This window comes from Malus sylvestris, chromosome 16 (genome assembly GCF_916048215.2).
Source record: "Malus sylvestris chromosome 16, drMalSylv7.2, whole genome shotgun sequence".
Classification (NCBI taxonomy): Eukaryota; Viridiplantae; Streptophyta; class Magnoliopsida; order Rosales; family Rosaceae; genus Malus; species Malus sylvestris.
In genome coordinates this window covers 36088643-36160009 of record NC_062275.1, presented here as the reverse complement: position 1 = coordinate 36160009, position 71367 = coordinate 36088643, and the positions used below count along the sequence as shown (strand labels likewise).

Below are 71367 nucleotides of genomic sequence, written 5' to 3'. Positions count from 1 at the left end.
TTGGTTGTAATTTGATTTAATCAAATGTTGTAAAAGGGCATAAGTCCTTCTTTACTTTAAGGTAATTTGTTTTATGCAAATGTTGTAATGAGCATAAGCTCATCCTTTACTTTGAAGTATTTCTTTCTTGCTTTATATGATATGCATGAAAATGAAGTAATTGGGTCCAACGCCCCTAAGACAACACGCCTTAATGTGATTAAACGCGTAACTAAAATCAATCTCCATCCCTAGACCGAGATTCAACACAAGGCTCGTGTTGAATCTAAACAAAGGTTCATAGTCATCCTAAGGCCCTAAGGCAACTATATAGTCCATTAAATGAATGCAAAGGTTATGTTAGTAGTATCATATACTCTTGCTTTAAAAACCGTTTTATAAGCATAGTGGGAGTATTATATACAACTAAAACAATCCAATGGACCAATAGTTGTAATAGGACCAAAATTGTTTTAATAGAGATTAAAATGTATATTTGTATGTGATGAGACCTAAAACCCTCAACCAAACCATTATTAAGTTGATAAGCGTGAGAGTGCTTAGAACACTCTTTCGTAGGCCTTCCACCGTGGTGGCTCCAATCGTTTATGACTTGTACACCGGCTTCACCCTATCATGGGGGAGTACAAAGTGCATGCTTATACTCAGGAGGAATCCATAAACATATGATGAGGTTAGTGTAGGCAACGAGGATAGCCGACATCGTATCATCGTGAGGCTATTCTTGAACCCCTTCACAAACTAAGCATGGTGGGAATGACTTAACTAAAGTGCAATGGAACCAACATCATATCATTGTGAGGTGACATTCTCTAGAGGCTAAATAAGATGGGTACTTGCATTAGTTGCAAATGAGTAAGCGTACTCTCTCATTATTATTAATGCTAGCCAATATCATATCATTGTGAGGTGGGCTTGGTAATAGTGAGCCTCCCATAACCTACTAAGAGTTTCATCCAAAACTCTCGAATTCCAATGAGGGATATGGAATTTGCCAAAAATAGTGGGTGATGCTATTTGATTTAAAGACCCGAATCAAATGGCTTAAAATCAATCAATTTATATACGTTATGTATTTGTTTACCAATATATTTGCAAACGCTATCCAACACTTGACAAATAAAAGCCGAACGTTTAGTTTACGGACTTGGTACTACAAAACCATAGATTGTCTTTAATGGCTTGTAAATGTACCTAAGTAGTCTCATCCTCACAATCTTCCTATTGATAATGTATCATTAGAAGAATATGTTAGAAAAGGTCTATCATAAAGAGGACAACACTTTTAATGTCATAATTCTTCAATTACAAATTGTTGTATGAAGAAATAAGAGTTGCTTTGAACAACCCTTAATCAATGCAAACACTTAGTGCTTGTTTCTTTGTTACATGAACAAGGAACTTGAGAAGAAAGCACAAAGGCTTGGACACTTAATGTGCCATGATTCTTCACTTCCAAATGTTGTATGAAGAAATGAGAGTTGCCTTGTACAACTCTTGAAAGTTTGTAATTATGTTTAGAACATAATGGTTGGTTGACAAAAATAGTCCATTAACATGGACTTATGATGATTTTGAATCATTGAGTGTTGAAGTGTTAAACCACTTAACGAGACGGAAACTAGGCAAGGACTTTACCTTTGTTTCCCTATCCTAATGGTTCACTAAGTTTATGGTAAACTATGTAGTGAACAATAACCACATACTCTCCAAATTGTTTGATGTGTATAACACAATTGAAAAAGGTTTCAAGAGAGATAGTGGGAGTTTAGGGACCATGACTAATGTAGTCAAAGGTGAAAGTCAAATAAAGAAGATAAATAACTCCAAGGGAACAAACTTTCTTTATGAAAGGATGGACATTGGAAGGGGTATTTGCAAGAAATGTCTTGCAAGTGTCAAGAACACACTTTTCGAAGGTGTTGTAAATTGTTCTTGAATAGTTCAAAACAGTTGGTTCTTCTACTTGAATGTATGATTCCGTATTAGTAACTATGTTTTACAAATCGTTGTAAAAGTGTGACTAATAAGAAGTAGAAGATATATGAGAGAAGAAAAGGTGCTTCACATACGGAACGTGAATAAGATATAGATCTCTGCGAAAGCAGATAGTACTTACTTCCTCATATGAACTACCAAAGAAATTGGATTATAGTAATCTAATTGATTGTCTCTATAGTAGAGATAATATGGTAGTGTTAACTGTTTAAAAAAAAAAATGATGCTTAAAACCCAAAAGGTTGCAAGGTAGTGACTAATCCCAACTAAAGTTGTGATACCTCTAAAAACATAAATTACGAGTTGGTCATAGATGGACGCTTTGGATCGTTAGATCCGGATCCAATACCTTCTTGTTAAAATTGTATAGAGGCGAAATGTTCGAATCTTTATTCTTTTGGAAAGAAGAAAGAATCACAAAGTTGTTGAGGTTAATTCACTTAGATGTTAGTGGCACTTGTCCACAACATAATACTACTCATGTTATATGACATTCACCGAAGATCACTCTCGGTTGGACTATAGTTTATTTTGAATAAACACAAGTCCGAATACTTTGCAAAAGGTTTCAAAGAATTCAAGAAATGTAAATAGATGAGTAAGATATCTAAAGTATTTACCTCCTTAGATTTGATCCAAGGAAAGGTAACACTTTAGATGAGTTTCCTTGAAAGATATCAAGGAAAATAGCATCATAAGATAATGTATTTCTCCATTAGGAGAAGAACGAACTCGAATAAGATTTAGTTCGTTAAATGTTATCTATTACCCATATATAGGATATATACTTCTAAAACAATATGATTGTCTATGAGAAGATCTTCCAATATTTTCATGACTCCATAAGATGTAGTTGGAAAAGAAAGACAAATCTTAAGCATGTTAAAGATTTGGGGTTGTGTGCTAATAAGCAATATTCGTTTGATAACAATCTTGTAGGATATCCTTAAAATAACTTTTGGATATCGCTTCTATAAACCAACTAACAAATGTTGTTTTGTTGGGAAGTTCATTGTAATCCTACAATGTGATTTGCCTAAGAGCAAATGAACGAGAGATAGAACTCAAAGAATGGGTTCTTTGAGAAACAAGGAAGTAATCAACAAATATAACAACCTAGTTCCTATACCACAAGCTCCAAGGTAGTCGATAAGAATGAAAATCCTTATGACTACATTGAGTGCATATACGATATATACTCAAGGAAATGGTAAAGTACCATTTGACTCGAAATAATGAAACCTTCATAGCTAATTGGTAGCTTAAGGTAACTACAATCAAAGAGAATGGTTGACTTTGAAGAAACCATCTTTGAGGTAGGCTTGGTTTCAATTAATTCGAAGATTGCTAGCTACAACTAAAATGGTGATTCAATGTTTTGACATAATATGGGTTTCCGAAACCATTATTAAGATAGTCTTGATAATATATGTCCAAAACTATAAATCACAAGACATGTAAGTTGTAGAGATCCATCCATCATGGATCTCAGCAAGTTAGTGGGAGCTATTTGCATTTTATGAGGAAAAAGAATCAAATCGTTTGATTTCTCATCAAGATGTAAATGAATCTTTTGTTTACGAGTTTTACAAAAGATTAGTGGGAGTTAATCATGTTCCTAAAATTTAAGTATATATGATATATTAATTTTGGAAATAAAAAGAATACTTCTTCGTTAAAGTTATGACTTTAATACATTATATGAAGATAGAATGTATATGGGAGATATAGTCTAGATACATGGGATGGAAATCTATAATGATATATTTCATGATATAATTGGATTATATCAATCCCTAATAATAGACAATGGATGCTAGGAAGTTTCTCATATGATGATAAACTTCAATAAGAAGGACGATTCTAGTGAGACTAGCAAGTTGCCCTTCTCAAAGGGAACGTACCCTTTGACTCCCATAGAAATAATGCGTAAATTGAATCCTTTATGCATAAGCAGAAAGGTGATTTATGTATTTCATATTGTATGAAAAACATAGATATGAGTTGTACCTAGAATGGTACAAGACGATATCAGTGCAAGCCCAGGATCAGAACCGTAGCAACTGTCAAGTGAGTCCTTAAGTATTTAAGAAATACTTAAGGATAGATTCCTCAAAGAATGAGGAAGAATTAGAGTAACGTAATGGAAGCGTAAATGTATTAGATTATGAATCTGATACATCATTGGATGTTTCTTCATTATGAATGAAGAGATAAACAAATATCTCTTTATTATGACTAAAGAGATATTTGGATGGAAACATTAAAGTAATGACTTTAGTGTGTTCCATTATGAATGCAAGATATATTGCCATATAGAAGTTTACCAAAATGTTGTTTGGATGGGAAAGTTCATTTATGAACTCTCTATTCGATTCCAACCAGAAAGTGTATGACACTAATGGGGCGATAGCTCAAGCCTGGGAATCAAGGTCTCATCAAGATCCGAACACAAATGAGAGACTGAACCACATGATTGAGAATCATGTATAATGGTGACGTCGTTATTCTCAAGGTTGCTTCTGTGGATAACACATATAGATATCCATTGACTAGGCCTACTACTCAGCCATTTATGAAATGACTACAGAAGAGGTATCATCACTGATGACCAATGCTGATTGGCTCTAGTGCAAGTGGGAGATTGTTGGAAATGTGCCCTAAAACCAATCATATGATGATACTTTACGGACATTTCAAATGTTAAACTAATCTAGTTTAACATATAAAGGGCAAAGATTATTGTTTGAGCCGTCTCATATAAATGTTATATGCTTAAACGATAAAGTCCAAGGAATATGTGATTGGGAGAATGCAATCTAATGAAGTTAGATTAATGAGACCATTCTTTCGTAGACACATCCTAAATGTTCCTGATCATAGGATTACCAATTGGGCATTGACAGTCCGTTAAGATCAGTACGTACTGTGTCTTCTCTCAGGGAGAGTGACTAGTCTCGAGTCATTGGTGTGTGTGACATCAAGACAAGTACGTAGGTGCTCAATAAGAGAATGAGTTCACTGAACGTGATCAACGAAGAGTTCTTATATTCCATGTCACATGAGAACTCATGGTTGGGATAATGCAAAGTAGTCCTTTGACCTGAGGCATCACAGTTGTCTTGTGGTTAAGTCCTTAATCTTTGATTATGTCTAATTCACCCCCTAGGGGTGTCACGGCATCGTTGGGGTTAAGCCACTTAGCTATGGAGACAAGTAAATGCGCAACAAGGGATCTCTAACCTTCAAACAGTTGAGGGAGAATACTCTATGATATGATTTGGAATCTCTGGCCAGAGTATGAATGAGATTGAGGAATGCGTTCCAAATCACATTCAAGGAAATCATATAAGCAAACGATTCACATTGGATAGTAGACATGAGTAAATAAACTATCATACCAAACAATGTGGTCAAGAGTATTAGATTAGAGAAGGACCGTATTGCATTTGTAATCCCGAACTGAATAGGTTCTCTAACCTCTTCTGATTAGCTTGGGTAACCATGACATGCTGCTAGGCGTCAACCATGGTTTGTGGAAGCCCTATACGTGTATAAACACTAAAGGGAGAATTGAAAATTGTTTCAATTCACAATCGATGTAAAATTGTTTTAATCGCCCACTGCCTCGCTAAAAGGAACCTAATGGATCGCACACCGTAAAAGGTAGAGATTGGAGATTAAACGGAAATGAGTAAGAATGATTAAATGGTTTAATCATTTAATTTATGGCAAGGATTAATTAATATGTTAATTAATCAAACGAATAAGTTCGTTAAAGACCTCGGGATAGTTTTGGACCTTAAGGCCCAATGGGCTTCGAACGTCAAGCCCATTGACTTAAGTTGTATGACAACTTAATGAATAAAGATTCACAAAGGCCCAAAAGCCCAAAAATCCCAAGGTAGGCCGGCCATGAAGATGAATTAGGGTTGTTTGGTTGTTTAGGTCACTTAAAGAAGTGACTATATAAAGGACTTTATAGCCAAATATTCATTAATGTGATTAAGGGTTTATTTTGGGTGAAAATGGGTGAGAATTGTCTCTCCATTTTCTCTCTAAAGAGGCCAACACCTTGGAGGGTACATCTAGCAATCCTACTACTCCAAGGTCACTCATTTCTTCTACAATCAAACCTTGGTGAAGAGACTTAGAGGTTCTCAATTTTGGGAACTTGGAGAACCTATTCTTCCATCCAAATCCATGGATCTAAGAAGCAAGGAATGAAGGCCCTATCTCTTTGGGTGATTAGCCTTTGCTTATGCAAAGAGGAATCTACAAAGGTATTAATTTCAACTCACTTTGTTTTGAGTTGATTATTGGTTCACCAATCTACTAGGCTTTGAATTTCATGGGTAATGTTTTGTTTTTGAATGCATACAAGCATGATTCCGCCTTTAATTTGTTAATTGCATGCTATAGATGTTATTCAAATGAACATGTTTTTCAAAATAAATCCTTCAGGGTCGTGGGAGCAGGCTTGGTCATGGGAGCAGGCAGCTCGATGCATGATGCATGCGAGTGCAAGGCTTGGGTCGTGGCTTTGGTGCCATGGGCTTTGGATGTCACGGCTTAGGCTTGGGCCCGTGCAAGCTTGGATGGCACAACTCGGGCCATTGTAGCGATGCCATGGACCTCGCCGCAAGTAGTGTTGGCCGTGGTGGCCACCGCGATGGTTGCCATGATGGAGCCCCGTAGCGATTGTGCCGCTCCTATGATCACATTTAGCCTCGTGGATTGCCGTGGTCCCATTTCTTGAATATTGGAATTTTCACTTGTGGAATTTTCTAAATTTCTAGCCATTGTATTTCTCTTTTACGTTTTATCAAAGAATATTTGCAAATAAAAAATTCTGTTAATAAGAACGTACGAAAAATCTACAAATTGACAAGAAAATAGAAAAACCTTTTTATGGGGGAGTCTTCTACGAGTGTGTGACTCTTCTCTCAATGAAAGCCTCACGCGCCCACGATGAATGGGGGGCTTTTGGCTGAAGAACCTCCAATGCCAAAGTTAGAATTTAGAGAGAAAAGTGTTTAGAGAGTTTTTGGAGTTTTGCAAGAGTGTGGACTTAGGTTTTTAGAGAAAATGGGGTAGCTTATATAGGGCATGGCTGGTCCTATTTGGAGAAAAGGTGGCCGGCCCTTTGAGATGTTTTTTATTGTATTTTGTGGTTAATAGGCGATTTAATTGGTAATTAATGGATTAATTAGGAATAAATCCATTAATTAGCCAATTAACTCAATTTATATGGAATGTTTTGAAGGTTATGGAATGATTAAAATAAATATCTAATTGATTAGCTAAAAAATGGAGAAAGAGGTAAAATACATATGTAATGAAATAGGTTTTGGGAGTTACCTTGTAGAAGGGATTTGATGAGATAAGTTTTGAATTGTTACCTATTTTGGGCACTTTTGATTTGGTTGAAGAATGATTGCCCGCTGCTCGGGCGTAGGAATCCCGTTGTACCTCAAGGGTATTTTTTTCCTCTTTTGTCCAAAAATCCACACGTTGCCTTGTGATTATTTTTGGCTCCACAACAATCAACACCTTTAATCAAAGCCTAAAGCCTCGCGTTCATGAGGTGTGGAGTTTGGCAAATGGATCTCCTATGCCTAAGTTATTCTTTGAAAATAGTGAGTGTTTAGGGCTTGTATACGTAGCAAAAAGCTTACCAAAGTTTGGTAGAGATGAGGTATTTAGAGGGAGGTGGTCGGCTTAGGTGTAGGGCGAAAACCCTACATGTGACGAGTTCCCATTGGCCAAGGTTTTGGCATCCATAGGATGAATGAGGAAATAATATTCCCAAGATATTAATTAGGAGATAATATCTGGGATGATGATGAAAGTATTCCTGATTGCAAATAATAAGGATTCCTTACTTGATTGAGATGATATTCAATTGGGAATGTATTCAAGATAGGGTTTAGTAGTTAATCCTATATTTAATGCCCTTAACTTTTTCATGCCACGAGCAGGGGAGTTTTGAGCAGTTGTAGTTTGCTACTTGAACTTCTAGGGATGCTGAGCTGCGCATGTGACTATTTGCGTGCCCTTCCCATTCAATGAGAGCAATCTCGTCTTCTTCTAGATAAAGTCCATATGTTGTCTTCATGAATTTTTTTGGGATTATTTTAATCTTAGGAGACAAGCGTCTATCAATCATGAGCAACGTAGTGGGACGTAGGCTTATCTTAAAGATAGAATGTGTACCATTTGCATCAGCTAAGTTTCCAAGTTTTTCTAATCCATTTTCATGATCATTTTGCATTTTTATTAATGTGATATACATTAAGTTTTGTATGTTAATTACACGCATGATAATTTATTCATTTCTTATGATTAAAATATAGCAATTAAAACTTATTTTTTTCAACAAATTCTAAATTAGAGTAAGAGGATGGGAGCCATTGCAGATGCATCGACCGAGTTTGTCCCATAATCAGGTCGCATGGCAGTGGAGTCCTTCTACAAAGGATCTCCTGGCCAAAAGAAAAACCCAAACTAATTTGAAGGTGACGCTTTAATGTTTGTCATATACTATTTATTGGTTGAGGACACCTCTTTGTATTGTATCATTTTTACTTTTATTATAGTGTCTACTGTCTTCCATATAGGTAACCTTCAAGTGCTTTCCTTTTATTATTATTATTATTATTATTATTATTATTATTATTGAGAAGTGCTCTTGTTATAAAGCATTTTATCTTCCTAGAATCACAAATAAAATCAAATAAATTAAAAGCTTACAGTAGGCAAGTGTCCCACGTAGTAGATTAAATTATTCATTTGAACTCGACTACATAATTTGGATGTGAGTTGTGAAAACTCTTAGACAATAATGTTGACGAATACAATTTCATATCGCTATTCATAAATGAATGATTTCATTACAAATAATATCAAGATTTTTTGTGATAAACTGATTCAACGCTTATTAAACTATGTAGGTGATTGTGACATATAATAAAATCATGTTAACTAGTAATATTCATCGCCTATTAGACTATGTAGGTGATTGACACACATATAATATTCGTCGCCTATTCATCGCCTAGTTCCCATACACTCTCATCCCCTCCTATTTGTGCGGTCACGATTAAGCCACATCAATATTTTATATCATTATTGTTTTTTATCTTATTATCTCTATAAAAAAATCAATATAAAATATTAACGTTGTTTAATCATGATCGCATAAAATAGAAGAAGATAAAAATGTATAAGAACTGAAATGGCAGAGAAGCCGGGTCCATATCCACCTAGGCAATTCACATTGAAAAGTCACGCACAAGATTTGTCTTCTTGATTATCCGACCGTTTTATTTTACACAAAGGTAGCTAACAGTTACAAAGTACAAAACATAAAAAATTATTGACACGTGTAATAGTACCAGGCTCAATGATTTGCATGAGTACCAGATCAATTATTGAATTCAGTGACCAAAACAGCGGTTGCAAATTATGCCAACCGCACCTGATTCCCACCCCCACCACCCAAGACATAGTACATTTTTCTAGCTGGAAAACGGTCCACTGGGAACATCCAGCTGTGTACTCCACCAAGCGCAAGTTTACGTTTTTTTTTTTTTTTCAATTTGTAAAAATATTAACGAATATCTTGAATTCCGATAACAAAATCGGCTGCGAAATGATAAAAATTTAAAATTAAATTTTAAAATAATCAAACATTGATTTGAACGAAATATAAAAATCTTTCTTATATTGAACAAATATGTTAGAAATATTAACGATATCTGTTAATTTTAACCTAAACTTTGTCTAATTTTATATGAAATTTAAACTTTTTGTATTAAAGAAATTTAAAAAATACATACAGCACACTCAGATGATTAAAAAAATTAATAAAAAATAAATAACAACAGTAAGTAATATAATTACGTTATTTCTCTGTTCGAAATCTTTCTATAAATTAAGCGACGCAAGCGCTTATGTAATATTTTTACACCAAAATTATTTAAAAATAAATAAAAAAATAAAAGAAAACGAAAGCCTTAAGCCTTAAGCCTCCGTTCTGCAAGCGGAGACGCACGTGCGAACAGATGCTGACGGTGAGGCACGTGCGAGTTCATCCGTAGGTTACCACCGACGGAGAGAGTGCAGTACAGTAGTGGCGTAGAGATTACAGCAGAGAAAAGAACCAGCAAATGCGGCTTAAAAATCGGCGATTTTTCGATGAGAGCGAGATCTGGGGACGAGTTTTTGGGTTTGGGTGTCCTGCAAATTCCGGAGGCTTCGGATAGCCAAAACATCGCTCTTCCGGATGTCAATAAATCGCCCGATGTCATCGATTTCGCTGTCGGCAGAAACTACAAAACAAACAAAAAAAGCAAAAAAAACAAATTTAAGAAATGAAAAACCGACGGTCAGGATTGAGTGATTGAGAATGATTTTATCTGCATTGCGTACCTACGCGTTTCGCCGATCCAGGCAGTTTAGTGAAGCCATTGAACTGAGCCAAATCTGAAGGAGAACAAAACGGACGGTCACGATTGGAATTCAAATGAGGAAGAGACGAGCTAAGAGCCGTTGACTGATTAAGAGTGTACCTGATTGGGAGGGGATGTGGGAGAAGAGGAAGAGGATGAGGAAGCAGAGGAGAGTGAGGACGGGGATGACGTGGATGGATTTGTGTGGTGCGATGGGCGGCGGTGACGACAGACGGTGAGGCTTCGATGCTTTGTGATCCTCGTCGTCTTGGTAGGCAGCAGAGATTGAGGAGGAGGAGGAGGAGGAGGAGGAAGCGGTGGTGGAAAAGACTGAAAGGTCCTTATTGCGGTTGGGGGAGTCAACGACGGTGAGGGTCTGGTCGTTGGGTCCGCCGTGTGTCTGGTGGAGCTTCGACGCCGGTGACCCGCCCAGTGACTGTCTTTGCATGGTCAGAGACTCACGGACGGAGAGAACTACAGAGAGAGAAAGCGAAAGAGAAAGATAAGAAATGATTAGTGAGCTGTGGCCTTGTGTGTAATGTACGACTCTAATGTGGAATTTTTAAATAAAAACTTGGGTAAATTACATAGTAACCCTTTATATTTGAGATCTATTACAACCTCATACAATATTTTTAAAATATTTCACTTTCATACCTCACGTACTATTTTATTTCAAAATAATACATCCGTTAGATTTTTCATCCATTAATTCGTTAAATGCTGACGTGGCTGTCAAATGTGTGTTACATGGCTGCCAAATGTGTGCCACGTGGCCAAAACTTTTTTTTTTAAAAAAAAAAACCAAAAACAAAAACTGAAACACACCTCCCCGCAACCCCCAAACCCAAAAACCTTATCCCCCCACGACCCACGCAGACCCACCTTCCCCCTTTCCTCCTCCTCCTCCTCCTCCTCCTCCTCTCTTCTCCCCCATCTTCATCTTCTTCCCCCTGCAAACCACAAAAAAAAAAAATAATAATAACCCTTCAGTTCGTCTTCCCTCCTCCTCCTCCTCTCTTCTCCCCATCTTCATCTTCTTCCTCCTGCAACCTACGAAAAAAATAAAATAAAATAAAAACCTTCAGTTTATCTTCCCCCCCCTCCTCCTCCTCCTCCTCCTCCTCCTCCTCCTCCGCCTCTCTTCTCCCCCATCTTCATCTTCTTCCCCCTGCAACCCACCAAAAAAAAAAAAAAAAAAAACCCTTCAGTTCGTCTTCCGCCTTCCCCCTCCCCTCTCTTCTCTCCCATCTTCATCTTCTTCCCCTGACCCCTACCTAAAACCAAAAGAAAAAAAAAACCCAGATCCCGTCTACGCCGCCATCGCCGAGTTCGTGAGGTGAAAATGGGAGGAATGGGTGTGGATTTAAGGAGTGGGGTGTGTAGAGGAGGGAAGAGGGTGGGTGATGGTGCGGGAGTGGGTGCCTAGGGAGGGAGGGGAGGGGGTGGGGGTGAAGAGGAGAAAGGGCTCGGGGAAGGTGGGGGTGGGGTGGGTTTTTGGATGGGAGGGGAGGTGAAGAGAGTGGAGGAGAGGGAGGTGGTTGGAAGGCTTGGGAGGGAGAAGAGGGGTGGGGAGAGGTTGTGGGGGTGGGTTATGCGTTTTCTAAGGTTTTTTTTTTAAATAAAAAATTATTTTTTTACCACGTGGCACACATTTGGCAGTCACGTCAATATTTAACAGATCAATAGATGAAAAATCTAACTGAGGTATTATTTTGAAATAAAATAGTACGTAAGGTATGAAAATGAAATGTTTTAAAGATGTTGTATGAGGTTGTAATAGACCTCAAACCTAAGGGGTTAATATGTAATTTACCCTAAAAACTTTCTTTTTCTTTTTGTTTCTATTCTTTGTTTTCTTTAAAACAAAATAAAAGAATTATCGATAAAATTTCGCTCATGTCAAGTAGTCTCGTTCGAATTTTGAGATATTTTAATTTTTTTTAATAAAAAATTTAGCGATATTTGATTGAAATTTTAATTTTTTTTAATAAATATAGTGTATTCAATTAGGATCTTTGAGTGATTCATTAAAATTCAAAGTGTATTCAATTAAAATTTTAAAATAATTTATAACATTTTAAGTTCACTAAATTGGGAATTGATATTAACAAAGTTTAAAAAGTTGAGAAATTTGAGGGAATTGAAGAGATTTTTTAGTGTATTTAAGCAATCACAAATCTCACATATTCCCCTGATATTTCAAGGGAATTGAATCAAAAGTTTACATGAAGCCTTTACAAATCAATTAAACTTCATCAAATCCTATGAATTTATAAATCAATTAAAATACCTCAAAATCCCAATTGAATACACCCCACGAAATAAATTTGAGTTATTAATAAATTTAGGCTGCCTGCATGGCTTGGGTCAGCCTGTCATGGGCTTGCACCATGGCTTGCGAGGTTTGGCCTACCATCTGAGCTTCTACAAGTTGTGGCTACTATTGGAGTTGTTTCTTGCATTGGGCCTCCTACAAGTGGGCTTGGGCTGTCTGGCTCCCTCGGTTGGCTATTGCGATGCTTCATGGGGGCGACAAGGGTCCCCCAGTCCCATAGTTTAGCCATGAAAAACGGCGGTGGAGGGCCACATCAGGGTCTCCATTCTCTGGTCCATGTCCAAGTACATAGGGTGTTCCATTTGTCGTGGTTTCAAATTTCTAATCATTTTATCCTTTCTCCAAGGACGAATCAAAAGAATTTAAAATTCAAAGATTGGGAGCATTAGAATAATTCAAGGTGGGGAAAATTTCAAAAGAAATTGCGAAAGCCTTCAAATGAGAATTAAATTAGGGTCTTAATGAAAGCACCAATTTGTTGTAGAAAATATCCGATGTTTTTAAACATGATGAATTGTTCCTACAAAATAATTAAACACCTTTGATCAAAGACCAAAGCCACATACCCAAAGACTGCTAGAGGAGTCGGCCAATGGATCTCCGATGCCTAAGTCAGTTTCTCTAAAAAGAGAGATAATTTAGGACTTAATTGCATAGCAAAGCTTTACCAGAATTTGGTAGAGAATGAGGTGTTTATAGGGAGATGGTCGGTCACATGTGTAGGGATTGCCATGCCATATGTCCACGACCATTTGGTCTAGGATAATATCTTTAAGATGTTGGGATATCTTAAAGATACTTGAGGAATAATCTCGAACATATTATTTAATTAATAAATATCTTGGAATTATTTCGTGGAATCCTTGATTGGATTTGATGGTGATTCTTTGCTTGATTGAGTTGGTCGTCAATAAGGAAATCTTTAATGATATTATTTGGTTATTAAGCCTATCTTTAATACATTTGACTTTTTTCCTTGATATGGGCAGGAGAGTTTGGAGAAGTCGTAGTCAGCAGCTCAAGTCTTCTTAATGGTTGAACTGCAAGTTAAACAAAAGTGGGCCACACCAATTTAATGAGGGCATTCTCGTCTCTTGTGGATAAAAGTTTACCTGTCATCTCCAGGATTTTCTGTATATTTTTTTGCTCCATAATCATCACTTAACGGTCAATTTGACGGATTTACAAATGAAGGTCTGACATTGCAACGAATTCATAAATTGATGTATGACATTCCGATGTTCAAAAGATGAGGTATGAGTTTATTATGTGACCCAAAGTTGAGGTGGTAAAATAAAATTTATAAAAGAAAAATTTATGCACAATCTATTAGCTTAGTAAGTGCTAAAATTCTTGGACCCCAAAGGCCTATTGTTTCCTTTCTCACAAAACCTAAACAACCCTTAAGCCCATTTATGTACTCCAATGGATTGGTTGAGATAATGGTAACATTAGAAGAAGATTGAAGACTAGCACAATCTTCCCCAAAGCCATATATATGTACTCCAAGGAATTGGTTTAGAGGTTCCATCGTTTTGAAACTTGGAGATTGTATTCAACACAACACAAGGAGCAAAGGAACAAAGATTGAAGGCCCTCACTTGAGTTAAAATTTTGTGAAAGCCTAGTGTTGTTCAAAGGTATAAAAAAATTGTCATTTCCTTCCTCTTTTCTTTAGGTTTAAATTTTGGTTCACCACTCACTAGGCCTTGAACATCATGGCCAATCTATTGAATTTTTAAGTCCATTTAATCTAGTTTTTGCCTTTAATATTAATTTTTAGGCATGTGTTACTCAAATGATCTTCAAATAAACAAATTTGTTCCTTCATCTCAACCCTGGTGAGTTAAGTAGACTAGCCTACTGAAGAATGGCTAAATCAACAACTATTAGGCCTCAAGGCCCAAATCCTTCGCCAAGCTTTCCAGTAGACTACTTGGCCCACAAGCAAATGTCACTCCACATTTTAGAGGACTGGTCAATTACCTAGTCGCAGCTAAGGTTAAATGTTTTCCTACCCAACAATAGTGGATCTACAGAGGGACTTGGGAGATCCCAGGGCCCCTCGACGACCCTAAATTGCTACTAGAAATTTTCAGGGACCCCTCATACTCGAACATGAGGTCTGTGCAGTGCAAGTTGCAGGTTGCAGGTTGCAGCGACATCTTCTTCTCGGAAAAGACAACCGTGTGCGAAGAAGAAAGAAAATCCCCTTTTAACAATTGCCCCAAAACGATAGTGTTTTGTCCAATGTTTTATTTATTTTTAAATCCCAGCCCCAACCCCACATCTTTTCCCATTATCCTACCCTCTCCCCCAATGCCCAGCTTTAACATATTCACCCAAATTCCAATCCCTAACTCCCTAGATTTCAAAACCATAGTGTTTTGTCCAATGTTTTATTTATTTTTTAAATCCCAACCCCAACCCCATATATTTTCCCATTGTCCTACCCTCTTCTACTTCCCCTAATGCCCAGCTTTAACATATTCACCCAAATTTCAATCCCCAACTCCCTAGATTTCAAAACCCTAAAATTCTAATTTTATTACTCCAATAGTATATCTCCACTTGTTCCAAATCTCTAGGCCACCACTATTTGGTTCACAATTTAAGTAAGTTTTTTGGTTTTCTAATCTAATCTCAATGAAATTATATTAGATATTGATGGAGATTTTTAGTCTATTATTGATATGATTGTTGATATGTTTTATGTTTATACTCATTTGATCATTAGAATTTAGATGGAATTGTTGTTTATTGGTTAATTGGTACATGTTTTGTGTTTTTTGTTAAATGTGTAGTTTAGAAATAAGAAATATGGAAAGATTTTTCAAGCCAAAGCCAATAGGACCATCTATTTGTTCCGGTAGTTCGAGCTCAAGACAAAATGAGTGTGACATTGATTTTAATAATCTTGAGAGAGACCTAGGAAAAAGAATTCGAATGAAGGACTATCCTCTTAATATTCAAGATGAGGTCCGAAGAGCATATTTGCAAATGGGACCTTGTAGGCCTTCAAAGCATGAGTTCCCATACACTTTGCATGCAAAAAAAAAGCGGCAATTTGTTGTTTCGTGGTTTGAAGAATATGATTGGTTGGAGTATAGTATATCTAAAGATGTGGCATTTTGTCTTCATTGGTATATCTTTAAAATCAACTTTTCACAATTAGAAAGTGATGTTTTCACTGGAGTAGGCTTTAAGAAATGAACGAATGCAAAAGAATGCTTTGACAAACATGTTGCTCCTATTGGTAGTGTCCACAGTAAAGCTAGAGAAGCAGCTAGTTATCTAATGAACCAAAAGACACATCTTGAAGCAGTTGTGATCAAACAATAAGAAGTGTATGAAATATCGTCGTTGCTTGAATGCATCACTAGATTGCATTAAGTTCTAGTTGCGACAAGGTCTTCCTTTTCGTGGCCACGATGAAAGTGACACTTCAAATAATAGGGGGAATTATTTAGAGCTCTTGCAATTCCTTACGGATCATGATGAGAAAATAAAGGAAGTTGTGTTAGAAAATGCTTCGGGAAATCTCAAGCTAATAGCTCTTTCAATTCAAAAAGATATTGTCAATTCATGTGCTTTCGAAACCATTAAGGCTATTATGAAGGAAGTGAAAGAGAGTAAATTATTTTCTATATGGTAGATGAATCACATGACATCTCAACAAAGGAGCAAATGACGGTGATTTTGCGTTATGTGGACAACAAAGGTCAAGTAATTGAAAGGTTTGTGAGAGTCCAACATGTTACTGAAACAACTTCAAGTAAACTAAAGGAGTCCATTGAAGAATTCTTGAAACTACATGATTTGAGCTACTCCAACCTACGAGGTCAAGGTTATAATGACGAGAGTAATATGAAAGGTGATTTCAATGGCCTTAAAAAAAATTTGGATGAAGAAAGTTGTGCATTCTATGTTCATTGTTTTGCTCATCAACTACAATTAGTTCTTGTTTTCGTAGCAAAGAAAAACTTCGATGTTGCCATTTTTTCACTTTGACTAATAGTTTGGTGAATGTTGTTGGATGCTCATGTAAGCGTCGTGATGCACTTAAAGAGAAACAACAAGAAAATCTCATGAAAGCTATTGAAAATGAGTGTCTTGAAACGGAGTAAGGATTAAATCAAGAAACTAGTCTCAAATGTGCTACGGATGCATGATGAAATTCACATTATGGTGCTTTGATTAGTTTGATTACAATGTTCTCATCTGTGGTGGATGTGTTTGACATGATTGTTGAAGACTCCTACAATGATAGTGTTGGTGAAGCAAAAAGGTTATTAAAAGATATACAATATTTTGAGTTTGTGTTTCTCCTCTTTTTGATGAAATCCATATTGGGAGTTACTGATGATTTGTCCCAAGCATTGCAAAAGAAAGATCAAGAGATTGTGAATGCAATGGCTTTAGTCAAGACATGTAAAGAACAACTACGTTGCATGAGGAATGATGAAAAATTTGATCTTTTGGTTGATAAAGTATCATCTTTTTGTGTCGAACATGAAATTGAGGTACCTAATATGGATGATTCATATGTCATTCAATGGAAGTTATTACGTAAGGCTCCAAGAAAAACCAATCATCATCATTACAAAGTGGAACTCTTTTTTTAGGTCATTGATTTCCAACTTACAGAATTAGATGATCGCTTCACTGAAGGTAACACTAAATTGCTTATTTGCTCGACATGTTTGAGTCTGAATGATTCATTTGTAGCTTTTGATAAAGAAAAGCTTGTTTGCCTTGCTCAGTTGTATCCTAAAGATTTCACGGATCCAGATAGATCGGCACTTGAAGATCAACTTGACATTTATACTCATTTTATGCGTTCTAATAATGATTTTTCTCAATTGTGAGGGGTTGATGACCTTGCTACGAAAATGGTGGAGAAAGGGTTGCATCAAATATTTGTGTCACATCTCAGTCCGTATAGTAAAATATTGTCCACTTTGGGCCACGCCTTCACGAAATTGTTCTTGGGCTTCCACCCAAAACGCGTCTCTTTATAGGGAGGTAGATATGTACATATAAGGCACATCACCTCCCCTTCCCCGGGCGATGTGAGATCTTACAATCCACCCCTTTAAGGGCCCAACGTGCTCGTCAGCACACTTTCGGCCGATGAGTGGCTCTGATACCAAATTGTCATATCACAGTCTGCATAGTAAGATATTGTCCGCTTTGGGCCACTCATTCACGGATTTGTTCTTGGGCTTTCACCCAAAATGCGTCTCATTATATGGAGGTGGGCATGTACATATAAGGCACATCACCTCCCCTCCCTCAGGCGACGTGGGATCTTACAATCTGCAATGTTGTTTTGCGTATGATTTTTGAATGAAATGTATTATATTTAACTTTTCAATGTTATGTTTATCTATAATTTTTTTGACCTTTTTTTATGAGACCCCCCGAGTTTAAAATCGTAGATCCGCCATTGCTACCTGATTCCATGTTTTGAGACTAGCTCTTACTTGTCCGAGTCTAGGATCAAGTTCATGACCTCTAAATGTTTTATGCAAGAAATCTACCAATGGAATACCCCTCTACCAGTAGGGATATTGTTCTTCTTGCTGACATGCCTAGTCCTAATTTAGCAGACGACTGAAGGACTTCTCCCTTTTAAATATCCAAGTCATTAAAAGAAATTTGCAATTCAGAACTCTTTAAGGTACTTTGGAAAACATCACACTAGTGTTAGGTAATTGATCTTCGTGTTATCTTCTTTGAAAGTTTTCAGATGGTATCCGTTTTGACAATAATTTGCTTCCACAATATGGATTCATCAACTCACTAGGTTAGTGATCTTGAAAAGCATTTAGTTTGTTTAGCAAATGGTTTTTAAAGCTTTCATTGCCATATGGAGAATAGAAATTGAGAACCAGACTGACCTGAACCGGTTAGGTTTTTTTTTAACAAACTAAGGGGTGGGGAGTGGGCTGAAATTCATAATAAGTTAGCAATAATGTGGTTCAAATTTGCCTTTGGTGAGAATCGAACCTAAAACCTCTTACTTACAAATGAAGAGGAATATCACTAAACCGTAATATTAAGTGACATGTGTTTGACTAGGTTGGTCAGCCAAATTGTTTTCATTTGGTTTTTCGGTTTCCCCATCCCTACATGCAATTTTACTCAATTTTTACAAAAACAGGGCTGTGCTTAACAAATAAAAACTTGGAATGTTGAGTGTGGGCTTGAAGTTTCAATCACTCTTTTGGGCCTCTAATGTATAAAAAGAGCCCATCAGCCCAACCAAACCGATTTGATGAAACCAACGGTTGAGATCAAACCAACAGGATTCTCTCCGGATCCTTTGGTGAAAATTTTGAAGATTTGTGAATTGTATATTATGCTATTAGTTTTTATCAAGTACTGTTTATGTTATTTTAAAATAGTTTTTAAGTTTAAGATATAACAAACACAATTCATAGATTCCGATCCTTACAAAAGAGGATCTGATGAGGATCCGGACTCGAGATCAAAAGGCAGTGAGCATCCCCACGTACACGATGACGCTTTATTTCGGTGACGCGAAGCAGAGGGAAAAGTAGGAGGATCGAAATTTGTGGCGGCCCCGCGAGAAAGCTCGCCTAAAATCAAAACCAAAAGATCAGCGAAAGGAAACTCAGAAGCAGCGACAAAGAATCGATAAAAATTTCAAAAAATGGTGCTATGGGAGATCACATTAGCGACCGCCTATTTCTTAGGGCTCCGTCGCACTTACAGACTCGCCCTCAAGATTCAGCGCCGCCTCATCGGCCCTAACCACCCTAAGATCCGTGAATTTGCTCACAGGTATTTCTATTTCCTTTTTTTTAATTAGTTTTTCCTTTTGAAATATTGTGATTTCTATCAAATCATTAAAATTGATAAAGACTTGTAATACATGTGATTTTTGTATTATTTTCTTTAAAAATTGATTAGAAAAAGTTGTATGTGATTTCGCTAGTTACAGCTTTCAATCTTCTTTGCGTCGCCACTTCTGTAATTAGCAACAGGTTTAGCTTCCTAGAACTGGTGCTTATATCCTGAATCAATTCTGAGCAGCTCTGCATGCTTCCCTGATTTTGCTAATTACTTGAGAAGCATGTCCTGTCCAATTGTTCCCGAAACATATGAAATTCTGGCTTGTGCATCGATGGTGTAAGACACTCCTTAATTATAATCAAATAAAAATTAATTAATTAAACAACATCATAGTTAATTCTTCGGACCAATGTCCTTGAGGCCTCTGCTCCTTTCCCATGGCATACATGACAATCACCACAAGATCCTTTCCATCATTAAACCCGTCCTTGATCTGGGTAAGTAGACTGTCATCAGTGAGAAGCCTCAGATCATCCTTGGTGTTTACATTTTCAGTCAAAAGACTCAATGGTGGCGGCGGAGGAAGCTTGGTTGTTGAGTGTGGAGCCATGGGTAATGGGTTAATGGAGAATCAACTGAATATATATATATATATATATATATATATATTTTTTTTTTGGCTTAAATCCTAACGGACTTCACCAAAAGCGTTTAAATCCATATTTTTTTTTACCACGGGGGCTACCTTCCAACTACCACATTACCACGAGGACCATTTATCCAATTAGGCCATCTTATTATGTCATGAAATTAGCTGTGAATGGGCAGTGATTTATTTCTCTTTTGTTTCAGACCTCAGTGATGGATTCATTGCTGTTGGGCAAGTCAGTAAAGCATTGCTTATTTTACAACGAACTATTTTATGAACTGAATAATAGGATATGGGGGCGTTCCGTCATCCATTTTTTGTTGCATCGAACTCTTCAAGGTTGCTAACATCTTTGAAGCCTTCATAGTATTTATTTGATACTATCAATTTTCATATAATGCAGCTTTCCCACATTTGATCAGTGTTTTTTTTATCCATTAGGCAAAAAGATTTGAGAAGCGTTTGGTTATCCTGGATGGTTAATTTGAGTAGTTGGCACAAACACACTACTCACCAGTAGATATTTAGTGTTAGAGACTTGATCAGTGCGGTGTTTAGTTAGCAGTAGGATTTGTGGTTATTGATCAGTGATGTTTTTTTGTTGCTACTGTTGAGTTTCTTTTCTTACTTGCTGTGATATTGCAAGGGTGGTGCTATCCACACACTCATTTTTACCTCTGACACACCCCTCTCAATTTCCGACAGTCAGATCGGGTGAATTGAAGAAGATCAATGGACAAAAATTAACAAGGGTTCGTGGGAGGTAAAAAAGAGGTGTGTGAATAGCACTACCCTGTTGCAATAGTTGTTTGCTAAATAATGACTGCTTGTCATTTTTGCTATTAGTTTATAACTGCTGCAGCCACTGTGTTTTTCTTTCTTTCAAAGGAGAACACGTGCTGTGTTTGATGTAGCTGTCAAGGTTCACAAGAACATACAGGAACGAGACATAGAAGTTGGTAGAAATCTTGGTAACCAGATCCTGCGTTGGCTCGATCGGATGAAACCTGAAGCTGAGATTCGGGGTCCCTTGGACAAACCTCCCGCTGGTTCTAACTCTAGCACGAGTATTACAAAGCAGGTGGACTCCTCCCAGCTCAAAACTCCTGGAAGCACCCAGATAACCAGAAATCAGGAATCTGACAGACATATGTTTTCAACAATGACAAATATGTGGTCTAAACCGTTGCCTCCAATTACAATGATGATGAGATCACGGAAACCTTCGGGGAATATGACCCACTACCGCCACTTATGCATGAACGCACCTCAAGCATTAAGATCGAACAACAGTACGGGGGGGTTTGGAGGAGTTATACGAAAGGACATAATGCAGTGGATGCTGCAAAAATGATGGAAACGATGTACTTCCCCTTTGTGTTTTCGTAGACGCCAAACAATCTTGAGATGGGATTAAGGAGCGAAAGGTTTTGAGGATGTGATACGGTTCCTCTGAAGTTGATCGGACTGTTGTCTCTTCAAAATCTGCTTTCAGATAATTTTTTGGTCTTTCTTTTTTCTGAAACAAACTACAAGATACTCTTTGTTTTGGTTGTTGTTCCTTGTTCTCTTTGTTTGTTTTTCGGGATAGGTGGTATCATCGAGTGACACGATGAGATGATTTTGTAATTAAATAAAGGAGAAGTTAATCAATGAATGTTGCTCTGCAATAAGTTCTGACCATAGTCAGCTCAGCTAGTTCTCATTTTCTTGTTATATTTGTTGATTAATTGGCCCGACGGACGACATTATTTTCTTGTTAGAGTTTATTTTCTAAGCTTTAGGATTGAAGCTCAGAAAGCCTAACCCTGAACTTTAAAAGGGTACGTTTGGTGCACAAGACATGACTTAATTCGAACTTTTTTTGTATCCGATTGGGATGGACAAGATAGAATAATTCACATCTAATGTGCATCTTTAACCGATGTCTCCAAATGTCACGTGTAGTTTTAATGGTAACTTTTGACATCACAAAGTGCTCCTACCGAAGAATTAATTTTGACTAGGATTTGAAGGTAAGAAGAAAGAATCACGGCGCCATTTTGTCAGCAACCAAGAGCACCTCTAATATAGATGTCAAAAGATAAACATCATATGTTAATTTGATAGCTAACGTGGCAATATCAAATTTTCTCTTCCTCCAACCCATGTGTTTTTTTGTTATAAATGATACTAGGACCCATTTTTAAAAAGAAATCAATTAAAATAAAATTTTAATATCTATAATTGGTGCATTAGTGAGACCTACACAATAAAATAATTAAAAATTATTTGACATCACATTTTCTCATATGTCAAATTTGACATATGGAAATTCATATGGCAGCAATCCACGTAAGATTGACATATATGTTGGAGTTTATTCCTACCTTCAACTTTAATTGTACATTCTGCGTAGGATTTGACATTTTATTTAGAGATGGTCTAAGGTGGTCGTCAACTCCTATCTATATTTATTATGTTAAGATTGATTTTAGTGATGTCCCATAATTTCTTGAATACGCATGCCTTCAAAACTTTAATATTAAATGACTTATACATCTTGATATGAAATGGGAGAAGGATTCTTTCCTCTCTTTTTTTCCCTCCCCTCCAATTTGAACGGTCACGATTAAGCCACGTTAACATCTTATATTAATTTTTTTTATAGAAAGAGAAAGGCAAAATAGAGAATGTAAGAGGAGGGGATGGAAGGGGATGGTAAGAAGAGGGGAGAGAATCCTAGTCCATTAAAGCACAAGCCGTTTTGCTTGTTCGAAATTTCACAGATAAAACAAAGAAATGGTTGCATGAGTAGAAAAGAGCATGCAAAAATTACTTGTCAAATATCGTGTGATGTGCCACTTAATACTACAGTTTAATGGTATTCTTTTTTATTTGTAAGTGAGAAATTTTAAGTTCGATTTTCGCTAAAGGCGAATTTGAACTATATTATTACTAGCTTAATGTGAAGTTAACTCTACTTTTCTCTCTTAGTGTAAATAATACTAGCATTTGCCTACACACTTTATGTGCATGAACACATTTTTTTAGAAAATGTGAAGGAGAGAGAGAGAGATCGTTGGGGGGGGGAGTGGGAGGTTTTTGTTTTCAATTTTTATTTTTTAAATATATTTTTTAATATTGGAGGTATTTTAACATCATCTGTAGGTGATACTTCAATAAAAAATAATAAAATTTGGACCTATGAAATTACATTATTGCCCGTCATTTTTTATGTAATAGAAGACTAATTTATCTTTTCACCCTCTTTTGATTGACAAAGAGGATTTAATTAATTAGTAAAGATTATTTGGTCGGAAAAAAGAAAAAGAAAATATAGGGGTGATGTATGTAGCAAGTTTGAGGTGGGCCGTGGGCCTAGGAGATTTTGGGCCGAAAGGTGAAGTAAAGAAAATGAAAAATTGAGGGCTGTAGGATGGCAAATTGGCCATGGCATCTGTGTGAGTGAAGGGTTTCCCCGGTGTCTCGTGAGCAAGGAAGAAAATATCGGTGATATCGGAAATATCGGTAGTCCGAAAACACGGAAATATCGATGGAAATATCGGTAAAATATCGATATCGATAAAAATTACATGGAAACCACGGAAATTGTAAGAAAAACTTGGAAATTTTTATTGAAACTTTGTAGGATGTTTATTTAGTCAATTATCTATTAGTTTATCACAAAAAATTGGAAGGAAATGCATTGCATGATGGATTTAACATTATCAAGTTGATTATATAGCGATCTGACAAACATTATGAGTGTAGAAAATATGTAGTAATTAATGAAAGAAGTCTAAACACACCATAATCATTTATATATAATGAATTAGTACAATATTTTACACTTTAGTACCACATAGAGTTCCTATGAGGTTCAAATTTGTCACTATCTTCATCATCTCTATGTGTAGAATGAGTGTATTGTGAAGAGTAGTTATCAAATGATAAATCCCTAAAATAGTTTTGCATGTAATTGTTAATATGCCACCCATATGGATCCGAGATTGGTTGAGGTTGTCCATAAGAAAAATCATTTGAAGATTGAGGCTGAGATTGTTTCCATGAGTCGCTCGATTCCATCCCAACAGGAATGGGATATGAAGGGTAGGGAAATGGTTGGTTATGAGTATAACCATAGTTACTACTTCCCAATCCAACAGAGTCTGAAGTTCTAGATAACGAGTCATCTTCTTGACTTGACAAAATCCCTTTGCCTCTTTCTCTGCGAGTATAGTCCTTCCCTATGGCACCAATTCCTGGTCCTGCCCGCCTACTGCCATGGTCATCATCCTGTGTTGCATGCGTGAAGTTTGCCTCACCAGTGAAGGGGCTCATATATCTGGGAGGTGGTGGTCCATAATAGTTTCCATATCCACCACCACTACCTCCAGCTCCACTACCTCCAGCTCCACTATGTCCTTCATCATTCCCACCTCCGGTGGTAGGTGAGTCTCCTGATCTTGTACTAGAGCTATCATTAGTATCAGCACGATGTTGTGGTTGTGTAGGATTGGAAAAAGGTGGAATTCCAGTGTTGCTTGGTATTGGGTGCAAAAGTTCTTCGAAAGAGTCAGCGCTGCTAGATCCCACCTCCTCCTCTAATACTCTTTCTACATTTATCCCTTCATTACGTGCTTCTTCAGCAACTCTGGGAGCGGGGTTGCCTTCATCATCATCTAAATGAAGAGGTCTAATCCATTGAAAAAGTTGGTTACCCTCCGTATCATCATCTTCACCAACAATATCAAACACATCTAGTGGGTCACCACGGTCGACATGATCGGTTTCTGCTTCCTTATCTCGAATTTGAAGCTTCATGTTGTAGTAGCAATAAACTAATTTTTCCAAGCTACTATGAGCCAACTTATTTCTTTGCTTTGTGTGTATGAGTGCAAATGTGCTCCAATTTCTTTCACAAGCAGATGAGGAAGCTGTTTGTGATAATACTTTTATTGCTAACTTTCTCACAGTTGGTGCATCGGTCCCATACATGATCCACCATTCAGCTACAATGAAAAATAATGTTGATAAGCCTAATAACTCCAACAAATTCTATTATAAACTTATAGTGAAATATGTTTATACTCACTAGGAGACATATTTGTTCTAGCAGCAACTGATGTTGGTTCTCCAAATGTTCTTCTTGCATCTTTAAACCATGTTAGCTGAATACAATAAATTGTGTTAGTTTAATCCAACAAAGTAATTATTATAATTTAAGTAATTGTGTACCTCATTTCCAAATTGGCCAACTGCTGGTGATGCAGGGTCTAATTTAGAGTATACATTATGTACAGCACGTATAAGGTTACCATCATCTCCAACACCGGGTCTGTATTGATATCGGGGATTCAAATAATATGCTCTTCAAAGAAACACATACTCTAATAAGATAAATAATACTTATGCAACTAAAGAAATGAATTGCAAATTATGACATAATTTATACCTGCTGCATGCAAATCGTGGTATAATGTTTTATACCATCGGTCTTCAATTATTTTTACGACCCACCTTGCACCATGTTTTCTTTCCAATTCATCCTTCACTACACGCATCAACTCATATACTGCCCCCATAGTAGGATACACTTCTGTGTCAACGATCCGTAAAACTTTGTAAAGAGGTTCAAACACTTGACACACATGTTCTGTTTGACTCCAAAAAGCATGATCAAGCACTATACTTTCCACCATACGACCTGTATTTGAGCGGCTGAAATTGTGGTTGGCCCAATCGTCACTAGTGAATAGTTGCTTCAACCCTGCTTTCTTCTTGAGTAGGCTGTTTAATGCAATATAGTTGGTGGCGAATCGAGTGGTAGCTGGACGAATAATTTCTCCTCTGCAAAATTCACGCATCTTTGCCAACAACCAACCGTGATTGTAAATATAATTTGTGATCGTTCTAGCTCTTTTGACCACAGTAGCAACATTCTCTCTCTTCCCCATTGCCTCAAACATAAGATCAATACAATGTGCTGCACATGATGACCAAAACACATTATGATGCTTCATTAACTTTTTTCCAGCTTTGACAAATTCAGAACCGTTGTCGGTCACGACTTGGACAACATTATGCTCTCCCACCTCCATGATTACATCCCTCAATAATTTGTAAATATACTTGTAATTCTTTATATGGTCTGAAGCATCAGCAGACTTCAAAAAAATTGTCTTTCCCTTGGAGTATACCATGAAGTTGATGATAGATAATCTGGTCGGGCCGGTCCATCCGTCACACATGATTGTGCAACCATTAGTTTCCCACTTTGACCTCAACTTGTTAACATACTCGCCAATGTCTTTATACTCCATATCCAAATATTTGTTTCTTATCTCATAGGGAGTGGGAGGTTGTACTCCAACACCGGCCTGTTGACATCCCACTACCATATTTTTGAAATGATGTGATGATGCCTTCGCAGCAGGGACATTTTCATAGATAAAGAACTTGCTAATTAGACGCCCCATTCCCTCCTTCACATTACCTCCCTTGAAATAACTCCAAACACTCTTTTGACGTGCGTTGGATGACTTATATAAACTTGGGGCTATTGGTGGTGTTGGTTGTGATTCTCTAAGACTGCCTCCCCGTCTCATTTGTGCACCACCACTTGTCCCGGAACCTTGTCCCCTATTAGGAATTTTATGAAGGTGTTCTCTTTCCCATGCTGACTGTTTGGAGGCACGTAATGCTTGTTTCAAACTGCGTCGTTCTTCAGGTCCCATGTCATCATCACATTCGTCCTCATCGTCATCATCATCACTGTCAACCGCTTGGCCATAGACTTCTCCCCGTAGCCCAGCTCGAATATTTTCCATTCCCTGTGTTATCTTTTCCTTCTGCTGTTTTTTATTTTTTAATAATGTGCTGATGAATGCCTTCACTTCTGGGGGGACATTATCGCATCGTTGGACATTTTTTGATGGATCTAATCCACTAAGATGATACTTCAGTCGTGTCACTCCGCCACTCTTCATTACCCGACCACAATATTTGCAAATTGTGCCATGTTTGTTTCCGTCTATTGGGTCTCCATGTTCCCAAGCTGGATCACGTTTACTGGACATCTTAAACGTACCTATATTTATTTTTCATTAAAATTAGACAATTATTTTTTGATAAAAATAAGAGAACCTAAATAATAAAGTTATTCTACAGAAGAATTAAATACAAAGTAAAGAAAATGATTGTAAAAAGTTAAGTAATTATACAAATAATATGGAATAATAAAACCTAATATTAATGAATAATAATCCAATTTGATAATAATTCAATTTAATGAATAATAATCCAATTTGATAAAAAAAAAATCCTAATATAAAACATGGTGATGAATAATAATCCAATTTAATGAATAATAATCCAATTTGATAATAATCCAATTTAATGAATAATCCACCAATTTGATAAAAAAAAATAATCCTAAAATAAAACATGGTGATGAATAATAATCCAATTTGATAATAAAAAAATCTAATGAATAATCCACCAATTTGATAAAAAAAAATCTAATATTAAAGAATAATAATCCAATTTGATAATAAAAAAACCTAATATAAAAGAATAATAATCCAATTTGATAATAAAAAAATCTAATATTAAAGAATAATAATCCAATTTGATAATAAAAAAACCTAATATTAATGAATAATAATCCAATTTGATAATGAAGATGGTAAGGGAAATAAAATAATAAATAATATTAAACATATTAAAATTATCCTAGGGAATAATTATACAACATTACTTAATTACTTAAAACAATTAACATTAACATTACTTAATTACTTACAAAAATTAACATGCAAGTATTAATTACTTAAAAAGATTAACATACGAGTCCACACAAATTTATTTGTTGTTGTATAAATTACAATAATATAAATTTAAGTTTGTAAACTTACCTTAAATATGGAAGCCTTTGTGTTCAAGCTTTGGAATGGATCTGGAATGACTTTGAAAATGGTAAGGAAAATAAAATAATAAATAACATTAAACATATTAAAATTATCCTAGGGAATAATTATACAACATTACTTAATTACCTAAAAAAATTAACATGTAATTGTTAACATTACTTAATTACTTACAAAAATTAACATGCAAGTATTAATTACTTAAAAAAATTAACATACGAGTCCACACAAATTTATTTGTTGTTGTATAAATTACAATAATATAAATTTAAGTTTGTAAACTTACCTTAAATATGGAAGCCTTTGTGTTGCTTGGCTTTGGAAAGGATCTGGAATGGTTTTGAAAATGGTATGGGAAGAAGAAGAAACGAAAATTCGGTGAATGCCTCTGATACTCCACTGGATGAAAGAATGTAAGTATATAACAGACATTGACACTGTTTTGCATGTGAAAGATGTCACACGATTTCATTATGAAAGCAGTATTATTTGTTGTCCATGTTCTGAAATTGCAAAAAGTTCTTTGGCTCATTGGATCAGAGAGGTAGACATAGGTTTGGAATGATTTGGTTTTGAATAATTTGGAGCATTGGATGCTTTTTTTTTCTTACACGCCACCACTCAGAGTCTCAGACAGTCAAAAAGACTGAAAAACTCACACTCCACCACACACACACTTCGAGACCCCCCACACCACACCACACACGCACACCACACACGTACACCATACACGGAGCTCAGTCTCTCTCTCGATCTTTCATTTCCCACTCCACTACCATATTCTCGAATCCTCTCAATCTCTCTCTTCTCTCTTCTCTCTCTCTGAGGTCGGTCTGAGCCTTCGTTCTCACCGAGAACTTCTCAGTCTTCTCCCTCCCTTCCCCCTTCTCCAGTTCTTCCACACACACACAGAGACATCATCTCTCGCATCTCGATCCTCCTCGTCCGTGTCTCCGTGTCTCCCTGTCTCCCTCTGCTCCTCCCATCTCACCCGCCCTAAACCCAGCCGTCGACACCACTCCATAACCGCCTTCCTTCTAAACCACCTTGATCCATGGAGATCGACCGGAAATCATCGTAGTCCAAGCCGTCGACACCACTGAGGAGCACGACGTTGTCCCAGCCGTCTTGGATTCGTGAGGAAGACGATGTTCCCAGGCTCCTACTTCTCTTCTTCTCGGCTTTTACTTTAAATTTTTGTACAGATTTCAATCTTTCTGCATGTTGCACCTTTGTTGTACTGAAATTGATTTTAGGGATTTAGGAATTAGGGTTTCTATTTTTGTACAGATTGCGATTTATCTGCATGTTGCTTGATTTTTGTACTGAAATCGATTTTAGGGATTTAGGAATTAGGGATTCAGTCAGTTCATTTGCTTTGAATCCGAATTTGGGGATTTAGGGATTCGGTTTATTTGCTTTGATTTTTGTACTGAAATCGTTCTTCTCGGCTTGTAAACATGTTGATTTTTGTACTGAAATCGATTTTAGGGAACCTGTATTGTAGATTCAGTTCATTTGCTTTGAATTAAAATTTGGGGATTTAGGGTTTCGGATTATTTGCTCCGGCTGTGTTCTCCGATGATTCCATACCAAATATCGCGATAGTTTCGAAAATATTGCGATATTATCGATATTATCGATAATATCGCGATATTCTGACGAAAACAAGTTGGAAAGTTAATAAAATATCGGGGTCCCAAAAAACCGATAATATCGGCGATATTTCGCCGATATTATCGATATTTTCTTCACTGCTCGTGAGCTCAGTCGTATCCTCCCTCTCCCCAATTTACAGGTTTGCCATTTCTTCTTCGTTTGTAACTTGTGTCTAATTTAGGGATTTAAGAATTAAGCTTTTTCGTATATTGATGTCTAATTTAGGGATTTAGGAGTTCAATTCATCTCTAATTTCGCCAAATTAATGTTGGTTGATTATGCAATTGAGCGTTTGCCCTGGAATGATTGAACCTTGGTTGTTTTGTCAATTGCTTTTTTAATTTTTCCTCAGAATTTTATGCAATCCTGTCGCTTTCTTTCATGTTCCTCATATCATGGTATGAAACAAATTGAGATCTAAAGATTGTTAGAGTTGGAGTTATGAATCTCTTGTTTATCTGGAATATTAGTGTTTATGGAGATTGTGAATTACTACTGCTTATGGCGATACTGATACTGTAAAATCTACCCTCCATTGGGGTTCCAATACTCGTTTTCAAGTTGGTTTATCGGCGGATATAAATATCATGTTATTGTTTGTTGAAACTTGAAGGTGTTTTCTAATTTTAAGAAGATGCCAATTCTCGACGGATATGAATGTGATGCAATTGGTTATTAAGAGTGTTTTCTACTTGATAAGAAGATGGCGATTCTCGATGGATATGAATATGATGCAATTGTTTGTAGAAAGTGTTTTCTACTTGGTAAGAAGATGGCGATTCTCGTTTTCTTTTTAATTGCAGGTAGCAGAAGCCACAAACATCATCACAATGGAATTGGCGGACAAGGCCGTTGGATTTCTGTTATCCTACATCAGTTTGTCGATATTCACCTATTACACATTTTGGGTCATTATCCTGGTCAGTTGTACTTCTTCTCTCAAATCGAATGCTTTATTGCTTCCCACGCTTGATTAACCTGTCTGATGCCGTCTGTTGTTGATATACTCAGCCGTTTGTTAACAACGATCACTTCATCCACCGGTATTTCCTCCCACAAGAGTATGCCATACTAATACCTGTATTTGCTGGCATGGTGCTTCTCTGCTTTTTGTGCATTTTCATTGGATATGTCATGTTAAAATCCAAGAAGAAGAAAGCATGATTTATTTCTTTGGAGGCGAATCCAAGTGTTAAATCCTTATAGTCATCGTCTTACATTAAGGTATTGTTTGGTGTCTTGGATCGGAGTGGAATCGATAACCCACAATGTTTCACGTATGTTGAAGGGGGTAGTGATTTCGGAATGTTTCATAGATCGTTGCGATGATAGTTTGTGAAAGCTGAGTTACATAATACTGTTTTCTAAGTATGTCATATTTCATATGTTGCAATTTGAGCATCTCAGAGACGCCCTCGTGTATTTGTTTACATTAATCAGAAAAAGGAAAAAGAACAATCGATTTACAATCGCTCTGAAGCGGCGAAATATCATCTCCTTTTGTTATGGGAATTCTTATATTTTTAGTTTATTTGATTGTAAAGAAATAACTATGAAATAAAATTTACTCAAAAAAATTGAGGTTTTTTTATTTTTTATTTTTTAAATTAATAAAACTAATAAAAAAAATTTGAAAACATTGAATTTTAATCAAAGGCAATCTAATAATTTTATTTAATTATTAGGACATAAAAATTGAGTTGTTATCACGAAATAATCCTTTAAATTTACCCACACCTTTAAGATGGTTTCTGAAATTGAAAATCGATCAATATAGTTCATGAAATATAAGGGTGGGTTATGTACGGTTACCGTACCAAAACTCTTGTACCAATTACCGTACCAAACTTTCGGTACACTGAAGTTCGGCATTGTCAAATAATTCGGTTGACATGGTATGACAATGGTAATTGCCACTTTGATTTGGGACAATCTGTTTTTGTTTTTTAACCCAATTCAAAGGCAAAACTTTTTTTTTGGGTACCTTTATCTCATACATTGTAGCCTAAATTAATCTATTATTCATCATTCACAATTCACACACAGAATAATTCAAATGATGCATTAAGATTCATGATGGAAATTAAGCTTACAATCCAAATAGAAGTTACGAACCAAAACAAATAGAAGTTAACAATTCAAATAGAAGTTAAAGTTTCAAATCAAATGAAAATTGGAACTAAACTTCAAAAAGTGAAATTCATTGATCAATTCTTCAATCTAGAGATGCCAAAGCTTTTGGAGGAGGCATTGAATTTGTAGATGATTGAGCTTGTGTCAAGCCTACATTACAAACAAAGAAAACATATTTATAGCAAAAAGAATTAAAGTTGAAAACCATTTAATAACAAATTTACTAAAAAAAAAATTAAAGCATATCTTACTTGATTTCACTTCTTCCATTCCTTGTAAAATTGAAGCATATCTTATGTTGGTTCCTTGTGAAAGTTTACTTCATCCGTCCTAAGCCAATCACTAATATATACTAGAGCCTTTACCATTTTAGGACAATCGATTTACAATCCTTCTGTAGCGTCGAAATATCATCTCCTTTTGTTATGGGAATTCTTATATTTTTAGTTGAGTTGTTTGTAAAGAAATAACTATGAAATAAAATTTACTAAAAAAGATTGAAGATTTTTTTATTAAGAAAACTAATGAAAATGACTTGAAAACATTAAATTTTAACCAAAGACAATCTAATAATTTTATTTAATTATTAGGACAAAAAAATGGAATAAAAATTGAGTTTTTATCACAAAATAGTCCTTTAAATTTACCCACACTTTCAAGATGGTTCCTGAAATTGAAAATTGATCAATATAGTCCATGAAATAGGGTGTCACAAATCAATATGGCATTTCGTCATAAATTTGTCAAAAATTCTGTTATATGCTAATTAGGCATATAAATGGGGTCCACAAGATTTAAGGGTTTTTACCACAAATGGTTTCTGAAAATGATGCACACCATCAAGATGCTCATGAAATTGAAAATCAATCAATGTTGTCCTTGAAAATAGGTGTTGTAAATTAATGTGGACCTTCCGCACAATTCTGTAAAAACATTTGTTATGTGCTGATGTGAGCTTAATAATTTAATAATAATTATAAAAAAGTTGTCAAAATACTTTTTGCATAGTGACATTATCTTAAGGCAGAGATCGCCGTTTTCCGCATCACTAGGATCACATGGAGAGCGCCCAACAAGCTCTCTAAGATGGATGTTGTGAGGCTATCGATTGTCCAAATGTTGACGGTGAGGTCACATAAGTCGTCGCCAATCCAAGCTGTCAACAAACATGGCCTCGATCTTGGTCCTATTCGGTGAAGGGTGTATAAAATGGTTGTCTTGATTTTTTTTCTTTTTTTTTTTCCAAAGAAGAGATAGTGAAGGCTACACGAGCTCACGTGCATGCGAAAGATTTTTTTTAATCACGGGCTCTACACGCTCCTTAAGATGTTTGCATGTGTTTAAAAAATAGAGAATATAATCTTTACTAAATAACTAAGTGTATTATGATTCGATAAACCAATTGTAACTTTACATAATAAGTCATAGCTCTCATAAATTGAAGGAGTTGTACATCACATCATTATTGAATGTATTAGTGTGCTAAAAATAGAAAAGAATTTGAATAGTTAGACGAACTTAAAGAATTGTACATGAGTCACTATTGAATTAGTGACAGAGTCTTATTCTAATAAGAATTAATTGTCGCCACTCAATACTACGGTTTGGTGGTATTCTTTTTCACTTGGAAGTGAGAGGTTCTAGGTTTGAATCTCGTGGATGGTAAATTAAATACCAAATTAAGCTGCCCATTGTGTGGCTTTGCCAAACTCCCCCTCCTCTTAGTGTAAAAATATTGATATACTAAAAAAAAAAGAATTAATTGTCTCTACTTTCTTCTTTGAAGCACTAAACAAAGTCAAATAATACAATAGTTCTAGCAACTCTTTCTTGATCAGAAAGCAATGGCTTGCACCTATTTTTCAAACAATCAAGCCTTCATAATTGCTTCTTCTCAATGAACATAAAAATGGATAAACAAAATCAATGTTGCAAAGAATCGATTAGTAAAAAGCAACTATATACAATGATGATTTGCCGGAGCTAGGGAAGGTAGTTGTGTTCGTCTAGTTTGAGAATTTCTCGGGCGTTGAGCGGGAGAGGTGAGGGAAACAGAGGAGACAATGGCGGAAGTAGAGGAGGAAGGAGAAGTCATGATGGCTGACAAAGAGGACCGAAGAGACTCCGTGAGAAGGAAAGAAGGGATGATACAATGTAGAATTATGAACACTAGAGAGTTTACTTACAATCCTAGGTTACAACTTATATACAATGATGATTATCTGTATCTAGTCTAGTGCTTAATTATGCTATTATCTATAATTAGGCTAATGATAATTACAAGTGCAGAAAACCATGGTGGAGAAATCAAGGTGATGAATCTGGACTGGTTTCTCTAACACTTACCATGTTGGATGGATGAAGTTGCGAAAATGAATCGACTAGTGGAGGTGGAGGGATCAAGGATAATGGTCATCTCTAACAATCTATGACCAAGAACTATCAAAAGCAACTGAAGTAATGGCATGAGAAAACTCATGGAAATTGATTCTTCCATCCTCATCCGTATCAGCCTCCTTGATAATCCCTGTCAACTCCTCTGTCGTAAGAGCGTGATCCAGTTTCACCATGGAGTGTGCCAGCTCAGTTACTGTGATGAATCCATTGCCGTGCCTATCAAACATCTGAAACAATTGTCTCAGCTGATCGTCTGTGTAAGGAGACTTGGCCGATAAAAGCTCCGGTGCTACCAGCCCTATGAATTCCGAAAACTTCACGAGGCCATTGCTGTTTGTTTCTGCCTTCTGGATCAAGGCATCGACCAACGAGCAAAGAAGCGACCCCAGTTCCAGCTGTGTTAGGCTTCCATAGTTGTTTCGATCAAACGGCCGGAATATTTCACGCAGGTCTGCGATTTTTTCGTAGTCTAGCTTCACTGGCTGCTTGTTGCTCATGACCAACTACTCAAGTTCGAGTCCCCCTCCACCCGTAGTTTAGATGAATTTAGTGTACAATATCACTTGTATAAAAAACAATGCGAATCCAAATGAGATAAAACGAAATTGCAGCTCTCTCGATTTGAATCTAAATCGAAGAAGGCGATGATGATGTGCTATTGAATTCAAACTGTTGGGATTGTGGTTGTGATGATTTGTGTGAAGATTGGATCCAACATCTCCTTGAATGTCGGACTTTTTCTCTTCCTTTTTCGGTGGAATCAATTGCTGATCTTGACTCAGAGTCTTGACCCAAATATCGGATCAGATTCCAATATACGATCACCCACAATCAATTAGTAAAACAAGAAACACAAGGCACAGATCAAAATATACAAATAAATATATGAAGACAGAAAGGAAACCAACTGTTTTCTTCTTTTTTGAGTTTTATAAAATGCTGTGAAAAGGCGGGAATTACGCACCCGCGCACGTCAATTTTTGCTATCAACGACTTTTCAAACAAGTTGGGTTGGTGTGCTTTGGGATTGGGATTTGGTTAAACTTATGTATATCATTGTGTTATTAAACCGAAATGACACAATAGTGATAAATATGTTTTATGTAAATTGTCATACTTTGGGCTTCTCCTTCAAAATATACTGCAATCATTAATAAAAAATGATTTCCGCACTCATTTTTTCTCACTTCAATTCATGTTTGCTTATATTCGTAATTCAACTTTGAATATTGAATTTAAAGGCACCATAAATGAAGAGAGGGATGATCACTTCCGTTTGCTTATGGTGGGAGGTTGATTCAGATAATTGGATTTGGTTGGTTACAGGTTGAGTCTTGGTTGGTGGGATTTATTAAGTGTAAGAATGTAATTGAACAACTGTTATAATCCTGGATGTACATGTGTTACAATCTTGTATCTTTTGGTAGTTAGAAGATTACTTAGTCATTAAGTTTTCTAGTTACTATATATAGTTAGAGAGATAACAATTGTAATCTATCTTTCACAAAGTAATGAAAATAGTTTATACACTTTCTCTCTCTAAACTTTTCTCTCAGTTTCCTCTTTGCTTAATCTTCCACTGGTTTGTTAAGATGGTATCCGAAGCTTAGGTTTCAGAGGATCCTGAGCTTGGAGGAGAGAACAGGAAGAATTTTGGAGTCTCGCTGAAAGTTTCTGCAAGTTTGCATCTCTTTTTCTACAACAATGGTGATGATCGGTGTTAATGGCGGTGCTCGGTGACAGGGATCAAGTTTTTCTTTCCAAAAGTGTTTTTCTCTATCTACAATCGAAGTAATAGTTGTAGATCTGAAACTTGTTGCAATTTTTTAGGCACGAAGCCCTTAGTTATTGAATTCTTGAAAATTTTGGCACGAAGCTATATGAATTGTTGTTGTGATGAGTTTTCTATATGTGGATTGTTAAAATTGGTGATTGCAAGAAGCAATTAAGCACGAAGCTTCTTGAAATTGTTAAAATCTTGAAATTTGGTAAAATTAGGGAATAAAGCTTTTTGTTTGAAGATTTTCAAGCATGAAGCTCTCTGATTTGTTGCAGATTATGAGTTGTGTGGCACAAAGCCTATTACTGTAAAATTATTTCTCTGATTCAGCATTATATTGTACTTGTTGATATGGCATCTACACCTTTGAAGAATGATGGATTACATGGAATGCTTACTCTGTGTTTAGAATAAGATAACTTTGCTAAGTGGTATTTTCAGTTTTGTTATGTGTTAGAAGGATATGATTTGTTTGATTACTTTGATGGTATAAATGTATGTCCTCGTAAATATGTGATTTCATTTGATGCTGGTGTTACTAAGGAGATTACTGATGCATATAGACAATGGATTAAGGCATACAAGGTTTTACTAAGTCTTCTAATTGCAATATTGGGAGATGAGGCTATTGAATATGTAGTTGGGAGTAAAACAGCTTATGAAGCCTGTACACATTTGTATGATCAATATGCTATTGTCTCTAGGATAAGAATTAATCATCTGAAAATTGAGCTTCATACCATCAAAAAAGGGACTGATTGTATTGAAAATTATCTTCTCAGACTCAAGCATCTTAAAGATCAGTTACTTGCTGCAAGAGAAAACATTTCTAAGAATGATTTGATTGTGGCTGCATTAGCTGGATGATTTGATTGTGGCTGCATTAGCTGGATTACTTGCAGAATATAATATGATTAGAACTGTCATTGTGGCTCAAGAATCACTTATTACTCTTAAGGAGTTTCGTGCACAACTGCTAAGTGCTGAGAGGACTGCAGAAGAGTTACCTTATTTTATTTAGTTTCCAATGTCAGGTATGTATTGTGTAGGGGAGTCTTCCAACAATGGAAATAAGAGACATTTCTATCAGGGTGAATCATCCAACACTGGAGCAAATAGACAAGTACATTATGGAGGTCTTTTAACTCAGAACGGTTCTAACTTCAATGGCAATGTTGGCTTTGTTGGTCAGTATCAAAGATCTTCAGGGTACAACTACAATGGCATTGCTGGGAATAGTTATAATGGCAATGCAGGTGGAAATAAAAAATTTGGGGGTTTTAATGGTCCAAGAAATAATTATAGACCTTGGAACAATGCAGGGTATAATGGTGGCAATGGAAGCAATGGAGGCTTTTCTGGTTCCTCAGGTAGTTATCAATCTAAGAATGGTTCATCTAGTAGAGGTTCTTCTAGTAATTTTTGGTCTAACTTGAATGGCAATAATGGTCAGAGATCTAATGTCATACCTGAGTGTCAAATTTGCAGCAAACGTGGACACACTGCACCAAACTGTTTTTACAGAAATGAACAACAACTTGTCTATGGTGGTTCAATTCCAGAGTGTCAGATTTGTGGACAACGAAGTCATGTAGCACTCAATTGTTATCACATGAGGAACTATGCTTTCCAAGGTGCTAATCCACCTCTATCACTCACTGCCATGAATGCAAGTGCATCTTCTGATTTCAATGCTAATCATGCTTGGATCATGAACATAGGTGCTACACACCATATGATGGGAGATATGGCTGACTTAAACTTGGTCACACTTTTTGAGGGAGATCAAAAGATAATAGTGGGAAATGGAAAGCGTCCCCAGTGAAAAATACTAGTTCAAACTTTATTTCCACTACTTCAAAACCATTGCATTTGTTAACTGTCTTACATGTTCCTCATTTAGCTTCAAGTTATTGTCAGTTTATACACTATGCAAAGATAATAATTGTTATGTCATCCTTAACGAATTTGGCTTTTAGGTGCAGGACAAGGCAACAAAGACAATATTAATGAGAGGACAAAGTAATGGGGGCTTGTATTACATTCCAAAACAGGTATTTTTCAACTATAATAAGTTGTTGCAGACACCACCAACTGCTTTTCTTGGGCAAGTAATCAAGGCTTCATTGTGGCATCATAGACTATGTCATCCTAGTAATGAGATCTTACATAGTATGCTTTATGTATCCAAGATTTCTTATAAAGCTGATGTAGAGAAACATGTATGCAAGTTTTGTCTCAGTGGTAAGATGTCTAGACAAATGTTTTCTTCTAGTTCACATGTGTCTGTAAAACCCTTTAAAAGGATAAGTAGTGATGTTTGGGGGCCATCACCAGTTGTATCACTTGAAAGATATAAATACTATGTTAGTTTCATTGATGACTTCTCCAAATTTACATGGATTTTTTCATTGTGCCATAAATCTCAAGTTTAGTCTGTTTTCGAGCAATTTCATGCTTTCATTAAGAACCATTTTCAAGCAAATGTGAAGTATTTTCAATCAGATGGTGGTGGTGAGTACATGAGTTTGAATTTCAATAATTTTCTTGCTTCCAATGGTATTCTACACTTAGTCTCTTGCCCTTACATTCCTCAGCAAAATGGAGTGGTTGAGAGGAAACATATACATGTTATAGAGACTGCTGTTACTTTGTTGTCTACTGCCCATTTGCCATATAATTTTTGGACTCATGCTGTGTTTCTCATCAATAAAATGCCTTGTAAAGGTTTTGGTATGCAGTCTCCATTTCTTAAGCTGTTTGGAATTCTATCAGAGTTGAAAGGGCTTAAATATTTGGTACAACAGTTTATCCATATCTTAGGCCCTATACTTCTAGCAAATTGGATGCTAGAATTGATAAATGTACATATTTGGGATATGCCTTAGGTTACAAAGGAGTTGTATGCTATCATAGAGATAAAAAGAGGTTATTCATCTCCATACATGTTGCGCATGATTAAACAGTCTTCATAGTAGTTCTTATTCTTAGTGCACTCCTAAAGTTGCATCTTCACAACAGTCTTATTCTTCAGCGCACCATCCTGTTTTAATTCTTATTGTTGTTCCACATGTCTATAATTCACAGCAGTCCTATGAGAGGAATAACATTTCAATTTTAGTCCCAGCTCATGACTAATTTGAGTTCTTCAGTTTTTGCACAACATAGGGAGTTTGCAATATATTCACAGGAGATTTCTTCTTCAAGAAATCTGAATAATGGTTTTGATACTAGTTCTTCACTACAAGCCTTCCCACAACATACTTTTTCTCAAAGCTCACATACTTTGTTGCCTGTCCAAAGTCTTGCACACCTTGAGGTACATCTCTCTCCTAATAATAGTAACGCTTATGTTGTCACTTCTGCTGATTCTGCTGCTTTTCTTTCTCCAATAATTGCATCTCATCATCCTATGCAAACAAGACTTAAGTTAGGTCCCATTGTAAGGAAAAATTATAACTCTTTTGTTGCTACAACTTCTAATTGTTCTCAGTTATCTGCCAATGCTTCATCTGATATTGCTTTTAAGGGTTATACTGTTGTTTTAAGTATTCAAGATTTTGTGGAGCTTACTTCCTTTAGATTAGTTGTTATTCATGATCATTGGAGGAATGCAATGGTTGAAGAGTTTACTGCATTGCATAAGTTCTACCACCTACTAACAAGAACATCATTGGGAGTAAGTGGGTTTACAAAGTCAAAAAGGATCAACATGGAAACATTTCTAGGTATAAGGCTCGCTTAGTTACTCAAGGTTATAGTAGGAGCATAGGCTAGATTATGATGATACTTTTAGCCTAGTGGTAAGACACACAACAGTTCGAATTGTTCTGGCTATTGTTGCATCAAAGAATTGGCCATTAAGACTATTAGATGTCAAAAACGCTTTTCTTCATGGAGATTTACAAGAAGAAGTTTTTATGAAGCAGCCTCAGGGTTTCCAAGATTCAGTTCATTCTCAGTATGTTTGTAAGCTTGTGAAGTCTCTCTATGAACTTAAACAAGCTCCAAGAGCTTGGAATGCTAAATTCACTAATTATTTGCCAAATTTAGGCTTTGTGGTTTCTAATTCAGACACTAGCTTGTTTATCAAGGCTTAGGATAGTGAAGTTGTGATTCTACTTCTCTATGTTGATGATATTATCATCACTGGATAATACTGGTTTAGTACAGGAGGTTATTGATGCGAAAATTAACTTAACACACAAATTTAACCCTCTTTTGACAATTGTAGTACAAGTATAATTAGGGATCGTTCTGGACCGGGGATTAGGAGGGCTTGCTAATAACCTCTAAACTGACTCAAAAACATAAAACTAAACTTAAAAACACTTAACAAGACTCACAAGACTCAAAGCAAACTTAAAATACTCAAAACAGCTTAAAACAACCAAATAAACTTAAACTAGACACTAGGAATGACTTTGGATGAAAATTGACTTTCACTTGAATCAAAACACTTAAAAACACAAGCTAAAACAGATTTGAAACACTTTAAAACAAGAAACTAAAAAGGGGGTTTTGATTTGGATGAAGTTGAAACAAACAAACAAGTATGAAAAACTAGACAGATTGTAAAATAATTTTGAGAAATAAGATGATGGATGGGATAGCTAGATGCTTTTTCTCCACACATGACATGTATGCAAATAACTCGATTTCCAGTTACTACTTTATTGAATTGTGAACGACAATGCTCCAAATTAACCGTGACATCACTAGTTAACTCTCAGATTTTCCTTGTTTTATTGGATTGGATGACATCATTCGACAACCCAAAACATTCTTCAAAAGTTCCCCACATGACATCATAGTAGAGATACAATCAAAGATCATTACGTTTAATGAAAATCATAAGCATTGACAAAGCACTTGCAACTATGACATCATGTCGCTTATGCTAGGAATTGAACTTAATGCGATCGTTTATAAGCGACTTTCACTACATGTGAATATAAGTTTGTAACGATTATGTGAAACTTCCTTATATTCTAGCAACGGATTTATGCATGCCAATTAAGTGTCGACCCTTAATTAACAAATACAAATAAATTATCAATCAAATAGTTAAGCCAATTGCATTCATGATTCAAGAGTTCATAACTGGAATTTATCAAATTATATTGCACACATAATCATGGCATTAAAATCACCCCTAGCCAAGAGGGGTTTAGCCACTCATATTTACAACAAAACGAAAGGAAATGAATTTAAACATTAGAAACAAAAGAAAGAAAACACCTAAACGCTTCAACGATCCAAGTTAGACAGCAAGCACGTCCAAGCACTTTCCTTCCCTTCCTTTGCTACGGCACAAGATGTTGGTGAGTGTTTGAAGGTTTGTTTATATGGAGGAATGGATGTAAAGATGAATGGATGTGTTTGGATGAAGGTTGTATTGAAATTGCGATGAATGATCAAGCAAAAACTGAACTAAATTTATGTTACACACACTTCCTTTTATAGAGGAAGTGCATGGCAATGGAGGGGAACATGGAGTGGTGTAGCAATTGAGTGTAATGATGCATGAAATCTGAAATGATGGAGGGAACAATGAATGGTGTAGCAATTGAGTGCAATGATTCAATGTAATGATGCATGAAATCTGAAATGATGGAGGGGACAAGGGTGATGATGCACGGCATGGGTGGAAATTGGAATGATTTATGGCAGAAAATAGGAAAGGGATGGCTCCCTTGCACGGCAAGGAAGAGAAATGGTGAAGGATGATATGGCTTGGACTTTTAAGGCAGGTTTAGGACTTGTAGAATATGTAATGAAATGTCCCAAAGTATTTAGAAACCTTTCGTGTGACTAAATCTTTGGTAAATTAGATTAGAAAAGGTAAAGACAAGATAAGGCAAGTTTGACTAGTCTTTCCTCTTTCTTGATGGTTTCCTTGTCTTCCTTGGTCCTCTATTTATTTTCTTCCTCTCCTTGGCACATTCCTAGCTTCTTTAGATCTTTAATTTCGTCCAACCACTTTGCTCCATGCATGTGCTATCAATTCCAAGCCCACAATTGCTCCAAAATGCACCAAAATGCCCCTTATTGCATACTTTGTCCTTAGAACCTGAAATTGCACGAAAATGACTTTAAACACTAAAACAACTAAGGAATAACAACATAAATGCATGAGAACAAGTTAACTCAGTCGCATAAATATGCTCCTATCAGTTATTGATAAATTAGGTGAAGTTTTTGATATGAAGGACATGGGTCCTTTAACTTTCTTTCTAGTTCTTCAGGTCATTTACAAGAATAATGGGGATCTATTCATTTCTCAATCAAAGTATGTGAAGGATTTACTCAAGAAAGCATCTATGGAGTCATGTTAACCATGTTCTACTCCCTGCAAACCACACTTAGCTTTTGAAGGATGAAGGGATACCTTTGGCTGACCCTACTATATTTAGAAGTTTGGTAGGTGCTCTTCAGTACCTTACCTTCACTAGACTTGATATAGCCTATGTAGTTAACTATGCTTGCCAATTTATGGCTACTCCTACATATACACATTTGTTTTTGGTGAAAAGAATCTTAAGGTACTTACAGGGAACATTGCAGTGTGGTATTACATTCTCTGCTATAGACTATGGACTTAACAACATATCGTGATGCTGATTGGGCCTTTGATATCAATACCAGGAGGTTAACCACAGGTAATGTCGTCTTCTTAGGCCAAAATCCAGTGTCCTGGCAATCGAAGAAACAATGGAGTGTTTCCAAGAGTTCTACTGAAGCTGAATAAAGCCTTGGCAAACGCAACTGTTGATGTGGCGTGGATTCATTTAATTCTCAAGGACTTGCATGTTTTCTTGCCTTCTCCTCCAATCTTACACTGCGATAATGTTTCTACTTTAGCTTTGTGCTCTAATCATGTGTTTCATACCAAGATCAACCACCTTGATACGGATTTCCATTTCATTCGTGAACGGGTTCAGAAATGTGATTTACTTGTTGAATATATTTCTACTTCGAATCAGGTTGCATATATCTTGACTAAAGGCTTACATGATCCACTGTTCTTGCAACATTGTTTCAATCTCAAGCTGGGGTTTCCCAGTTGAGATTGAGGGAGAGTATTAAGTGTAAGAATGTAATTGAGCATCTGTCATAATCCTAGATGTACATGTGTCACAATCTTGTATCTTTTGGTAGTTAGAAGATTACTTGGTCATTAAGTTTTCTAGTTACTATAGTTAGAGAGATAATAGTTGTAATCTACCTTTCACAAAGTAATGAAAACAGTTTATACACTCTCTAAACTTTTCTCTCAGTTTCCTCTTTGCTTAATCTTCCGCTAGTTTGTTAAGAGGATTTATTTATTATATTTAAATATTTGATACGAATAAAAATCCCTCAACAAAATAGCTCACTATATTTGTTTTGCTTCACCTTATTAGTCGAGGACTCAAGCTATTCCTTATTTTGCGTTTTTATCGTTGGCCTCTAAGCAATGCAAACTGGAAGCGGAAGCTACATCATAAATATACCATCATTTTCCTTTCGTACACGAATTAGACAAAAAAAAAGTGACTATACGTATATGACCTCGTATCCATTACACAACCGAACTGAATGTACCACGTTACTGATATAAAAGCGCGCTCCCTTCTCTAGCAAGCACAAAAAGACCACCATCCCCCCTTGAGATCCGGAGATCCTCATCAAGGTATGTAATAACAAGCCAAGACTTCGTCCGCTCACCTGGAATGGAAACCTTAAGCGGTGGCTGACCAGAAATAGTCCTAGAGATACCTGCAACAGCATCCTGCAAAGGACTGAGAGTTTGCTGGACGGGCAATAAATTGACTTTCTGCCCAAATACATCCACTTCTTGCGGGAGATCAATGCTTGACTTAATCTCCGGAGGCTGAAAGCTGCCTTCCTTGAATTCAACCTGAGTATGTACAGAAGTAAACCAGTAAGGTTCTGGTACACATCTCTACCCATGTAATAACTTCATGTTATTCAGTCTGATTTCGAGTGCAAGTGATACCTGGATTCTTGAAGGACTTCTAACTTCAAAACTAGCAGATGCGCTGAATGAGAAACTAGCGAAAGGGCTGGACAACGTGGTGGAGTTCAAAATAGTCAAGCTGCTTGTGTTGATCGCTTGGGTTATTTTATTTACCTTCAAAAAGGGTGTACTACCTGTTGCCAGAAGTGGCAACAGCTCGGAAGATGCAGTGTACCTGATTTATAGGGATGAAAACAGATAAACAAGATCAAAGAAATAGAAACTCTCTGTTTTATGCCAAAGTACTACTTCAGAGAAAGGGGAATTACATTGCTCCATGATTTTAAGGGTAAAAGAGAAACAGAAAACCATGAGCCATTCAATCTTTCAATCTTTCAAAAGGACAATCATCAAATTGTTTCAAGACATCAAGGTGAAAAGCAACCAGTTATAGAAATGTTTCCATCAATGGTAACACATTGTTTCAGATACATTTGGTAGCTACCACACGTGTAGATACGTCAGCTTCCAACTAGCTTGTCCACTGACTCTTGGTTCAGTTTTGGATGCACGCAAGGCTGTTAGGGTCATCCAAAACAGAAAAAAATTGAAGTTGAAAAGGGTAGTAATGAAATCTTAAAGTTGTAACTTCACTTAATATTTAAAAGAGATGAAAGATTAAGGACAACAAACTGACACAAATGTCTTTATATATACATATATTTCACATGACAAACGTTAAACTGGAATTCAGTTAGAAAAATGGAAGACCAAAAACAAGAAAATAAATAGAGTTAAAGCACATTACAATACACATTTGAAGAGTAACCCTACTATGCCACAACTTTGGACATCATTTGAAAGGTTCAATTGGTGGAAGAGAGCAACACAAAAATCAGAAACCTTCTTTAAGAGCAAACTAGTACTTAAACCAACAACCTCAGAGGAGCATGACTGTTATTTAAAAAATAAAAAAAAATAAAAAAAAAATCTTGGATGATTCCTCCCTCCATACCAATAAGATTAGAGAGGAAAGGTCAATAACAATAGCATAGTCAATCAAACGAAGAGAAAGTTGAATGAACAGAAATTTAAGCAAGTGGTATTGACTTTAGTTTGAGAGGAAAATTGCTTTTTATACCTTAGTCCAAGAGGAGAATTAATTCAATTGACCTATGACAAAATACAAAATTATTTGTTGAATTAAATCAAATTTCCTATAAAACTAATGGGGTGTTTTGAAGGATGACCATTACACCACTATGGAAAAGGAGGAGAAAAACAAAACCTATTTTTCTAACGTTTTGTAAAGAGATGCAACGACCAAGGACTTTCATGCCTAATTTCTTTGAACCCAATGCGGAAACCACCAAATCACAAACTAAAAGATCAGCAACTCAAATTGTTGCGACACCTATAAGAAACACAATTTCAATATGATTTTCAAGTCCAACCGAAAACCGAATCAGCATAGTGAAAAACAGTAAGAAAGAGAAGCACGTTCTATTACTGTATTAAAATGAAATTTGAAATAAACTTAAGATAATCAGTTCTAACTCCAACGCCTACATGTCAAGTGTGTAAAATGTTTTATGAAAACTTATGCAGGTAACGATCAGCCTAACAAATTTATAGCATGCATGATCATATTTTTAGCTTAACCAAACTATGACATGATGGAGACATTGACTAAGGCCTAGTTTGGTACTAAGGTGATTTTGAAAAAAGTGGGTATCAAAAAAAGCTGGGAGCTTTTTTGTATTTGGTAAACATTCAGCTTCAACTTTTTTTCATAGTTTTGGATGAAAAAAAAGCCAAAAACACAAAGCAGCAAAACCTAGCATTGAAAAATCGGCTTTTTTTTCACATCTGTTTTACATAAAAGTTTACCAAACATTATAATACTACTTTTTTTTTCAATAGTACTTTTACAAAAAAGTTTACCAAACACTTTGCTGCTTTATTTCACAGCTGCTTATTCTCACAACATAGCATAAGCAGCTTTTTTTCAAAGCACACCAATACCAAACCAGCCCTAATAATGATGACTAATCAGCTATTGTACACTCTTCTATCCACATTCGCCAACAGCCCTAACCCTTTTACTTCATCTTGCCTATCCACATACACCAACAGCCCAGTTCTTATACACTCCCGTAACTGCACCCCTTTTTTCTTTACAAATTTTATTTAATTCATTTTTAAAATGACTTCAAATTTCCATAAGAAAACTCTGGATATGTCAAATACCACTTTTATAGAAATGCACATGTCATCTCATATTTAAAGAAGAACGAGTATTTGTATCACCCCCAGGCGGTGTAAGCACCACCAGACATTGATTGCCGTTACATGAGTATAACACAAATCTTGAAATTTAAGTCATCTAACAACAATCAATGCGACCACCACTTAAGGGTGGTGAGCAAAAATACACTGGTCATAGGAAATGCATTTCTTTGTTAACCATGTTTCACTAATCTTTCCAAAACGACTTCAAATTTGTATAACGAACTCTGTATGAGTCAAATGGCAATTTGGCCACATGCAAATTTCATCTCATTTCTAAAGAATTGTGTTATTGAGTTCAAAAATGTCATTTGAAAATTAAAATCCATCTAAGTGTCGGTAATTTTAGTTTTATGTTGCACTAATAGTATAACACAAAAATTGAACTTACAGCAAAACCCAGTTGCCATCAAGAAGGCCCAGATTCTCCGTCGGAGCCGGGTTGGGATTTGCCGCCTCCAACTGACTTACGAACTCCATAACCTCCGCTCTCACCTCAGACCCAGCCCGAAACCCAAATTCAGTCCCATAGACCGTGTCTACCAAACCCCTCCTGAGCTCAGTAAGCTTAGTGTCCACCTTCTCCTCAATCGCAACCTCAGCTTTGGCTGCACTTCCATTCCCAACTTCCACAACCTCATCTCCTCCGCCTCCCCACTCGTCCTCATTCTGCGGAGGGTCCGATTCGGAGATTTTGGACAGCGGCTCCAGCTCGGGGTCGGTCTTCTCGCCCCACTCGTCGGTGATATTGGTGGGGCGGTCGCCATCGGTGGGGGTGTCGTCGGAAAGAGAGGAACGTAGGCGGAGGGAGGGGAGCTTGGGTTTAGGGTTTGGGGAGAGGAGAGAGAGAGATTGAGAATTAGGGGTTGGAAATGAGGATGGGGAATTGATGAGGGTTTTGGAGAGGAGAGAGGAGTGTGAGGTGAAGATCAGAGTGAGAGCCATTTCGTTTCCTTCTTTCTTTTTCTTTTTCAAATATTTTGGCTTTTGTTATTTGTTATTTGGACTACTATCTCTGCTATTTTATGCAACACGTCATCTGCTATTTAAACCTTACAAATTTACAAAGAAATATTGTTGGATCCACTCTTTTAACCCAATTGAAACAATGGATACTCAATTTTAATCCAATTGTAGTAATGATTCTTTCAACATGACTCATTTTGACAGAATTTCTGACGGAGTTGACGCAAAAGACCATATAGCTAGACGTTTTGAAAAGTTAAAGGACCAATAGTCGTGAATTTTTAGTTAAATGACCATTGCTTTAATTGAGTTAATATTGAAAGATCATTGCTATAATTTTTTTCTTTATTTATTGAACAGAGACGGAAGAATATTTTTTGTTCAAAATGGAAGACAAAATATTAGAGAGGGAATTTGTATTTGGGGAAACCTTCAAAAGCCAGAATCTAAATTGTGTTGTTATGAGCTTATCTTAAAGTGTTATTAGCAGAGAGCACATACTTTGTGTGTAAACAATTTCTCTTATTAAGTGCATATTTTTTTAATATTACATAATTACTGTTTTGTCCTCCTTATGTAAATATTGTGTATCAAAAGTGAGAGTAAAATTGGAAAAATAAATATATGATTGTCATTTTCTAAAAAAAAGAAGGTAAAATAGGAAAAATAGGAAAATGATTGTCATTTTGTCAAAATGTACAAAATTACTATTTTGCCATCATTTTGTCAATAGTTTGTATCAAAAGTGAGGGCAAAATTGAAAAAAAAATGGGAAAAAAATTGACAAAGAGGGTTTTCTTAATAGAATAGAATTATGCACAAAGAGTCTTTTGAGACTTTTCTAGAGCGTTAATAACAACTATGATTTTAAACATGATTTTTCCCCATAAATGTGATGTTAATTCATTCGATGCAAGTAACTTGTAGTCCAATTGGTAAAGAGCCTTAGCCCTTGTACCAAGGTCTCATATTCGAATCTTCTTTCTCGTAATTTATATGAAGGAGTGTTGACTATCCTATCATTTGAAAAAAAAATATTAGTTCATTGGAATTAGCTACATTCACACAAAACTACTCTCCTAAGGTCCTCATTTTGAGAACATGTTAGTTCTTTTTTCATATGAGTTTTTAGATTAATCTTATAGTATCCAAATAAGGACTCACAGATCCTTAAAATGAGAGCCTTAAAAAAGCAGCTATGTACATTCGCACTCGTATCAAGTATGTCAATTGGGTAGTAGGCTTGAACTCAAAGTGATACTACATAAAGCTACGACTTTCCCTAACAACAATGCACAAAAGCAACATGTGACGCATTATTACGTGATCATCTAGTAACGATCATCTTCCCATAATCGCTTCCATGAAAGTGGTATTAAATCTTCTTATGTACCACCGTCACTACATCTTTATCGATCGTATTCCAAAACTTTTAATACAACTTACTTATTACTATTAGTGAATTCAGTCGTCCTTGGTGACTTTATAGGGTCGTCTGTGTCATTTAATTTTCAATCTCAAATCAAATGCACAGCAACAATTCCCTATACGATAGTACATTACCTTGGAAAAGGATGATTGTCGGATTCTTTTTTAAGGAATCTGAGAGATTCTGTGATTGTGATCGTGACCGTTCATCGTATATTATGCGGTCAGCTTTCATTAGGTACTATTTGTATTTAATTTTAAATTTTAAATTTAAAACGATTTCTGACCGCAAGATGTACGATGAACGGTTATGATCACGGAATCCTCCAGATCCCCAGGAAAAAGATACTGCGAGGATTCTTTTCCCATTACTTTTTCTGCTCTTCAATCAAACTAAATGAAAAGTAAATGAGACAAAGAGGCAAGCAAAAACTTTCACGTGCCTTATTTCCTCAGTTTGTGAGAACGAGGCTCAAAGCATTCCGAAGAAAAGCAAGTATATGACAAATACCATGTCACCGGAAAACGCACGAGCACGTCGATGGAACGACACAACTAAAAAGGTCGTACCCAGTGCACAAGGCTCCCGCTTTACGCAGGGTCTGGGAGAGGTGAATGTCGGCTAGCCTTACCCCCATTTATGGAGAGGCTGCTCCCAAGTCTCGAACTCGAGACCTACCGCTCATGGGCGAAGGCACTTGCCATCGCACCAAGTGCGACCTCTATGGAACGACACAACTAGAATTCTAAAATTAGCTCAGTCTAATTCAATCTTATTTAAGCATGTTATTCTTGATTTTATGAATTTGTTTCATTTGAATCAGTAGCTGTAGTCATTTCAAGTCTACATGAGATAAGAACTAGTACTCGTCAAGAAATTATAATCAATATGCTTGTGCAGTGTTCCATAAAAAGTTAACAAAATATAAGCAAGCATAAATATAACAGTTTACAAAAGCATGACAAGGAAATTGGTGAGTCTTTGGATGGTGGGAAGTAATAAGCAGAAACACCGGTAGTAATGGCCCTAGTTCAACGGACTTCAGCGATAGCACATGAAACATCAAGGACGGGCAGCGTCATGGTGATGTCTCAAAAGGAAACCTTGATTAAGATGAAAGTGTCAATTTGGCAAAACCCTGTGATTTTTCTCGTAAGATTTTATTTTGCATGAATATGAGAATCTAAAATAGAATAAGAGAAAAATTGAAGCGCATAGTCGTTGCAAAGAGGAGATAGCTAAAATAAAATTAAAGAGAGAAGACCCTTATCTTTCAATTCTTCTAGTTGGTTCACTATAACAACATCATGATGATGAGGCATGCAGCTCACGATTTTGAAGAGGCATATGTAATCGCTAACTTCCTCTCGTTCCCTTGTATGCCTTGACTTTTTCGTGAACTTCTTTAATTTGATTAGCTTGAAGATTCTATATCACTTGGATATAAAATTGGTTATGAAGCTTGTTTTGGAGTTTTTCGGCACCTCAGTGCCATGAAAGCATTGATACAATCAAGCACCCATTAACTCTTTCATAAGATTGCAATTAGCTTGGCAATATAGATCTAAGTTACAGATAAAAGGGACATTGAAAGAAATATTTGCATATGATTGTTTGGAAAAAGAAATTACCAAAACAAAACTGAAAGGGATGTGCTCTTATCTTTAATTTTCTTGGTAGCTTGTTCATCAAAAATTTGTGAAGGAAGGGAGCCACTGTAAGAGTAATGGCCTAGTCCCTAGTCAAGTCGCCATTTATGTTAGGGGGTTTTGTGTTGAAGGCTTTGATGGGCATATGAAATTAAAGAGGCGAGCCAAAACTTTCACGTTCCCCATTTTTGAGTTTGTTTTTTTTATATTTATTTTAATCAACCCCATAATGTTATTAAGATAAAAATAGAAATACAAATGAGGGGGACATAAAGCCAAACCTCATTGATGGAAATAACATACCAAGTAACACAATACGGGAACCCCACTTACAAAGAATACATATGAAAAAAAATCATCTGAAACGATAGTTGGTAGAAGCAGAAAGATCATGAATATAAGTAGACACTGCACATGAAGGAACGTTGGACTCCCAGTAATATGCATCGTGATCTGCACCAAAGTTAGCGAAGGCATCGACTACACAGTTGCCCTCGCGAAAAATATGGGAAACAAAAACATGCATATGCCTAATCTGCCACAAGCAATTGCTCCAATCAACATGCAAATACCAAGGAATAATAGAACTAGGAAAGTTTAAGTAGTGAATCACCGTAGTTGAGTCCGTCTCCAACCAAATGTGATGCCATTCACACACCCAGGCAACTCGAATAGCCTCAATTATAGCAAGAACCTCAGCTGCAATTGAACTACAAAAATTCGTGGATGACACAAAAGCACCCAAAGCAATACCTTGAGAATCCTGAAATACACCACCATAACTTGCATGGCATGTAGACTTGAATGGCCCATCAACATTTACTTTGATCCACCCCACCCTAGGAGGTTTCCATACAACAGGAATGAAACACGGGGCATTAGACGACAAAGGAGAAATGCCTAAAGTCTGAAACATAAGAGCACTTGATGTAAAAGAAATCGAAGAAAAAACCAAAGAGGCAAATTCTTTAGAACATGTAAGAATCCTAGCCTTGGCATGAGTCATACATAGCTTAGCACCCTCAAAACGAATCTTGTTTCGAAGAGACCTCCCCATTTTTGAGTTTGTGAAGACTAGGCCCAAAGCATCTCGTAGGAAAAGCAAGTCCTAGGGAATGCTTTGTTGTTCTTCCAATGTCTCATAGGTGCTTGGTCTGATGTTATGTTGAATGTTTCCAGCATTAATGAAGTGCTCCCCACAACTATTGAGGTGCTTCTCACGGCTGTTGAGGTGCTTCCCGCAGTAGTTGAATATTTCTTTCCCTTATGAAGTGTTTCTGATAGCTTTGAGGAAGATTTGTTGAACTAACAAATACTTGGAGTTGCAACAAATAGGCTTGGCATGAGAGCTTGAGGTGTGAGAGCTAAAGAACGATAGGTTTAGCAAATGAGATGGCATAATTTGTTTTGGTGTAGTTAGGCCGAGATTTAGGAGAATGATTTGTAAGAGACCTTGGTAGTGGTTGAGCATGGTGGTTGGTTGATGTTTCTAAGGTAGAAGATGAGTGGTGAAAGGAGAAAGCTTAAATATAGAGTTTATGTATTACTGGAAGGCTTACAGCAATCAAGAAGGGTTTTTGCTACATAAAGAGGGATTTTCTGCAGTAGAGATAGGGGTTTCATGAAGCAGGAAGAAAGGTTTCTTGCAGTAGGGGAAATGGATTTCTTGCAGCAAAATGAAGATGTTCTTTTTTAGGCATGAGGTTGAAAGGACATGTTAGAAAAGGTTTGGCTTATAGATTTGATATTTTTGCAGTACATGAAGGAAAACATTGGAGATGACACGCCAGACCCTGATATTCCCTGAACACCAGGGTAGGCACGTGCTAGTACAAAGCCATATTAGGAAGCATGAGAACAATGAATATAAATAAAAGTTATGAATTAAAATACAATGATCATGCAAATGAGGAACGTGTTCAGAGCATACAATTTAACTAGAACACTAAAGGGAAGAATATAAAATTGAATGAATAAAAGAATGGGTCCCACACCAAGAGAACTCGAAGATGCCAATGCGGAAATGCCTTGATCCCAAGATTGTACGCCTCTATTCTAACTCCTGAGGAGGGTGCAAAACAAACATGAGTGGACCAAGTTGATATATATAGTACTAAAACAGTTATCAACATACTAACCCCCAAAGTTTTACGAAAACTCAATAGCATAATATGTAATAGGTTTTTCCGAAAACCCTAACATGCCATAAAACCTTTCATGAAACATATCTCGTATATAGTGTACTAAATAATGGTATCCAATAACAATATCTCCCAGTCCAATGCCAGCTACTATGTCTCTGCGCCTGAAGCCAGATATTATTTTTCCCCGGCCCAATGCCAGCTCCATGTCTCTTAGCCCGAAGCCAGAGATTATTTCTCCCGGCCCGCAGCCAACAACCATATCCCTCGCCCACCCGTAGGCGGAACAGTGACCACTAGATAGGCACAAAACCATTAAACATAGTCTTTCCAAACATAGGTACATATATCTCAAAACATCTTCATAGTATAAAGTCATCCATCATCTATACTATAAAGAATTGTGTAAAAGCATGTTCATGAATAGTATATAGTCATCCATCATATATACTACAAAGAACACCAATTCGATAAAATATTATTTTCCAAAATATTCTCAGTATAGCATGATAATCAATAAGTGTAAATCTAATTTACTTATAAAAAGTTTCACAAAACGTAATCATCAAATCATGTTTTACAAAAAGTGTCACGAAAAGGACGTTGGAAACGGGTCATGGACGTCGAAATTAGCCTAGGAGAGGTCCCGGATGAAACCCAAAAAAAGTCAACAAAAGTCAACGTTGACTGTTGACCGATCAATGTCAAAGTCAACGGTTAGCGTTGGTCAGGTCAACGGGTCCGTGTCGGGTCAAGTCAACCGGGTTAAAGGGTTTGGGTCAACCGGGTTGGGCCTAAAGGGTTTGGGTCCAATGGGTTTTACGGTTTAAAGGGTATTGGGCTTAGAGTTTAAAAAAAAGTTTGGGCTTGTAACCGGGCCTAAGGGTCTAGATTCAAAGGGTCCCATAAATGGGTATAAGGGTTTTGGGTTCCATGGCTTTGGGCTTGAAAGCCCGGCCCGAGACTTGGGTTGAAAGTTTGATTAAATGGGTTTTAGGGTTTAAAGCTCATGGGCCGAAGCTTTTTGGTCTTAGGGCTAAGGGTTTAGTAGGCCAAAGGCCTTAGGTTCCTCGGCCCAAAGGCCTTGGCTACCTGTTCTCATCGGGGAAAGAGGCTGGAGCCTCCCGTGCTCCGGTCAATAGCAAACTAACCCACTAACCTCCTATCTAACTACAAAAAGGAAGGTACGAGAGAAAGGAAAAGAATTTGTACCTTGATAATGTCGAATGGTGGTCGAATTTCGGGTTGAAGGCCACAACTCGCCTGACCTAAGTGTGTTGTGGGTGTCCCGACGCTTCACGGGGATAAGGGAGGGAGAGAGAAGGTTTAGGTGATGGTGTTGATGGTGTTGTCGTTGTCGGGGTGGTGGGTTCGAAGGTGGTATGGGTAGGTCGGGAAAGAGATTGCGAGAGAGAGAGAGGTGAGCGAGTGAAAGAGAGATAGAGAGCTAAGAGAGAGCATTAGGAGAAAGAATGAGAGAAGAAGAGTTGTGAATGAGAGAGCTCGGTAAAAAAAGAAAGGAGGAAAAAAAGGTCAGGGGACTAAAAATGAATTGGGCCCCATGGGCACACTAACCAATCTCAAAGCAAACCCAAAATAAAATATCCCTCCCCGAGTGAAGTTATGAAATTACCCTTTTGTTCCATAAAAATCCTGGATGGGTTGTTACATGAGGAATGAGAATGAGAAACTTAGGGCTAGGCTTATGGTTGGTGCAGAAAGCCTGAGTAGGCAAGAGATGTTTCTGGAAAATAAGGGACACGACTAGGAGTTTTGATCGGATGTTTGTAGCAAGAAAATAAGCTCTCTTACACTCATGATAACGGCCTCCAACTTATAATAGGTGACGATTATCCCTAATTTCTGCTGAATAAGAGAATGTGCCAGAACAACATGTTTCTTGCAGGTAAAAGGAGTAACCAAAATTGCCTTATATCTAGTGAACAAAATGGAGCAGTGGAAATAACTTATTTCCACAGATAAAAGGGTGTGAAGGTCAAAAGGCTAGCATGTCTCGTGTTTTTTTTTTTGAAAAGAGTAGTACTCGTTCGAGTTTTTTTTAGCTAGGTGTTCCAGGAAGAGTTTTGGCTGTTTCAAGAATGGTTTGTCTTTAATGCTATGAAGGATGTTGTTGATAGTAGTGTTTAGTGCGGTGTATTGTTTTGGTTTTGGTGGAGCTTGTTTGTCTCGACGTCCTCCCTTGATCATCTGACATGGGGAAAGATGAGGGGTGTTGTTCTCGTTTCTCTTTCTTTTCGTCCTTCGTGAATAATTTGATTCGGTTGCTGTTCTCCTAGTTTTGTAATCCCAGTTCGTAAGGTTATCGACGATGTCAAAATATTCTGCCAAGGTGGCATATTCGTAATTTTTCTTGTTCAACTTCTGGGAAAATGGCGAATGAATGTAAAAGTTTAGTTTGAATCCCATAGTGGCCAATCTATAGTCCAGCTTTTTCTACTTTAGCTAACTATGCTTGAAAATGTCTCAGTTAGGTTATGAGGCTTTCATCTTTTGACTTAGAGGCCATCCTGAACATGGCCTCATGGCGTTTGCGCACATCAGGATATACTGAATATATGTTGGTGAAAAGGTTAGCCAAGGTCTTGAAGTAGTCGATAGACTTGGCCAGTAATTTGAAGAACCATCTCATCACTAGTTATTCCAAGGTGGAAGGGAACATCTTGCATATCCACTCATTGTTATTGTTATACAACATTATGACATTTCAGTAGTGCATGATATTGTAATCTGGATTAAAGTCTCTATGAATTTAAATCTTGGCTAGGAGAACTTCTCTAATGGAGGCATGGATTCGATCACCATCGACAATAGGGTCCTGATTCTAACCGTTGATCTGAAAGTGGCGTGAAAATGACATTTCTTGATTGTTCCACGTCGGGCTTATTCTTCAGTGAGTTCTGATAGTCGAATCCAAGCAAATGAGGTTTAAACCTTGTCACCCTTGCGCCATTTGACGGAGAGAATTCTTGTGGTGCATGGGTCCCAAATTTAGGTACCTCGTTGGCGACTTACCCGTGACGCAAGGGTCATTGTTTGACATAGTGACGTTAGCCGAGGTTAGAGCAACGGGTGATTATATGGGTTCTATGTCTGGGGTAATGATGCGAAAATTATCTTAACACACAAATTTAACCCTCTTTTGACAATTGTAGTACAAGTATAAGTAGGGATCGTTCTGGACCGGGGATTAGAAGGGCTTGCTAATAACCTCTAAACTGACTTAAAAACATAAAACTAAATTTAAAAACACTTAACAAGACTCACAAGACTCAAAGCAAACTTAAAATACTCAAAATAGCTTAAAACAACTAAATAAACTTAAACTAGACACTAGGAATGACTTTGGACGAAAATTGACTTTTACTTGAATCAAAACATTTAAAAACACAAATTAAAACATATTCTAACTAATTAGACACACTAAAGTAAAGGGGGATTGAGTTTTGGACGAAGTTGAAACAAACAAACAAGTATGTAAAACTAGACAGATTGTAAAACAAATTTGAGAAATAAGATGATGGATGGGATAGCTAGAGGCTTTTTCTCCACACATGATATGTATGCAAACAACTCGATTTCCAGTTACTACTTCATTGAACTATGAACGACAATGCTCCAAATTAACCGTGACATCACTAGTTAACTCTCAGATTTTCCTTATTTTATTGGATTGGATGACATCATTTGACAACCCAAAACATTCTTCTAAAGTTCCCTACATGACATCATAATAGAGATACAATTAAAGATCACTACATTTAATGAAAATCATAAGCATTGACAAAGCACTTGCAACTATGACATCATTTCACTCATGCTAGCTATTGAACTTAACGCGATCGTTTATAAGCGACCTTCACTACATGTGAATATAAGTTTGTAACGATTATGTGAAACTTCCTTATATTCTAGCAACAGATTTATGCATGCCAATTAAGTGTCGACCCTTAATTAACAAATACAAATAAGTTATCAATCAAATAGTTAAGCCAATTGCATTCACGATTTAAGAGTTCATAACTGGAATTTATCAAATTATATTGCACACATAATCATGGCTTTGAAATCACCCCTAGCCAAAAGGGGTTTAGCCACTCATATTTACAACAAAACGAAAGGAAATGAATTTAAACATTAGAAACAAAAGAAAGAAAACACCTAAACGCTCCAACGATCCAAGTTGGACAGCAAGCATGTTCAAGCACTTTCCTTCCCTTCCTTTGCTACGGCACAAGGTGTTGGTGAGTGTTTGAAGGTTTGTTTGTATGGAGGAATGGATGTGAAGATGAATGGATGTGTTTGGATGAAGGTTGTGTTGAAATGGGAGTGAATGATCTAACAAAGTATCTCAATTTGTGTTACACACACTTCCTTTTATAGAGGAAGTGCATGGCAATGAGGGGGAGCATGGAGTGGTGTAGCAATTGAGTGCAATGATGCATGAAATCTGAAATGATGGAGGGAACAAGGAATGTTGTAGCAATTGAGTGCAATGATTCAATGTAATGATGCATGAATCTGAAATGATGGAGGGGACAAGGGTGATTATGCATGGCATGGGTGGAAAGGTGAGTAAGTGGTGAATCAATGAGTGCAAGGAGGTGAAAGGATATTGTGCACATGGTAGACAAAGGAAAGAAAGTGGAATGATGCAACAAATGAGTCAATGGAGGGAACATGGATGATGATGCACGGTATAGGAATCCAAAGGGAGTGCAATGGTGGTGCACGACAATGATGGAAAGGTGAATGGTGAAGTGACACCCCTTTGTGGCTGAGCTCTTTGTCCTTTTTACATTAATTATTCTTTCTCTTTAACACATTCCTAGCCTCGTGTGTCTTCAATTTCGTCCATCCACCTTGCTCCATGCATGTATTATTCATTCCAAGCCCAAAACTGCTCCAAAATGCACCAAAATGCATCTTATTGATTTATAAGGCCTATGGACCTACAAACACACGAAAATAGCTTAAAATACATAATTAACTAAGAAATAACAACATAAATGCATGAGAACAAGCTAACTCAGTCGCATAAATATGCTTTTATCAGGTAACGGTGCTTATGTTCCTAAAGTTGTAGACTAGAATTCAAGTTTAGGGGGTTGTTCCACTTGAGTTCTCCATGTTCTTTATGCGTTTCTCCATGTCCACAAAGTTAGAGTGACTTTCAGCTTGGGCGGCGGTCTGATTCTTTTGTAGTTTATCATCAGAAGTATTAATTTTCATTAAGGTTTCCCAAATTTGGTCCATAGAAGGTAGGGGTCTATTGGCTGGTCCCCCATTGTTTCCTGGCATAATGGTCATTTCTTACAGTTCGCTGCTTACGCCAGAGGTGACAGTGGCACTGGTCAATAGATCGTTTACTCTAAGAATCATGGATGCATCAGATGGCAGGTTGCCTCCATCGAATAGGTTAGCATTGACGTTAACCGAGCTTTCTTCAATGGACATGTCGGCAGTAGAGTGATTTGGTCGAGATGAATATAGGCCTTGCTCTTATTGAAAACACCAATTGTTGGAACCAAATTCACGCACCACCATGAGCAGAGGAGGCACGAACTCAAGTAACTTGCAAAATAGAAATAACCATGAGCTAGCCTTAAACCAGAGAAGGTTTGCCCGTCAAAGGCTTTATGATGGTCAAGTTTGTAAACAATTTGAGACTCAAAAGTAGGCAAGAGAATCAAAATACTTAGAATGCGATACCTTAGATGAACCCTAGATAGGTGTATTTATACTAACCGTGTGATAGTTCTTTTAAGATAGAATCCTCATTCTAAACTGGATAAATCCTAAAGATATCTAGGATTAGATATTGCGTTCTCTTATGAGTGTGATTACTTTTGGTGAACGCTTATTCCTAAATTGTAGGAACTTTAAGACATATAAGGATCTGATTGTGTCTATATCCTGATGAGATTGTGTGTCATACGGAACAAGTATGATTATCTTGGTAGAGTCACTCGGACTTCGCCTATTGCCCTGGACTAGGGTGCTGGTAGCACCACTTCTCCGTTTGATACAACTTCGCTCGGAGTTGTTAAGTCCACGACTAAACTTCTGAAGTAACGTTATTTCGATCAGCCTTACTCCAGCCTAGAAAAATCATGGTCCCAAACTGTTTGTACGACGAAAAATGAGAGTAAATTTAGAGAACGTGAAAATAAGGTTTATGGCATATAAATGTTGAAGTTGATAGACTTCGATGGAGTGCGTCAGATAAGGGATTGGCATTTTATACTGAGAAACGTTGGTTTAGGGATGTGAAATTGGGTACTAGGCAGAATATCCTGTAAATAAAAAATTAACTTTACAAAGTAGACTAGTCAACTTGTAAGAGTCTGCCTAGATTAGTTGCACAATAGTAAATGACCAATACATTATGTTTGTACCATACTTGACCAATCCCGAAACTACTGAGCACCGGTCAACGTTATACCGTCAAGGACACAGAAGAGTTTCCCTCCAACCAGGAGGCCAATCACAGCGTGACACGTGTCGACATCAGAAGCCAATCATAGCGCGACACGTGTCAACATCAGAAGCCAATCACAACATGACACGTGTCAATGTCAGAATGAAACTAGAAACTCTCTTCTATAAATAGAGATCATTCTCTCACAATATTTCCTAATGTCATTTGTACTAAATCATTCACTAGTACTCATTACAGAAGAACTTGAACCTCTGTACTTGTGTAAACCCTTCACAATTAATGAGAACTCCTCTACTCCGTGGACGTAGCCAATCTGGGTGAACCACTTTCATCTTGTGTTTGCTTCCCAGTCCTTATCCATTTACATACTTATCCACACTAGTGACCGAAGCAATCTAGCGAAGGTCACAAACTTAACACTTTCTGTTGTACCAAAGTCCCCACTGATTTTGTGCATCAACACATTCAACTAATAAGAGTCTGCCTAGATTAGTTGCACAATAGTAATTCCTAAGCTTGAACACATTTACATATCAGTTCATTATGCAAACAACAATAACTAAGTAATTATGAATTAAAGTATGCTGGATTGACTAGTCAAGCTTACCAATTAACTAAGTACATATTTGTCAGTTAATTTAGGGGTGAGTTTGGTACGGTTACAATACCAAAATCCTTGTACTAATTACCGTACCAAATTTTCGGTTTGGAAAAATCTATTACCATTACTGTACCAAACTTTTGGTATACCGAAGTTTGGTATTGCCAAATAGTTAGGTTGGCATGGTATGACAATGGTAATTGCCACTTTGTTTTGGGACATAATCCGTTTTTGTTTTGTTTTTTTTAAACCAATTCAAGGGAAAAACTTTTTTTTGTACCTTTATCTCATACATTGTAGCCTAAATTCATCTATTATTTATCATTCACAATTCACACACACAATAATTCAAATGATGCATCAAGATTCATGATGAAAATTAAGCTTACAATCCAAATAGAAGTTACAAACCAAAACAAATAGAAGTTAACAATCCAAATAGAAGTTAAAGTTTCAACCAAATGAAAATTGGAACTAAACTTCAAAAAGTAAAATCCATTGATTGATTCTTCAAGTTTGAGATGTTGAAACTTTTAGAGGAGGCATTGAACTTGTAGAAGATTGAGCTTGTGTCAATGCTACATTACAACCAAAGAAAACATATTAGTAGCAAGAAGAATTAAAGTTGAAAACCATTTAATAACAAATTTACTAAAAAATTTAAGCATATCTTACTTGCTTTCACTTTTTCCATTTCCTTGCAAAATTGAAGCATATCTCCCATTAGTTCCTTGTAGAAGTTTACTTCATCAGCCCTAAGCCAATCACTAGTGCACACCAATGCCTCTACCATTTTAGGAGCCAATGATGCCCTAAAAGGGTCCACAACCCTCCTCCCTAGGCTAAATGCATTTTAAATAGCAACGGTAGAAGTGAGGATTGCAAAGATATCATTGGCTATTAGTGAAAGACTTGGGAACTCTTTTGTGTTTGATTTCCACCAACTGAAGAGATCAAAGCCACCAACAACAATGTTAATATAAGGAGCGGCGAAGTACTTATCAACTTCATTGGATATCTCCAAAAGGCATTGCTCTCTCCTTTCTTGTATAAGCTCATTCATCATTTCAATTTTATTCTCATGACCCCCACAAGCTTGAATATGAACTCCCCATTTAGTTCTACATCTTCCAATGGAGCCCTAATGGTAGTAGAAGAACTCCTCCTATACTCATTATACAAATCAAGCAAGCAATGGAGGATTATAAATATGTGTTAATATTTTCGGTACGGTACGGTAATACCGTGGTAATGGTACCCATTACCAATATCATACTATAAAATTTTTGTACGGTACAATACCGTACCATTATTGATTGGCACAAAATCGGTACGGCATGGTTGGCAAAGCACTTTGGCAAAAAAATCTACCCCTAAGTTAATCCAACGCAAATCTACAAATCAAACTTAGTTGACTATGAGTTATCTTAGTCAACAACAAATCAATTTATTGCTCATAATATGCAATGTAAACTTAGTCTCTAACACATATCAAATAATAATTCATAGGATGCATGAAACATATGCAAGTAAATAAGATATGTGGATAAGCTTAAGAGACAAAGAATGCAAGAAGTTTTTGGCCGGAAAAATCCACCTTTGGGTTAAAAACTAGAGACTCTCCACTGAGTCCAATCCACTAGTGAAATCAAGATTTTTACAAACTAACCACACAAGCTCAATTCCTAGATCCTAATCTACGGAGCAGCTTGTACCTTTGTGCAACCTTGCCTTTTCACGAGATGGATTCCTTCAGTCTTCACAAAATGGCAACTTCTCATGAGTTCTTCACCTTATGGCATTGAAATCAAATCAATTTATGCAAATGATGTTATGATGAAGTTGATGCAAATCTAGATTCGATGTCTAGTTAGTTTCACCAGTCAAACACTTGAAAGATGAAACTGACGTGAATCCAAAAAGAGGTCAATTTAAAGATTTGAAACTTAAAAAACTTGACCACCAAATTAAAACAAAACCATGATGACAATGCTACCACAATATGCAGTGATTGGGTGTTTGATGCATGAAATGGTTTTGTGGCTAGGTTTTCAATGAAGAACACAAAGGGAAGCTCAAAGCTAAAATCAACTCTTTTCTGAAAATGTAAAACTCCTAGCCAAAACAAATGAGCATATAAAACAAATTTAAACAAGCAATTCCAAGGATAGGTTTATAAATATTCAATGAAGAACATTACCCATAATATATGCTTGATGCTTCTAGGAGATCTGAGATGGAGATGAAAAATAAAACTTTCAAAGATTTTCCAATCTCAAACCCCAAAGTCAATGAACCCTAGATTAGCTTTTAAAAAGGGCTTGATGTTTAGACAGAAAGGGACCAGAAAAGCCACGTGTCATGTGGAAAATCAATATGGAAAGATATAGGGTTGAAAATCCATTTTCGGAAAAAAGTCGTCAAATGGCCCATTTGGGTTTTCCTAAAGTGTGTGCCCAACTCACTTGAAAGCAACGAGAAGTTTTGACTAGACAGAACCATTAGACAGAATGAACTGGAAATAATGACATGAAATGCATATGAATGAACAAACCTTTGATGAGAGAAGTTAAGCTCTTGAAGTAATATTTCCAGTATCATGATCCCAAAAGTAGCAATTTAACCCTAAATCTAACTAGAACATGTATGGTACAATTTATACCATTTGACAAGGGAAGACAAATAATAAAACTAGACTTCACAGGATCCTAGTAGTATAGAACCCCAGTATTACCATCAAACACTCCCTCCCTAGGATTCTCATAAACAAATTAAAAATTCAAGTGACCTTCGATTCAGACCAAAATCCCAAGTTGAGGATGGTAGATTTGCTCGCTCACGTAGATCGAAGGCGTCGCAATTGGAGGATAAACAACTGATGGAGGTGTTAAATAGGCAGAGCTATACCACAAATCCTCAGTGGATCTCTGCCTTTGGTACCAAATGATAGGATCAGAGATCAACATAACTGAAAAAGGAAATTATGGGAAAGGAAAATGCAAGAAAGTAAGAAGAAATTAAAGTAATTTCATATTATTTCATTCATAGTCTCTCTACATCATAAGAGGGGTTTAAATATATCAAAGGTTAGCTAGGGTTTGAGATGAAGATGGGCCTTATGTATTCCATATGTAATGGGCCTAATAGATAGTAATAATAATAGGTGGTCCAATTAGTTCTAGTAGAAGCCCTATAGCTTACAGTCGCATCACTGAACTTGTGTATCGGTGGGCTTCACGATGGAAGGCAAGGACCCTAAGGATTTTGCAATAGGAGACCATTGATGATGACAACGAGATCCCTCTCGATTAAGCTGCTGCTAGTTTGTAATTAAGAGATATTACGAAATCCTTGTCATAGATGGATGCAATAGGTGTCAAAATTACAAGATCCCTCTCGGTAGAGGATGAGGACCCCAAGTGTCTGTCGGTTTAATTTTTATTTTATTTTTTAAATTAGGAGATAATAGAAGACTTAACAGTGTTAAGTTGTGTTAAATGAATGAATCGGTGTCACTAAATTAGGATGGCCACATAGGAGCCTCAACTCTTTTTTGGGTGCAAAAAATTTGAACTCTTCAACCCTGGAAACGACTCCGTGAGGGGGGGGAAGAAAAATTTGTAGGCTTTAATATTGGACCCACATTGAGATAAACGAACGGCCAGGATCCTTTGATCCCGTTCTCATCAGTTGCAAAGTAACTTTCACTAGTTAGATCTCGGCCTTTAAAAAGTTTCAACCTTCCTTCCCTTCTAAAAGTCAATTTCCTTCACCTATATAGCAGAAGCAATCATCGCACGCAACCAAACCGCGAGTACAGTCTCCAAATCAGATAACGGAAGTGCCGTGATTTGGTAGCAAGGAAAGGGGTTTGACTTGGGGATTAGACTTGTCTGGGAGAAACGCTGACTCCTCCATCAAGAAACGGACACGTGTACTGAAACAGCCGACGACGAGTTAAGTGTCAAAATATAAAGAAGTTCTTGATTGTCATATGTATTCTTGAGAGAGAAAGAGAGATTTGAGAGAATATCAATCTTAGAGAGAGAAATGAATTGTATCTTGTTATGTATTGAATGAATCATTTGTGTTACAATATCTACATATATATATAGACAAGGCTATCTTAGTCACTAAGTAAGTTAACAAACTTTAACTACCTAGCAACCTAATCTACGTACACTTGTCTAAATCTGAACCACCTAATACATCTTTACATCCCCCCGCAATCTCATGCTTGATCGAACTAAGCATGAGATTGGAACAATGAGACTGAAACAAAGGAGCAGCAAGGCCCTTAGTAAGAATATCTGCAAACTGTTCTTTGGAAGACACATGACAAACATTCAAATCACCTCGAATCACCCTTTCCCGGACAAAATGGTAATCTATCTCAATGTGCTTCACCCGAGAATGAAAAACTGGATTAGAAGATAAAGCAATTGCCGAAATATTGTCACAGTATATCACTGGTGCAGTGAAAACAGAAACATGGAGATCACATAACAACTGACGAATCCAGGCCAATTCTGCAGCTGCAATAGCTAGTGCTCTATATTCGGCCTCAGTCGAAGATCTGGAGACAGTGTGTTGTTTCTTAGAAGCCCAAGATATGGGACTGGAACCAAAGTATACGACATGCCCTGAAGTGGATCTGCGATCATTGGGATCACCAGCCCAATCTGCATCACTGTATGCTTGCAGATGTAATTGTCCAGGTTTGAAATGGAGACCATAGTCCAGTGTGCCACGAAGGTAACGAAGAATACGCTTAACTGCAATAACATGAGAAGTCATGGGAGAATGCATAAACTGACAGCATTGATTGACAGAAAAGGCAATGTCTGGCCTTGTAAAAGTCACATACTGCAAGGCCCCAACAATACTCCTATATTGCTCTGGACTGTGATAAGGATCACCATCATCTTTAAGAAGTCTGTGGTATGGTAAGCAAGGGGTAGGACAGGACTTAGAATCTTGCAAATCAACTTTGCTTAAGAGATCTTTGATGTATTTGGATTGAGAGACAAACAGGCCACCAGATTGATATGAAACCTGCAACCCCAGAAAGTAATTCAACTGACCCAAATCCTTCATATCAAACTCCTTTGTTAATTCCACAATAACATCATCAATCAGTGTAGATGAACTGCCTGTAAGAATAATATCATCTACATAAAGTAACAACACAACCGTACCAGCACCATTATGTTTAACAAATAAAGAAGGATCTGCAAAGGAGGACTGAAAACCCAAACCAGGTAAATAACTTGTAAATCGTTCATTCCAAGCCCGGGGAGCTTGCTTCAGGCCATACAAGGACTTATTGAGCTTGCACACATACTGAGAAGGAGAAGCAACACTCTGAAATCCAGGAGGTTGAGTCATATACACTTCCTCATGTAACTCACCATGCAGAAATGCATTCTTGACATCTAATTGACGCAAGGACCAATTGAATTGAGCTGCCAAAGCCAGGATCAACCGCACAGTTGTTGGTTTAACAACAGGGCTGAAAGTCTCAGTATAATCAATACCTTCCTCCTGATTATAGCCTTTGGCAACCAACCTGGCTTTATACCGAGCTATAGAACCATCAGAATGTGTTTTGATCCGATACACCCACTTGCAACCAACCAAATTCTTCCCAGAGGGAAGAGGAACTAAACTCCAAGTGTTTTGAGCATGAAGAGCATCTATCTCTTCTTGCATAGCTGCTTGCCACTCAGGACATTTACTCGCAGATTTGTAGGAAGTAGGTTCACTACCTTGTGCAGAGGACTGAACAGTTGCGGTGAACACTTTTCTCTTTGAGATTCCACTTTTGGACCGAGTTTGCATGGGGTGCAAACTCACTGAGGGAAGGGGAAGAACAACAGGGAATTGTTCGATTTGAAAATCCGGATCAATAGGTATTTGAGACTGTGTAGACCTCGGAGAAGCTGGCTCAATGGTAGGAGAGGGAAGGGTTTGCAAGGATTCCGAGGGTGGAAGGGAAGGAGCAAGGGAAGAAGATGGTTGAGGAGGTATGACTAGGTTTTGAGAGGTGACTAAGGGTGGTAAGGACCGAGGGATAGGAACAGGCACCTGTGACTGTGAGAAAATGTTAGGAGACTGAGGAGATGAGGATTGAGAAATGGAAAATGGAAAATCAAATTCATCAAACAATACATGCCTAGAAACCAGGATTTTATTGGTAAGAAGATTAAGACACAAATAACCTTTGTATTGGCCTGCATAACCAAGAAATACACATTGAGATGTTTTGGGTTGCAACTTAGTGGTATTATATGGTTTTAAAAGAGGATAGCATGCACAACCAAAAATTTTAAGATGGGAAATTTGAGGAGGTTGACCAAAAAGACATTTATAGGGTGAAAACATGTGCAAGGTTTGACATGGCATGCGATTAATAAGGTACACAGAAGCAGCACATGCATGAAACCAATACTTAGAGGGCATGGAAGCATTTTGGAGAAGAGTGATGGCAGTTTCTAAAATATGGCGATGCTTTCTCTCGGCAAGACCATTCTGCTCAGGGGTGTAAGGGCATGATTTGTTATGAACTATACCCTTGGTAAGTAAGAAATGTTGAAATTGATGACTAGAGTACTCACCCCCTCCATCACTTTGAAAAACTTTGAGAGGGGCAGAAAATTGAGTTTTCAAAAACTGATAAAACTGAGCAAAGATATGGAACACTTCACTTTTATTAATCATTGGAAAGATCCAGGTAAACCTGGTACATTCATCCACAAATGTAACATAGTATTTGTAACCTTCAACCGAAACAGTGGAAGAAGGTCCCCAAACATCACTATGTATCACCTCCAAGGGAGTTACAGTTTTATGTGCAGGAAAAACAAAAGGAAGTTTAGAAAATTTGCCCTCTAAACATGATTTACAAACAGAAGACACATGAGAAACAGGCACAGAGATATTGGATTGTTTTAACATTGTAGAAGTCACAATGTTGGAAGGATGGCCGAGCCTGTGGTGCCACAACGTTATTTTGACTTGTTGACCAAGAAAACCGGAATGTGTGGTATTGTATGCAGAAGGTTGATGAGCTTTATTGATGAGATGTTGAGGAAGAGAGAAGGGAATGGGATATAAGCCAGCTCTACACAGCCCCTGGAGAAGAATTCTCCCGGTGACCTTGTCCTGGATCCAGTAATAAAACTCATCACATATAAATCGACATTTGTTATCCTTACAAAGTCTATAAATGGATAATAAATGTTGAGAAATATGAGGAACATGCAGAATTTTGTGTAATTCAAATGCATATTGAGGTGTTCGGAGTGTACTAGAGCCAATATGAGATATGTTCAAACCTGAACCACTGGCTGTGGTTACGGTATCTGTACCAGAGAAGGGAGTAGCAAAATTCAAATTTGCCAAATCAGAAGTCATGTGAGATGTTGCTCCTGTATCAGCCACCCAAAACTGGTCTGAAGGTGCTGATGGTTGGTAAGTGGTATGCATAGCAGATAGAGTAGAAGAAGGAGCCCGTCCTTGATGTGAGAAATCATTGCGATGATAGCACTGTAAGGCAGTATGGCCAAATTTCCAACAAATTTGACACTGAGGCCTAGAAGGTGGATTAGGAGAAGAAGAATGTCGCTGGAAGCAATCAACAGCAACATGACCTCGTTTGTTACAGATTTGGCAGGTTGGAATATCATAACCATGGTCAGGACATGTAGAGACATGTGGCTTCCCTGGACCGAGTATTCCAGCACTGGAATTGGAAAACCCCGATTGAAACCTAGGAGTGGAATTATAGTAGTTTCGACCTCTTCCTCTGCCTCTGTAGTTAAAACTGTACCCTCCATTGTGATTAGAAGAACCACCAATATAAGAACCAGCATTGATTGAACTAGTAGGACTATATGGCTTTGATTGAGTTTGAGGAGACCCTTCGCCCAACATCAGAGCCTTTCCTTTGCCTTTGGTATCATTTGCCATCATTGCAGACACAAAAGAATCACTCACAGAAGTATTTTCAACCACAGCTTCCTCGGCTAATAGCTGAGACCTGAAATCTTTGAGTGAAATAACATTGTCTCTCCCCCTTATAACTGTTCAAAAAGTATTATACTCAGCAGGCAAGCCCTTAAGTGCCAAGATGACAATGTCATCATCTTCAAAGAGTACTCCGGCAGCAGAGAGATGATCACGGACATCCTTGATCCTTTGAAGATATTGAGAGACAGAATCAGAGCCTTTCTTGATATTCTGCAATTCAGTTTTCAACTGAAAAATACTTGCTTTCGTGACGGTGGAGAACCGATCCTTCAAAGTAGTCCACATGTCATGAGAAGTAAGACATCCAATGATACAAGACATGGCTGTAGAAGATAGGGTAGCAATGATCAATTGCATGAGAGCACGATCATGCATTTTCCAAATATGAAATTCCTCAGTTTCCACACCTTCAACATCCAAATCATCGATAAACCGAGGAGGACAAGGACGAGATCCAGCAACAAAGTCAAAAATACTATGACTTTCAAGAAGCAATCGAATCTGATAATTCCATACCAGATAATTTGTATCATCAAGCTTCACAGTTACAGAATTAGAGACATTCGAAATGAGAGTCGTGATTGGAGACTGTACAATCTGTAATTGTGCAGCAGTCACCATATTTGCAAGAATTTGAGAATTCAGGAGAAAACGATCACAAATCTATGGAGTCAGAAAGACGAATCGGACAAACAACTCACAAGGAATGCAATTGTGGAGATATCTTGGAAGACGATATCAATGCAAACAAATCGTGGAAGAAGCAATTAATCAAACACTTGGCGTGCACAATGAGACAGAAACGGCAAGAAAGCAACTGTGCAGATACACAACCTCACAAAGCTATAAAGAGAGGAAAATCAAGAGCAGAAATGCACACCAGAGCAAAGCGATCAGGAATGCGGAAGCAAAAAGAAACACAGATCAGGATCGAGAAGTCGTCATCACCGGCGAGGATACCATGTCAAAATATAAAGAAGTTCTTGATTGTCATATGTATTCTTGAGAGAGAAAGAGAGATTTGAGAGAATATCAATCTTAGAGAGAGAAATGAATTGTATCTTGTTATGTATTGAATGAATCATTTGTGTTACAATATCTACATATATATATAGACAAGGCTATCTTAGTCACTAAGTAAGTTAACAAACTTTAACTACCTAGCAACCTAATCTACGTACACTTGTCTAAATCTGAACCACCTAATACATCTTTACATTAAGTGGCGTTGATCGGTTTCTGTCGAAACGCATTTGCCACGCACGGTAAATTAATAAATTTACAGATTTATGGGGATGGAAAGAAAGAGTGTAAAAATGCTAAAACTATTTGACCAAAAAAAAAATGCTAAACCTAGGAAGAGAGAGAGAGAATGGATGGGATACTAGTACCACTGGGTCTCTGGAACTGTGAAGCACCTGCAGATCAACCAAACCAAAACGGTGAGTCTTCATTTTCCAAATAACACCGACACGCTTCAACTTGAACTGCATGCCTCTCTCTCTCTTTAAAGTTTCTTTACTGGTAGGCAGTGGCGAAGCCAGGATTTCTCGGGGGAAGGGGCGAACTTAAAAGAATGCAAGGTTAAATTTGGAGATAGTGTCTACGAATTGCTTCACGATAATTAGGTGGATAATCAATCATTCGACGTCTATGTGCAGGGTCTGCAGGAAGATTAGCCAATATTTCATCCAAATCCAACTCAGTGGCTTCACTTTGTTGTGACCTACTTGGAATATTTGAAGGAGGATTTAAGCATTGTTTCTTATAGTATCGTTCCATTACGTAACTGTAAAATGGAAAGAAATAAAAATTCTTAGACTCTTAATCCTAAAGTAGACTATACTATTACTATAGTATGTATAATAACTAATCCAACCAACCAACAATTCAATTAATCAAAAGTACTAATAACCAATAACCATATTCGTATCAATTGGGTTAAATTTGTATCAATAATTTGTATCATAGAATCATAGAAGCATATCAAAAATTTGTATCAATAATTCGTATCAATTGGGTTAAATTTCTAATTCCCAATTCGTATCAATAATTTCATCCTAAAAAATAATTTCATAATTTCTTATCAATAATCATAAAAGCATATGATTCACATCAATAATCAATAACCAATAACCATATTAATGCATTAGCATATAATTTCATACCAATTCAAGGAAATTTGTATTGAATAATTAATTAGGTTAGGGATTATACATTTAAGAATTAAAAATTTTACCTTTAGATGGTGATTGGTGGAAGGCCCTGTGCTGTGTTGATTGGTGGCTTGTTAGCTTGTAAAGGGACGTTGGCACTGGGATGTTGGGGAGCAGAAATTAAAGCTCCTGTCCTGTGTTGATTGGTGAAGAACCGCAGAAGGAACAAAAGCAAAGGGAACAGAACGGGTTGGGACTGACTAGGGTTTTGGGCGACACGCGGAAGCGGTCCCCATTTGTATTTTTTTTTTAAATTCAAACATACAAAACGGCGCCGTTTTGTATAACAATTTTTAAATTTTTTTAACCAGGCCCAAAACGACGTCGTTTTGGCCTGGTTTAAAAAAAAAATAAATAAAGTGCAATCTGCAGATTGCAGATTGCCCAGAAAAACAGAGGACTTGAACCAGCAATTTCCGGCGAGGCGCGCGCGAGGGGAGTGGCGAAGAGCTGGGTCCAGTGGTGTTTCCCGGCGAGGGGAGTGGCGGCCGCCACTCCTCGCCCTCACGTGGCTTCGCCACTGCTGGTAGGTACTAAGGTGGTAAGGTTTATATTTAATGGTTTGCTTCACTGCTAGAAGTATTGTATTTTACAAAGTTTTAAATTTGTATTCTTTTTTTTGGTTTTATTTATTTTATTTTATTTTTTTATTTTTTTTTCTTTGAAATGGTTTTGTTAATTACTTGATGGATAGAAATATCTCATCTCATTTTTGACAAATTTTTCCAACTAAGCACTTCTAATTTCAGCATTTTTCATGTCTCCATTGTAATATTTTGGACTCCTTTCAAAAAACAGAAAGGAAAAGAAATGGTAGTTATTTCCTCTGGGTTTAAGTACTGATTTTTCTTCTCACTTTTAAGTAAGAGGTTTTAGCTTCGATTCTAGCTAAACACAAATTCAAACCAAATTATCATGTTTAGGCTTGAAAAAATACTCTTCTTGTTTCAGTAATTTTCTTTAGTAAATTTACTTGACAGATAATTGTGATTTTTGTTTTGTTATTCCTATATATTTTATAATAAATAGGTTATTGATTTCCTTGGTTCAAATTTGTCTGTAAATATATCTGATCCTTTTTGTGATACCAAATGTGAAACAGTTTCTGCAGGCTCAAACCTGAAGTGAACAGAGAAGAGAGTAGCAAACCCTAGCTAGCTATCTGCAAAGAAATAATGTATGGGGATTGCCAAATAATGTCAAGCATGGCCATGGGAGGTGGCAACGTAGTCAGCTCGGAAACCCTCTTTCCGTCGCCGATCCAGAACCCTAACTTCAACTTCATGCCTGCGCATCATCAGCTGCCTTTCCAGCCTCTCTCTTCCATCCTCAGTCCTCCTGTAATTAAGCAACCTTTCGCTTAATAATTTTGGCATTCATTATCCAACAATCTCTTAATTAATTTTAAATTTGTAATGTTTGATCCTTTTAACTAACGTTATTTACGATGACAAATGAAATAAACAGAAAGAAGAAAATGGGG

General features: G+C 36.9%; 7 protein-coding genes across 12 annotated transcripts in view; 4 read left to right on the top strand and 3 right to left on the bottom strand.

Annotated features, from left to right (window-relative positions):
- Positions 1-9891: 9891 nt before the first annotated feature.
- Positions 9892-11005, bottom strand: LOC126607217 (uncharacterized). The gene is made up of 3 exons (XM_050274740.1): positions 10572-11005; positions 10432-10485; positions 9892-10331 (listed from the first exon to the last, which is right to left on the bottom strand). The coding sequence occupies exons 1-3, from the start codon at positions 10897-10899 to the stop codon at positions 10177-10179; spliced, it is 537 nt and encodes a 178-aa protein (XP_050130697.1). The 5' UTR covers positions 10900-11005; the 3' UTR covers positions 9892-10176.
- Positions 11006-19229: 8224 nt separating this feature from the next.
- On the top strand, positions 19230-21943 carry LOC126607215 (uncharacterized). The gene is made up of 2 exons (XM_050274739.1): positions 19230-19599; positions 21149-21943. The coding sequence occupies exons 1-2, from the start codon at positions 19469-19471 to the stop codon at positions 21612-21614; spliced, it is 597 nt and encodes a 198-aa protein (XP_050130696.1). The 5' UTR covers positions 19230-19468; the 3' UTR covers positions 21615-21943.
- Positions 21944-23638: 1695 nt separating this feature from the next.
- On the top strand, positions 23639-31322 carry LOC126607219 (dolichol-phosphate mannose synthase subunit 2-like). Its single transcript, XM_050274742.1, has 4 exons — positions 23639-23736; positions 29937-29968; positions 30633-30749; positions 30841-31322. Exons 3-4 carry the CDS (start codon positions 30660-30662, stop codon positions 30991-30993), a joined length of 243 nt encoding a protein of 80 aa, XP_050130699.1. The 5' UTR covers positions 23639-23736; positions 29937-29968; positions 30633-30659; the 3' UTR covers positions 30994-31322.
- A 3066-nt stretch (positions 31323-34388) lies between these two features.
- On the bottom strand, positions 34389-34898 carry LOC126607218 (probable calcium-binding protein CML11). Its single transcript, XM_050274741.1, has one exon. It carries the CDS (start codon positions 34854-34856, stop codon positions 34389-34391), a length of 468 nt encoding a protein of 155 aa, XP_050130698.1. The 5' UTR covers positions 34857-34898.
- Positions 34899-35878: 980 nt separating this feature from the next.
- On the top strand, positions 35879-39742 carry LOC126607212 (uncharacterized). Of its 6 annotated transcripts, XR_007617529.1 has the most exons (4): positions 35879-36150; positions 37174-37509; positions 37628-37773; positions 38119-38517. XR_007617529.1 is itself a non-coding variant. In XM_050274735.1 (3 exons), the coding sequence occupies exons 2-3, from the start codon at positions 37176-37178 to the stop codon at positions 37962-37964; spliced, it is 702 nt and encodes a 233-aa protein (XP_050130692.1). In that variant the 5' UTR covers positions 35879-36150; positions 37174-37175; the 3' UTR covers positions 37965-38517. The 6 variants fall into 6 exon arrangements, 4 of the variants coding, with proteins under 4 accessions (XP_050130692.1, XP_050130694.1, XP_050130693.1 ...); XM_050274735.1 differs by having other exon boundaries at positions 37174-37773; positions 37861-38517; XR_007617528.1 differs by lacking the exon at positions 35879-36150 and adding an exon at positions 39230-39742 and having other exon boundaries at positions 37044-37773; positions 37861-38193.
- A 3864-nt stretch (positions 39743-43606) lies between these two features.
- On the bottom strand, positions 43607-47395 carry LOC126607209 (plastoglobulin-1, chloroplastic-like). The gene is made up of 3 exons (XM_050274731.1): positions 46783-47395; positions 44142-44337; positions 43607-44042 (listed from the first exon to the last, which is right to left on the bottom strand). Exons 1-3 carry the CDS (start codon positions 47334-47336, stop codon positions 43731-43733), a joined length of 1062 nt encoding a protein of 353 aa, XP_050130688.1. The 5' UTR covers positions 47337-47395; the 3' UTR covers positions 43607-43730.
- Positions 47396-71089: 23694 nt separating this feature from the next.
- LOC126609335 (homeobox-leucine zipper protein ROC3-like) overlaps positions 71090-71367 on the top strand; it is a 1760-nt gene continuing 1482 nt past the window's right edge. Inside the window, exon 1 of the mRNA XM_050277274.1 lies at positions 71090-71224. Coding sequence (XP_050133231.1) covers positions 71090-71224 — 135 coding nt within the window. The remainder of the gene's footprint in view (positions 71225-71367) is intronic.

What these genes read in the sequence shown, in the direction of transcription:
- LOC126607217 (XM_050274740.1), bottom strand. Translation starts at nt 10,899, where the DNA reads ATGCAAAGACAGTCACTGGGCGGGTCACCGGCGTCGAAGCTCCACCAG. An exon ending in CCACATCCCCTCCCAATCAG is followed by an intron (nt 10,486 to 10,571) that starts GTACACTCTTAA and finishes GTTCTCCTTCAG; the next exon opens with ATTTGGCTCAGTTCAATGGC. An exon ending in TGGATCGGCGAAACGCGTAG is followed by an intron (nt 10,332 to 10,431) that starts GTACGCAATGCA and finishes TTTGTTTTGTAG; the next exon opens with TTTCTGCCGACAGCGAAATC.
- LOC126607215 (XM_050274739.1), top strand. Translation starts at nt 19,469, where the DNA reads ATGGTGCTATGGGAGATCACATTAGCGACCGCCTATTTCTTAGGGCTC. An exon ending in ATCCGTGAATTTGCTCACAG is followed by an intron (nt 19,600 to 21,148) that starts GTATTTCTATTT and finishes TTTCTTTCAAAG; the next exon opens with GAGAACACGTGCTGTGTTTG.
- LOC126607219 (XM_050274742.1), top strand. Translation starts at nt 30,660, where the DNA reads ATGGAATTGGCGGACAAGGCCGTTGGATTTCTGTTATCCTACATCAGT. An exon ending in CATTTTGGGTCATTATCCTG is followed by an intron (nt 30,750 to 30,840) that starts GTCAGTTGTACT and finishes TGATATACTCAG; the next exon opens with CCGTTTGTTAACAACGATCA.
- LOC126607218 (XM_050274741.1), bottom strand. Translation starts at nt 34,856, where the DNA reads ATGAGCAACAAGCAGCCAGTGAAGCTAGACTACGAAAAAATCGCAGAC.
- LOC126607212 (XM_050274734.1), top strand. Translation starts at nt 37,167, where the DNA reads ATGTCAGGTATGTATTGTGTAGGGGAGTCTTCCAACAATGGAAATAAG. An exon ending in GAGGAACTATGCTTTCCAAG is followed by an intron (nt 37,774 to 37,860) that starts GTGCTAATCCAC and finishes TCATGAACATAG; the next exon opens with GTGCTACACACCATATGATG.
- LOC126607209 (XM_050274731.1), bottom strand. Translation starts at nt 47,336, where the DNA reads ATGGCTCTCACTCTGATCTTCACCTCACACTCCTCTCTCCTCTCCAAA. An exon ending in GATGGCAACTGGGTTTTGCT is followed by an intron (nt 44,338 to 46,782) that starts GTAAGTTCAATT and finishes CCTATAAATCAG; the next exon opens with GTACACTGCATCTTCCGAGC. An exon ending in GAAGTCCTTCAAGAATCCAG is followed by an intron (nt 44,043 to 44,141) that starts GTATCACTTGCA and finishes GTACATACTCAG; the next exon opens with GTTGAATTCAAGGAAGGCAG.